The sequence below is a fragment of the Nanorana parkeri genome, unplaced genomic scaffold (genome assembly GCF_000935625.1).
Source record: "Nanorana parkeri isolate BGI_ZX_2015 unplaced genomic scaffold, ASM93562v1 scaffold1530, whole genome shotgun sequence".
In the NCBI taxonomy this organism is placed as follows: Eukaryota; Metazoa; Chordata; class Amphibia; order Anura; family Dicroglossidae; genus Nanorana; species Nanorana parkeri.
Genome location: NW_017307798.1, coordinates 187548 through 259636, shown reverse-complemented (window position 1 = coordinate 259636; position 72089 = coordinate 187548). Strand labels below are relative to the sequence as shown.

Sequence of the window (72089 nt, the reverse complement as noted above, 5' to 3'; positions counted from 1 at the left end):
TAATGGCTGCTTGGTGCAAGAACTGACAGTGCTGCACTAGGGAGAGGCTGAGGAGCATCTCACCTACAAAAGTGGAAGGCATTTGGCGACCCACTGAACATGGGGTCGCGACCCACTTTTGGGTCACGACCCACCAGTTGAGAACCACTGGTCTAGATAATACTTTATAATTTTTCTCTTGATGGAATGAAGACATGACTGAGCTATGTGTTATTTTAAATATTCTATTCCATTCCTTCTCAGATATTTCTCTCCTCATGTCTTGTTCCCATCTTTTCATATATTTTGTATGTCCCTTATCTTCCACCTCCCTCAGCATGCCATAGACCGCTGATAAAGTGTGTGTGATAGGTGTCTCTATTGTACAGAGTTTCTCGAATGGTTTTAATGGCCTATCTAGGGGTTTAAAAGCCTTAAGGGATCTTATATAATCTAATAATTGGACCGCCTCCATCCACTGTTTCCCTTTTTAGTTTGTTTTTCTGGCCTAAACTCTCTTTTTTACTTCATCTTTTCCTTGTTCCAGGACCTGCCAAATGCGTGTATATGAGATGTTCTCATCTTTCAGTAAGGAGAACTCCTGCATACCAGGTGGGAATTGTGGATTTCCCACTATGGGAGTCAGAGGCCCGGGTCTGCTAGATAGGTCTATCATTAAATATAATCTATCCCATATCTGCATTACCGACTTCACTAAAAGTGGCATATTTAAAATATGTGGTCTATTCTCCCTTAGTAACCAGGGAATACTTGTCAGAGGTATGGGAGAAATGTCCATCTCTAATTTTACCACCCCTTTATTCTGACCATTATGTAAACCAATCCAATAATCTTGCTATTAAGGCCGCTTTATGATAAAGTGCAAAGTCTGGGAATCCCAATCCTCCTCTTTGTTTTGATCTCATTAAAGTTTTTACACTAGTTTGAGGTTTTTTGTTAGCCCATACGAATTTCACTGCTGCAGATCTTAATTTTTTAAAGAAGGAATCTGGCAAAAGGATGGTTATTGTCTGGAATCTATACAGTATTTTGGGCAAGATATCCATTTTTAGGACGTTTACTCATCCCATCCAGGACATACGTATATTACTCCATGTATTAAATTGAGTAAAAATCTTATCCGACCAATCTCTGTAGTTAATATCATAGAGTGTATTGAGATCCTTATGGATATTAATACCCAGGTATTCAATAGAATTAGGCTTCCATTTAAATGAATAACTTTCCTTTATACTAAGTTTTGTTTTATCCGTTAGGGATATATTCAGGAATTCTGACTTGGATATATTTATATGGAAATTGCTCAGGTCCCCATATTCCTTTGGTTCTTTAATAATATTAGGGATTGTTGTTACTGGGGAAGTTATAAAAAAAAGTAAATCGTCTGCATATAATGCCATTTTATGTTGTGTTTTTAAGTGGATACCTTTTTATTGATGGATTTTGTCTTATAGTAGCAGCTAGTTGTTCCATCACTATGACATATAGTAATGGTGATAAGGGGCATCCCTGCCGGGTTCCATTAAAGATTGGATACGGGTCGGATAGCTCCCCGTTCACCCTCAATCTTGCAGTTGGTTGTGTATATAATGCCATTACCTTAGATACAAATATCTCACCCAACCCCATTTTCAAAAGTGATTCTCTAAGAAAGGTCCAATTTACTCTGTCAAATGCTTTTTCAGCATCAATTGACAGAAGACACATTGGTATATTTTCTTTCTGGGCAAATTCTATTAAATTGATGACCCTAGTTGTACTATCTTTAGCCTCTCTTCCCTGAACAAATCCAGTTTGAGCCAGATTAATTATTTGTGGGAGGACTTTTTTTAACCTGGCCGCCAACACTTTAGCATAGATCTTCAAATCGATATTTATAAGAGAAATTGGATGAAAATGTTCACATTCTGTTAGGTCTTTACCTGGTTTAGGAAGCACAGATATATGCTGTGCTTTGTAAAGATAGGTATTAACTGTTCTTCAAACTGTTTATAAAATCGTGCTGTAAACCCATCTGACCCGGGAGCCTTGCTAATTTGTAGTGTAGATATTGCTTCTTTAATTTCCTTTTTTGAGAATATCAAATTCATATTTTCTCCGTCCTCGATATCTATTACAGGCAAATCTGCTTCTACTATATAATTTTTTCTTTTTATTTATTGCCATATCTGCATATTTCCCTCTTATTGAATACAAGGAGGCATAGTAATTTTGAAATGTTTCCGTTATCTCAGACGGAGAATATTTTACATTCCCCTCCCTATCTTTAATTCGCAATATATTAGCATTAGGGTTTCTTGGGTGTATTTTCTGGGCTAGTGACCTCCCGCATTTATTACCTACTTCATAGTAATGTTTTTTACTTTTATCTCTATTGGTTAATGTTTGCTGGTCCAGAATATTCCGGATGTCCTTTCTCACCTCGTTTTAATTGAGTAGAATATTTTGTTGTTACATTCGTTTTATTCATTGCCTCCAGTTCTTCTAATTTCTCCAATTTCTCCAATAGCTCCATGTTTAATAAATATACCTCTTATTAAACATTTTAGAATTTCCCATTGAATGGGTTGTGAAGTAGTATCATTTTGGTGATCTTTAATAAAATTGTTTATAGTATGGTTTATCTCTTTTTTACAGTCTAGGTTTTTTAGTAAATTATCATTTAATCTCCAAGTTCCCATACTTCTATTTCTATTTTCAGCTTTTATTTTTAAGAACACTGGTGAATACTCTGACCATAATATAGAGCCCATTTCTATCTCTGGGTCATAGTCCAATAACTGCTGTTGAATCCAGATATGGTCTGTCTGACTGTATGATCCATGTACCTGAGAGAAATATGTATAGTCTTTTTTTTTGGGGGGGTGTAATACCCGCCATCCGTCCACTAGTCTCATATTGTTCATTTTTATCTTTTAGCCTCTTTAATACCTCCACTGGGGGGGAGGATTTACCTGTAGTATCCAGATTTTTATCAAAAATTAAATTCATGTCACCCATCACCAGCTTTGTACCTATCCCAAATTGTTCAAACTTACTCAGTATCCTAGTGCAAAAGCTATGTTGTCCCTTGTTTGGTGCATATATATTTGCTTGTGAATATGTTCATTTAAAAAGAGAACATTTTACAAACACAAATCTTCCCATCTCATCTATATTGGTGTCTATTACCTCAATCTGTGCATTTTTGTGGATTGCTATCGATACTCCTCTTGCCTTTTTATCTGGGTGTGTACTATGGTACCATTTCGTGTAGTTGCTATTGCTAATAATAGGAGTATTCCCCTTCTTAAAATGTGTTTCTTGTAAACATAAAATATCAATTTTTTTTTTATGAAAGTGATCCAAAACCTGTGAACGTTTTTCTGGTGCATTAAATCCCCTTACGTTAAAAGTTCCCAGTGCTAAATTATTAATTTCCCAATTATAGTTTCCCTTTTTGTAGTATTTTTTGTATATGACCTTTCCAATACATTCCCACTCTCACATATATATCCCATCTCATACATTATTCTCCATACATATGTACGTTTCTTTTCTTGAATGTAGTACATTCCTTTGACGTCCCACATTGACCGTACAAGTATACCCTCCTAAGTTGGGCTCTACTGGGGTTGTAACGGCCGAGTGACTGAACGCCGTGCGCTCGTCCCGCCACAAACCTATACCCTTTTATCCGCTTTTTATTCAAGTCCCATATTAATTATTCTTAGTTTTATTTTAAAGCCATTATATTTCTTTTTTTGTTCATGTCCCTCTCCCCATCCATGTCCCCACTGATTCAGTGTCACATGTCTTGGGTGGTCTAGGGGGCGACCTGCGGGAGGAAGGGCACCACCTCTTGGATCTTGTGGATCTCCCACTTCTCCCCCTCCGGCTCTCCCCTCCCCCCTCCTCCACATTTGCTCGGGTGTGCAACCCTGCATTTATTTGTGTTCATTTTTATACAGTTCCATTGGCCACTCCATTAATTGTATGGCTGGTAGTTCCAGAGTATCCAAAAAAGCTGGTAGATCTCCTGGTGTCCTGAATTTTGCTGTTTTTCCATTTGTGTGCTATCAGCTGAAAAGGAAAACCCCATCTATATCTGATCTCTTTTTCTTGTAAAATCGCTAATAAAGGTTTTAAAGCTCTTCTAAGCATCAGCGTTTGTCTTGAGAGATCTGGAAACATATTTATTGTATGCCCATCATATATCAGTGATTCCTTAACTCTTGATGCCTTTTAAAATAGCTTCTTTCTCAGTGTAATAATGGAGACGGCATTGTGTCTCTGGCTCTTGTAGCTTCTCTTTTAAGGAAACCGGGTACTCTATATACTCCATCTATGATTATTTCAGATTGAGGGCTTTTATTCATTATATCATTTAATATAGCCTTTGTTGTTTGTAGGAGATCGTGTGTCTCTACTGTCTCTGGTATACCTCTTATCCGTATATTATTACGTTTGTTCCTGTTTCCCATATCGTCTATTTTATACATCATATCCTGTATCATCACTGCTTGATTGCTTATAGTTTGTTGTGTTTCAAATCTGGAGATCCATATATCTAGGTTTTCCTCCAGCCCATTGACTCGTTCACCTAAGTTAGAGATGTCAGATTTTAAGTCCTTCCGCACTTCCTTGTATGTTCTTTCTAATCTGGCAATATAATCTTTTTTACTTGGTAGTGATCACAGGCATTCTCCGATATCCTGCTGTTGTGCGCCCTTTTGCTCTTGTTCTTGTTCCAATAAGCAGGTATTTTTATAATTATCCATACTTTTTCTCTGATCCCTTTGGGTATCCAGTCTCCCTCCAGGGGATGTCTCGTTGGGTATATTTAGGGATGTTCTATTATACAAGGTATGCTTATTGGTATGCAGATGTATATCATGATCTTGTACCATTTTAACTTGTATCTTATCTTTTTCTCTACCTCCCATAGGCGTATGGGGAGCCTGCTCCATTCTACCTCCCCCTCCACAGATAGTCTTGAACAGGTACCTGTAAAGTATGATCCAATTTTTGTTGAAGAGCTTCTCCTCATTGTAGTCGTTGATGGTAACGATGGTGCCTGCGACTGCTGTGTCGTCTTCTTTTTTTCCTTACCCCCATGCGTTGATTTAGTGTCGCTGGGCTAATGGGATAGATTTAATTGCAAAAAAGCCACAATATTATGCTACAAACTGCTGTTTCTTAAATATATCCTGCGTATTTCTGGGTTCGTTCTAGATATTGTTAAAAAGTCAATTTGCTGGTATGCAGTGCACAGTATGCGTTATGTAGTAAGCTGAGATTTATTACGATTGCTTCCGGTGTACAATATCGTTCAATATACGATAATATATAGGCCTGTATACAGATTGCAGCATGCAGTAGACTGGTATCTTATGCAATATCCTCCAGCATGCAATAAAGTTCAACATATGAGAACATATAGTTAGTATACTTGCATCTTGGATAACCTGGACTGCATTCTGAATGTGCTTTAAAATGTCCTTGACCAGTATACAATAAACAGTATGTGGTCTCTGTCCTAGACGTAATTTATATAGTGGTTGGACGGTATGCAGCATGCATTATGTGCTATGCAATAAGCTGATACAATGCGATTGCCTCCAGTATCAATACAATTCAATATATGTTACATGACTGCATGCGTGCAGTTTGCGATATGTAATAGTCTGATACCATATGCAATAGCCTTCGGTATATAATAAGGTTCAATATATAACAATAAATGCCTGGTCTGCTTGCGTCCTGGATATCTGAACTCCGTTCTAGGTGTGGTTTAGAATGCCATTAAGCCAATATGCATCATACAATATGCAATAACTGATATCGTTTGATATATTTTGCCGTAGGATGCTATATCATCCGGTATCCAACAGGGTTCAATGTATGGCAGTATATGACTGGCATACTTGCAACAGGGGTCGCCCAGACATCCCCCAAGTGTCTTCCCGTGGTCCTGCTGTCCTCAGGTGCCGTATGCTTTCCTCAGGTGCGGTATGCTTTCTTTATGGTAGAGCCCTGATTCTGGGGCTGTTCGTGGGGTGGAGGTATGCCGGTAGAGACTGGGGAGAGAAAGCCGGCCAAAGCCTGTTAGGACATTGTCCTTAGCGAAGCGGACGAGGCTTGGTGCGTGGACGGCGGCGCTCGGAACTTCTGCGTCCTACGTCATCGGTGCACGACTGACCACCGTCCCAACCACCAGCATAAGGAAGACATTACAATACAATTCAAGATAAGATGGTAAGGAGGGCCCTGTCTGTAAAAGCTTATAATCGACTTCCCTATCCCTGCTCTGCTGAGAGCTTTGCTGTTCTCCCACTCAGCACTGTGTGTATGCATGGGAGGAACCGAGCCAGATTAGATAGGATTTTGGAGAACAGGCTGTGTGAGGTATGTCTGACCTCTCCTCCTCAATAGGTGTTTATACCTTTTTGATGTGAATGCCTGCCATTTGTATTTTAGTTCCCAAGTTTCTGGGTAACCTTGTTCTCAGAGAAGGGCACAATTTATAGGAAAATCACATCTGACTCTTACTAGGTTAAAATTTTTGTTGAAACATTGAAACTGCATGGTGCCCCATCCTCTCTTCCCCATATATGCATGTTTATTGCCTTATGCGGATGCAGTGGGTCCAGACGGAGCTCAGCCTAAGTGCGACTCTCCACCATCGTGTCCAGGCCACGCCCCCTTTATTGCCTTATTTGATTTCAGTACAGCTACCTGAAAAGCATGCTAATAAACTACCTTTTTCTTTTCTTTATTTGAATCTGCTGTTACTGCCTCAGCCTGACCGTGACATAATTCTGGGTTATCTTCAAGCAAGTCTGTCATCACAATGAATCTTGTAGTGGCAAAGCTGTTGTGCCTGCTAGCAGTATTTGTGCTGATGATGCTGGGTTCGCTTGGACCTGTTAAGCTAATTGCACCAGATATTGGGAAAGCTTCTCGTTCACAAAGGATCCTTTCCTTGTGTAATTCCTTTGCTGGAGGAGTATTCTTGGCTACATGCTTCAATGCATTGCTTCCTGCAGTAAGACAAAAAGTATCAATATGTTTCTTTTAATTCTTTTTTTTTTTTAATATAAATCTTTTTATTAGGATGTATTACTTTAAGGCCAGTAAAAATTAGCTGGTGTCCCAGGTTACATCTCGCTCCTGAACTTCTATTTACCATTTCTCACAGGGGTACAAATAATACCTGGGTACAAAATCTTGCTATTAGAGTATATAAGCAGGTGCCTTTTTGTTCTGTCAAATATTTGCCAGTACAGTATTGGTGGCAGTGCTCGGCTGACAGTTGCTGTCCCATACAAGGACTGATCTCTTCTTGTGCTGAATGGGAAAACAGAAAAAACTGTAATTGAAAAACATACATAACAGTCCCTATCACATGGCACATCTTCCCCAGTACAGATAACACCACACTGGCTAGTGGAATGATCAGCTCTGTAAAATATTCTCTGGCCAACAAAGTGCTTGGCACAGTCCACGTTAGCCGTTGTGCAAGGGTCATCATACACATTACAATCTGACCGTACAATGAACTTTAGATTTTCCCAAACTGTGTAAAATAAGGAACTACCTAATCTATCCAATCAATCTGTATCCAGCCAGGCAGGCCCTTGCACTACATAGTTGTTGTGAGATGTAAAGAAGACTTGACTAAACTCATAAACTAGGAAAGCAGGCTCAGAAGCTCCTTCTGAGCCTGCTTGTCAAGCTCCTTGTCACTTGTGAGCATGGAGCTGGGCTTCCCGGCCAATCAGGAGGCCGGGCAGCGTGTATTGACTCGCTGCCCTGCTTCCTGATTGGTCGGAAAGCTGGCTTTATGCTCCCTCGCCACCTCATGACGAAGGAGCTTGGAGCCTGCTTCCCGGCCAATCGGCACTACATCATTACACAGTGCCTGGCTTCCTGATTGGCCAGAAAGCTGGATCCATGCTCCCTCGTCACATAATGACGAGAATCATTGGGACGGCTTCCCTGATAATCGGGAAGCCTGATGGCGAGTCTTTACACGCTACCCGACTAATCAGGAAGCCAGGTGGCGTGTAATGACTCGGGACTTCCGATATCGGTGTTCGGTATCGGCGACTACCGGGAAAAAAAAAAATATCGGTACTCGATACCGAAATACCAGTATCGGTGCATCCCTATCATAAACCCACTAAAAACGTGTCTCTATTAGGGATATTTCCCTCTCACTTTTTTAGGACACAGAATGATGGGAAACCTCAAACAAAATCATGAAGTAATAGAGTGGGGAAGGGTTAGAATTTCTAATAGAACGTTTAACGCTGACCGTGCTGTCTTGCTGGTCTGGTGACTATCTATACCCACTTCTTCTTTTTCTCTTTTTTTTTTTTTCTGTACAAGCATCATAGAAACAGCAATTGAGGGAAACATCTTCCCAGTGGGCTCACTGATGGACATAAAAAAATAGACAGGAATTAAGGAAAAATCTCCTAAATTGGCACACACATGGCAATTACAATTTGACTAAGGATGTAAAGGAGAGCTATGAGGTGACCTTTTTTTTCCATAGTTCTCTTTTGGGTCACAGGAAGGCATTATACTAGGATTTTACAGTGAATCCAAAAGTCCTATTTATCTTAATGTGGAACAAGCGGTGTCCGGTTACCTTCCGGGTTCTGGATCTTCAGTCCTCTTTATTGGCTGCACTGGAATGACTTAACTTCCGCACAGTATATGTCCTCCTTTTGGGTCCCAGGAGGACATATACTACGTCCTCCCGTGACCCAAAACTCAGCATATTGCGGGCTATTGTTACGTGCTACTGACAATACTGCTGAGATCCAGCTGGCTGATTGACAGCTGCCTCTCTAGTGATTGACCCAGCTATGCCTGCCAACATCCCTCATCCATCCCTCCAGTCAGCGCCGGAGGGATGAATCCCTGCGGGGAGCGGTGACTGACAGTCACCTCTCTCTGCAGGGAGATGATCTGGAAGTGAGCGGATCAGGGGTATGGTTTCACTCCCCAATCAATAGAGCTGACGTGTGACCGTAAACTAAGGAGTTAAATCTTAAAAATGCATTCAAGTAACTTGACTATTACAAAAAATTTAGTTTCTTTGTGTGTCACTCAGCTGTAGATCCTCAGATCATCTGTAAATTCATGCTGACACTGTCCTTTCTTCTGGAGGGTAGCTACTTTTGTTCCACATAGTCCATGTGTATGTTGTAAAGTAGCCACTGCTCCAAAATTATATTTTATTATAGTTGTACGTATAAACTTACACTTAAAGAATTGACACTCTGTTGAATAAAGCAATATATCTTGTTTATTTTGCAGTGGAAAACACATATATACATTTTGAAAGTGTTTTTTATTTTTTGTTTTTCAGTTTGTGGAAGTTCTAAAAATGGGTAATGTCAACATAGACTATCCACTGGCAGAGACTGTTATGCTGGTTGGATTTTTCCTGACCGTCTTCGTGGAGCAAGTAATCCTAACATTCCAGAAAGAGAAACGTTCCTTCTATGATTTGGAAACCTTAAATGCAGGATCTGATGCAGGCAGTGACTCTGAATATGAAAGTCCATTTATATCCTCCAACCAGGACAACAATCAGAATGAAAGAGGCCACAGCCACCACGCTCATAGCCTAAATGTCAGAGAACTCTCCAAGTCGGGTCCTCTTCGGCTTTTCAGCCTAGTGTTTGCACTATCTGCCCATTCCGTTTTTGAAGGTTTGGCACTTGGTTTGCAGGAACAGGGAGATAAGGTGCTAAACCTCTTCATAGGTGTTATAATTCATGAAACATTAATTGCTGTGGCAATGGGGGTGAACATGGCAAAAGCAAAAACTCCAATGAGAGATGCTGTGAAGATGGCTGTTTTAGTGAGTATAATGATTCCTATAGGTATCTCAATTGGAATGGCCATTGAGAGTGCCCAGAACATGGCAAGCAGTATTACTTCCGCTCTCTTACAAGGCATTGCAGGAGGAACTTTCCTCTTTGTTACATTTTTTGAAATTTTGGTGAAGGAGCTTGAGGATAAATATGATCGCTTACTGAAAGTACTTTTCTTGGTTCTTGGGTATGCTGTCTTAGCAGTACTAGTCTTCTTTTAACTGGGTTGTAGCCAATGTTACTTGGGCATAACTTAAAGGCACATTTTTATTTAATCCCTTTTTAAACATTAGCACAACAGGGATAACAATACAGGTAAAACTCAAATAATTAGAATATCGTGCAAAAGTTCATTTATTTTACTAATGCAACTTAAAAGGTGAAACTAATATGAGATAGACTCATTACATGCAAAGCAAGATAGTTCAAGCCGTGATTTGTCATAATTGTGATGATTATGGCTTACAGCTCATGAAAACCCCAAATCCACAAGCTCAGAAAATTAGAATATTACATGCAATCAATAAAACAAGGATTGTACATAGAACAATATCGGACCTCTGAAAAGTATAAGCATGCATATGTAGTCAGCTTGTGGCACTGCCGAGGTGTTATATTCATCTCATATATTAGTTTCACCTTTTAAGTTGCATTAGTGAAATAAATGAACTTTTGCACCATATTCTAATCGAGTTTCACCTGTATACTTTCCTGTTTCAAGGGCATAAAAGGAATTGAATAATAACTTGCCTTTTGAAGTCTTTTCTACTGTTTAATAGTAGCATTTTCTTTGACAGAAACTATGTTTTTGGGTCAATTCTATTTATTTAAAAGTTGTTTTGATTTTGTTTTTTTTTATTTTGTAAACTGATTTTTTTTTTCTTCTATTTATTATTATTATTAAAATATTTATTTTACAAATAAACATTTAATACAAGGTCACCTATTACACTGGTGTTGCAGAGCATTATGGGGTTTCTAAATGGAAAAACACAACAGAAACCGTTGTGCCTTTAGACTCTCTGATTTGAAGCTCCATAGCTCCGTTTGAGCACAGCCCATATAATGGGTGGAGGGAATGTTTTGTTGTTTACTCTAAAAAAAAGTCTGCTAGCTAGTGCCTAAATCCTACCGTCATCCTTCAACCCTGGGCATCACAGGCAGGGCTTTCTCATAGTCTAATGTACTGGAGCCATTTTTTTTTCAAAGCGCAGTCTGTGTCTAGGGCAGCGCATCTGTCCCTAACAGCAGGTATTTGCTCCATGCGGAGCCTCTCCACTTGTCAATAATTTGTACAAGCTAAACTCAAACACCTTCCCATCCTCCCTGAATAAATATGCTTGGTCTGGGTGGTGGAAAACAATATGAATGAGCTCTATAGCCAATCAAAAGTGGTATTTCAGTTAAATGCAGTCTATTTGAGTGAGTTATTCAGGTCTCTGTTTTTGCTGATCCTAATCTTTTATGACCTTTTTGAAAAAGTAAAGGTGTGGGATTGTTTTCAGCACATTTAGATGTGCAAAATAATGCTTTGTTTTGTACTTTTTACCAAAGTGTCACCAATAAAAATGGCTGAGTATAATACTGTATGTTGTGGAAAGGTACTTAAGCTACACAGGAGGCGAAACAAAGACAACTGGAATAATTTGTTTTTGGTGTAACTTTTTACCATTACCGTTTGTATGCCCTTGTTATATAAAACCCAGCAATTTAAAAAAAAAAACATGTCTGCCATTGAGACAAGATGGCACTGAAAGCACCTAAACAAAAGTAGGTACTGTACCACCAAGATATGCTTGTCGTTATGGTTTACGATAAATGTACAGAACTAAACTCAAATGAGGAAAATACCCCTATAAGCAGCACCTCAACAAACTGTGTAATACATTTTTGTTATCAAATGAACTACAAACCTAAAAATCCCTAACCCAAAAAGCATCTAAAACCAAATACCTCACATTGTAATGCGCATCTCATAAAATGAGCCACAGAATGGAAAAAATGAACTCCACTGTGGTCTGTTAGCCCAGGTTTCGTCCAAAGTATTACCAATATATAGATGAGTCCTTGTCACTCGTGTGTATTTATAATACCTCATAAAATCTTCAAGTTTACTTTAACTTTGTCTTCTAGCTCTTCTATTTTGCCTTTACCTAACTTAAAGATAGTAACTTAGAATTTGTTAACTGGGGACAAAGAGAAGGCAAATCTATGAAATACCTTCTTCAGCTCTGCACACCAAGGAACAGGATGTAACTCAAGTCCATAATGGGGATAGCAGTGCCAGAGCCTCTATTGAACCACAATGGCTGACTCTCTTGATATGGTCCAGAAACAGACAGAATTGAGCTCTGTAATTTCAAAGCCATGGTATCTAATTTTTAGAGACTCTCTAATGACTGGATTGGTACCGATGGATTGGCGCAAGGCCAATGTGGTGCCTATATTTAAAAAGGGATCAAAGTCTTTACCAAGTAATTACAGACCTGTAAGCTTAACTTCAATAGTTGGCAAGATACTTGGAAATAGTGTTACGGGTAAGTCCTAACTCTGGATTTCAATAGTCTTCCAGGATAGCATCACAAGATGGAATCTCCTCCCCCAAACACATGAAACGCATTACACAATCTCTTTAAAAGGCCCGCCTCTTCTCCAATCCCTCAGTCATAACTAGAACCAAAGGAAAAACTGGAAAAAAGCACATACAATCAACACCACCAAATAACATCAACACAACAAGCCTCAATATGTGGGCAGCTGCTGTCCTGGAAGACTATTGGAAATAGTTACCGGTAAGTCTCTGGATTTCCCATAACATCTTCCAGGACAGCATCACGAGAGAATAACCAAGAACTTACCCAGACTAGGGTGGGACCACAGCTTGCATTACCTTTCAGCGGAATGCCTGATTCTCTGCAGTACTGAGATCTAAGCGATTAATGTTTTGCGACTGTAGAAAAATTCGACCATGTTGCCGCCTTGCAAATCTGTTCAGGTGTAGCACCAGCTTTTTCCGCCCAGGAAGCTACTCAGGCTCTAGTTGAATGTGCATTTATGAGGGAAGGAGGAGGAATATTCAAAGCATTATAAGTTTGCAAGAAAGCCTGCCTTAACCATCTAGCTAAAGAGGTTTTGGAGGCATGCTCTCCTCTAGATCTACCTAAGAATAGCACAAGCTACACTTTCGAAAATCTTTGGAAACCTTCAAGTATTGGAGTAGACAATGTCTCACATCCAAACAGCCATGTAAACAGCTGAAACTGAATTCCTTGCTACCTACCGGAGTAGAACAAACATTAGGTAAGACAATCTGAACTCTGGAAATTCGAAGCAACCTTTGGCAAAAGGCAGGATCTGTCCTAAGTATTATTCGATCCTCAAAAATTGACAGGAACGGCTCTCTTATAGACAGTGCCTGACGCTCACTTATCCTACGGGGTGAAATGATGGCCACAAGAAAAACTGTCTTCAAAGTTTGATTTCTAAGCGAGGCTTCTTGCAAAGGCTCAAAGGGAGCACCTGTGAGCCCCTGTAGCAGCGGAGACAAATCCCACTGGGGAAATGTTCTGACCGCGGCTGATCCTTCTGAGGGCTTTGAAGAATCTAGCCATAAGCTGGTCCTCTGCTAGCGATACCTGAAGGAAAACACTGAGTACTGACACCCTGACTTAAGGCATTGGCACTTAGTACTCCTAATCAGCCCCCTCCTGGAGGAAATCTAAAATGGCTGGAACCCCAGAATCTCTGTGACACCTCATCCTCCACGAGTTAAATGTTTTCCACACCTTACTATAGATTTGACGTGTTACCGGTTTACGACTAAAGAGAAGGGTATCAATGACTTTACTGGAAAGACCCTTGGCTCTTAAAATGTCCTCTTCAGATAAAAGGCCGCTAACCTGAAGCTGAGAACCTGCGGATGCAGCTCCTGGGAAATAAGATCTGGCCTGGGGGGTAGGATCCAAGGTGGGCGATCCGTGAGAGAGAGCAGCAGGGTACCAGGTCTGTCTCCTCCAACATAGACTTCTGAAGTCGAGAGCATCCACCGCCAGGACGGTATCCACTGGATGTAGAGAAAAAAACAGCTTCAGCTTTGCATTCACCTGGGAAGCAAAGAGATACACTACTGGAGGACCCCATTTTTTCCACAGGAGGGGAAAAAAAATCTCCTGGTTCAAAACCCACTCTGATGCCGACTCAGATAATCTGCCAGGAGGTTGTGGGTTCCCTTCAGGTGCACAGCCATCAAAGATGCCAGATTAGTCTCTGCCCAGGAAAAAAATTCCCTGGCTAGAATCTGCAGGGGTACACTTCTCATATCACCCTGCTTGTTCAGATAAACCGCGGATGTGATGTTTTCTGAGAAAATTAAAAGATGGTGTCCCCTTAATCTGTTTTGGAAAAACCTGATCGCATTTGGGACTGCCTTCAACTCCCTCCAGTTGGAGGACATTCTGAACTCTCTCAGAGACCAGTGACCTTGAGCCAACTCTTCTCCTATATGAGCTCACCAAGCACTGGCATCGGTAGCTAGTTTTATGGAGGCCTGAAAACCCCACTGCAGACCTGATTGAAGATGTGCGTGAGCCGTCCACTACAGGCTTCTTTTTTACTGAGGAGGGAAGAGGAATTGTAGTGTCTAAAATGTCCTGAAAATTATTCCACTTTCTCAGGAACAATTGTTGCAAAGGTCTCTGATGGAACAGAGCCCACTTCACGGCAGGCAGACAAGCGTTCAGGAGCCCCAGGACTGACATCATCTCCCGTAGGGATACAGGACAACTTGTCTGAAGACGCCTGGTAAGGCGCAGGGAGGGGGGGTGCTCCATCGCTCCCCCCCCTTTCCTGCCCTACTGGGCCAGTGCTCGAATCAAAGGTCTGGTAGGACTGTTAGAGGGGACCCCCACGTTTTTGCCCCCATTTTTGGGGGGGCTGGGGTTCCCCCTTAATATTCCTACAACATTTCTATTAGACTCTGTTGGGGCGGCACAAGACCTAAAGGGCCTGGTATGGATTTTGGGGGGAACCCCACACACTTATTTAATTTTGACTTGGGGGGGTCCCTCCTAACATTCCTACCATACCTAAAGGGTCTGGTATGAATTGGGGGGGGGGGAACCTCACACTTTTTTTCTTTCCCCTCTTCTGCAGACTAAAAAAAAAAAGTTATTTTGCAGCAAGGAAATTTCGACCAGACTACCGCTAATGAATTTCATATTCCGAAATTCGGATTTGTTTGAATATCTGTCATTTGGAATTCGGATACGTCCGAATTTTGATTCGGAACAAAACGAATCGCACGTCTAGCAAAGAAACACAGGACACAGGAATAAGGAGAGCTGAAGACAATCTAGCAATATGGAAGCATGCAGGCCGAGCTTAAATAGTGGGATCGATTAGTGCACTGTGTTACTTCCTGTGCGTCATTTGGCGCGCTTTTTCACGGCCGGTCCGTATGCCTGTTTTCCCTATTGCCGGTCCAAATGCGTGCAAATGCCGTTTCCCAATGGTACGGAAAACAAGACTTTGCGCATGTGCAGCAGCAGAGGGTTGCTCCGGATGCCCAACCTGGCAAAGGCGATCAGAACACCTCCGTAAAAATCAACGGATCAACTCAGGAGCGTGGACTCGGGCTCCCAGGAGTTCTCCTCTGGGCCAAAGCCCTTCCATTTGATCAAGAACTGCTCGGGCCCGACCTCTCCTCCGACAATCGAGAACAGCCTCGAACTCGTCCGCAACCGAGGGGGCCGGAGGGTCATCACCCCGTTCCCCAAAAGGATCCGGGGCTACCGGTTTAAGAAGTGAGGCATGGAACACAGGATGGATCCGGTAGGAAGCAGGCAACTGGAGCTCATAGGCCACAGGATTAATCCGCTGTAAGACAGGAAACGGACCAATAAACCTGGGGTCTAATTTCTTGGATGGTAAAACAGTAGAAAGGCATCATGGCACACTCTCAAACCAGCATGTAAAACAACTTGTCTCACCACTAAGGACAATGACATAGAGGTGTATAACTGGTAACAAATTGTTGAGTGCGTTTGTCGTTTGTTTTGCTTCACTCATTTCTTGGATGGACACGCCAGATTCAAGTGGAGGGTGGACAGCCAAGTCTTGTCCCCAGGCCGAAGGTCCAAGTCCCCCCTCCGCTTCCGGTCAAAGCAGGCCTTGTTGTCATTCTGAGCCTTCACCATCGCCCCTTGTAGGAGCTGGGGTTGCTATGGAGGAACTTCAACCTATCCCAGACAGCCGGGACAGTGGAGCCCACGGGCAGGACCGGCTCAAAGGAAGGATGATACCCAGAGATGGCAAAAAACGGGGACTGCCCGGTGGCCGAGTGCACTGAGTTGTTATAGGTGAATTCCGCACAAGGAAGAAGTGAAGACCAATCATCCCGGGCAAAGGAGGAGAAGCATTGCAGGTACTGCTCTAGTGTCTAGTTTATGCGTTCGGTCGGGCCATTAGTCTGAGGGTGGTAAGCCGAGGAAAATCGGTTTTCAATCCCCAAGGAACCACCTAATTCCCTCCAAAATCTGGACTAAAATTGAACCCCACCATCGGACACAATGCTGCTATGGACTTCATGGAGATGAACAATCTCCTTGATGAAAGTTTGTGCCGTCTCCGGGGCTGAAGGCGTGCCAACCATCGGCAGGAAATGGGCTATCTTGGTCAAGCGGTCGACCACCACAAAAATCGAGCAGTATTCATTGGAAGGGGGAGCTCTACAATAAAGCCCATACTAAGCATTTCCCAGGGCCAAGACGGAATGGGTTAAGGGGGCAGCACGACCTCTTCAACTTGCTCCGATTACAAACTCTGCAAGACCTCACATAAGAGCGACAATCTACTTTGAGGGCAGGCCACCAGAAGGACCTTCGGAGCAGTTCCAAGGTTTTGGCAACGCCAAAATGTCCCGCCAATAGGTTGTCGTGGCAAAGCTTGAAAACCTGCACCCGCAACTGCGGGGGCACAAACACAGTGTGTTCATGAAAGAACAGACCCTCCTTCTCTTGTAGGGCCACCCCTGGGGGCAAGACTTCAGCCGAGGATGCCAGCCTTAGCTTAGAAACAAGGTCATCGGCCATCAGGAGGAAACTGTGGGCAAGAAGAACGGTGTCCCTGGGGCCCGGATCTTCGGACGTGGGATACATCCTGGAGAGAGCATCGGGCTTGCCATTCTTGGATCCCGGCCGGTAGGTAATGTGCAGGGTGAACCTGGAGAAGAAGAGCGCCCATCTAGCCTGCCTAGGTCTTAGGCGTTTAGCCGTACGCAGGTAATCCAGGTTTCTGTGGTCGGTGAAAACGAGGACCGAGTGAGCTGCCCCTTCTAGCAGATAGTGAAATTCCTCCAAGGCTGATTTTATGGCCAGGAGTTCCCGATCCCCCACATCGTAGTTCCTCTCAGCCGGTGACATCTTCTTGGAGAAAAATGCCACAGGGTGAAGCAGAGCTGTACCCCCATGACGCTGGAAGAGGATGGTCCCCCACATCATTTTCAGAGGCATCCCCCTCCAGCACGAAAGACAAGGCCGGATCAGGGTGCCTCAACACTGGGGCAGAGGTACATAAACTATTCAGTTTATCAAAAGCAGCCTGTGCACTGGAGGACCAATGGAAACTGGAACCATGCCTAGTGAGCTGCGTGATCGGTGCGATGATCGAGGAGAATCCCTTAATGGAGAACTATGGGGTTAGGGCTTTTCCCCATAGTTCTCCTTAGGGTCACCCTAAGCTCGGTATACCGCAAGCTACAGCTCGCGGTATACTGAGACGCCGCAGCTGAAGTGGATCCCGACAATTATGTCTGGATCTGCCCAGCTGCGTGAGTGACAGCTGGCTCTGCCTATCTAGAGGCAGAGCCAGCTGTCCCCGCCCCCTCCCCCATCCGTTCCGCCCGTCCGCACTGGAGGATCGGAGGGGGGAATCCAGCCCCTCCCCTGTCACGGCAGAGAGCCGTGACAGGATTGAGAAGTGAGCGAATGCTGGTATGTGTTCGCTCACTTCCCGATCTACTGAGCCGACCTGTGACCCTTTCGTGTCCCTTTCGAATTCGCACTTCTCAACCTTCGCGTATAGTTTGTGGGCACGCAGGTGATTATGCATATGGCTCCGGTGGGTCTCAAGGGATGAGAGAACACAAGAATGTCATCCAAGTACGCAATCATGAACAGGTCTAGAAAGTCTCTAAAAATATCATTCACAAAGTGCTGGAAAGTTGCAGGCGCATTACAGAGCCCAAATGGCATGACCAAATATTCGAAGTGCCCAAATCTGGTACGGAAGGCTGTCTTCCACTCATCCACTTCCCTTATCCGTACTAGGTTGTAGGCCCCTCTGAGATCTAGCTTGGAGAAGATCTTCGCGGTCCTGAAGCATTGAAAGAGCTCAGGAACAAGAGGCAATGAGTAACTTTTTTTACAGTGATTTTATTCAGTTCCCGATATGATCTTTGTTTCCAACAAAGAAGATGCCTGCCTCTGCAGGGGACGTAGAGGGCCGGATGAAACCCTTAGCCAGATTGTCATCAATGTATTGGTGAAGGGTTTCCAATTCCGGCTCACATAAGGGGTAAATCCGACCGAATGGAATAGCTGCTCTGGGTAGCAACTCGATCGTGCAATCATACGGCCGGTGAGGAGGTAAGGAGTCGGCCCCCTTCTTATCGAATAAATCAAGGAACTCATGATAGGCAGAAGGAATTGACCAAGCGCCATCGGAGACCTCAGGTTGCATCGTCAGACAGGCCCCCTGGCGGAAGCAATGTTGAAGACAATAGGGAGAAAGGTAACAGTCCCGGAGCTCCAATTAATCAGAGGCTCATGCCTTTGCAACCAGGGCAACCCCAGGATTACCGGGAACATAGATGAGATGACGTCTAGTCGTAGGAATTCCAGATGATCTGTTCCTGTAGAGGCCAGCATAGGGCAAGTTTCTTGTGTGATGGGACCAGAACTAGGTGCGGACCCGTCGGCCTACTGAATGGTTAAAGGCTGTGGCTTGGTACAAAGAGGGATTTGATGTAGCTGGGAGAATTGCTGGTCGATGAAGCAGCTACATGCGCCAGAGTCAATTATAGCTGACACTTGGAGAATCCTTCCCAGGATCTGTAGACGGAGTTCGAGAGTGAGATGGGACAGCCTGCCTTTGCAGCTGAAAACACAGATTGGTGAGGTCAACTTACTGGGTCGGATCAAACATCCGCGTAGGAAGTGCCCAGATCCACCGCAATAGAGGCACAGATTGTTGCGCCTGCGGCGCTGTCGTTCCTCCAGAGTTAGAGGAGCCCGAACCAGACCGAGCTGCATAGGTTTTGGAGGCTGGGAGGGCGGGTTAAACAGAATACCTTCTCTTCCTCTGCCGTTCTGGCCCATCCAATGTTTTTTAGGCTTATCCCCCTTAATTTCCTAAAGTCTATTCCTTTGGCCCCCGAAAAAACTTACGAAAAGGCTTTTTCTCAGGAAGTGCCTTTTTCTCATGTGCAGTTCTTTCCAGAATAGTTTTCTAACTCTGCCCCAAAAAGTAAATCTCCTGAAAAGGGGAGGTTACACAACCTTAGCTTTGAGGCGGCACCCCTCCCAGGCTTTTAACCATAAGGCCCTGCGGGAAGAGTAAATGAGAGCAGATGATCTAACTGACATCTTCACCGACTCTGCTGAGGCATCCGCAATGTATCCTACAGCTTTAAAGAGCATAGGTAGGGATTCCAAAAGCTGTTCTTTTGGGGTACCTGCTAACAAATGCGTCTTTAACTGTGAGAGCCAAAGATCCAAGTTTCTGGCCACACATGTAGTAGCTAGTGTGGGCTTCACATTCAATCATGAAGAGTCCTAGGCACTTTTTAAAAGAACCTCTATTTTTTTTTTATCCATAGGATCTCTCCGAAAACCCCCATGTCCTCAAAGGCCAAATCTGACTTCTTGGACACTTTAGCCAAAGGAGCATCCAGCTTTGGTGATTTATGTTCCAAACCAAGGCGGGATCCTCGTCAAACGGAAACCTCTGTTTCAGGTTACCTGACTTAAGAGGCTTCTTCTCAGGGTCAGCCCACTCTCTGAGAATAGCCTCAGATAAAACCTTATGTACCGGAAACACCTTAGATTTTTTTAAAGTTGTAAACTCTGATACATAAGATGGTGTCTGGACAACTGTACACGTTCTTCCTGAATCTCTAACGTACTATTAATCGCTGTAAGCAAGTCATCCACATCTTCCAAAGATAGCTTATACCTGCAAGAGCCTGAGACATCATCTTGGGTACTCTGTTCCTCTGATGACGAATAATAATGGGAAGGACCTGGTTCACTAAGATCCTGCTGTTCGGACACTCCTAAGGACTCCACTGGGCCAACCTGGGTAGCACAAACAGGAGCAGATAATGGCACAGAAGAAGGAGCAGCAGCAGCAGGTGCCGGAGCTCTGAAACCCTCCAGAACTGATCTAAATGAATGAAAAGTAGAAGATAACTCCTCTTTTACAGATGCTGATAGGTTACTGGATACAGCTGAGGATTCCTCCTTAAGGAGACCATCAATACGAGCTTAACCTGACTGCACAAATGGCAATTTTTTTCTTTTTGCAGATGACACCAGGTTATGTAGTGGAATACAGTCCTTACAGGATGTCTCCAACTTACAAGCAGATCGGAATGCACTGTGTGATTGGGCATCTATTTGGCAAATGAGGTTTAATGTTGATACATGTAAAGTTATGCACTTAGGCACTACAAACATGCATGTGTCATACATTCTAGGGGGAGTATGTTTGGGGGAGTCAATGATGGAGAAAGATATGGGTGTTCTGGTAGATCATAGACTGAATAGTAGCATGCAAGTCAAGCCGCAGTTTCTAAAGCAGGCAAAATACTTTCTTGTATTAAGAGGGGTATAGACTCCAGAGTTAGAGACATAATCCTGCCCCTGTACAAAGCATTAGTAAGACCTCATCTGGAATATGCAGTTCAGTTTTGGGAACCAATTCACAAAAAGGATAATGTGGAACTGGAGTGCAGCGAAGGGCGACTAAACTCATTAGAGGCATGGAGGAGCTCAGCTATGAGGAAAGATTAACTGATCTGAATTTGTTCTCTCTGAAGAGATGTGGTTTGGGTTTGATGTTGATGTGAAATTGTTTGCCAAAATGATTGCTACCTGACTGGAGCCTCTTCTACCGGGAGTGATCCACCCTGATCAGGTGGGGTTTGTCCATGGCAGGGAGGCTCGGGACAATACTATTTGGACCTTACTCCTGATGTATTATGCCCAATCGACCGACACCCCTCTAGGCCTCCTCTCCGTGGACGCTGATAAGGCGTTTGACCGTCTAGACTGGACCTTCTACCAACATTCTTTTACACAATTGGGTGTGCGCGCTACTATGCTGCGTAACATCATGGCCCTCTACTCACACCCATCGGCCCAGGTTCGAGTCAACGGCGCACTTTCTCCTAGCTTTCGGATCGCAAATGGCATTCGGCAGGGCTGTCCATTATCTCCTCTCCTATATGTGCTCACTATGGAACATTTAGCAGTCGCCCTCCGTCAAAACCCGACATTCCGAGGCATGCCAGTGGGCCCCCACAGATCTAAACTTGCCTTGTTTGCCAATGACCTACTACTCTATGTAACCCAACCCCATATTACTATGCCCACGATCCAGAGGGAATTCAAGCGATTTGGAGCTCTGAGTAACTTCCGGGTCAACATTTCTAAATCTGAGATCCTTAATGTCTCTGTGGGGGATGTAGACCTTCACCTCCTTAAAGGAGAACTATGGGGTCAGTGTTTTTCCCCATAGTTCTCCTTAGGGTAACGGGAGGACACAAACTAGCGTCCTCCCGTTACCCTAAGCTCAGTATAGCTCGCGGTATACTGAGACGCCGCAGCCGGAGCGGATCACGACTGTCACTCACGCAGCTGACGCCGCAGCGGATCACGACTGTCACGCAGCTGACGGGATCCGCCCAGCTGCGTGAGTGACAGCTGGCTCTGCCTATCTAGAGGCAGAGCCAGCTGTACCCGCCCCCTCCCCCGTCCGTTCCGCCAGTCAGCGCTGGCAGATCGGAGAGGGGAATCCAGCCCCTCCCCCTGTCACGGCACAGAGCCGTGACAGGATCGAGATCAGTGCAGAAGAAAAAGGAAAAGGTAAGCATAATACAATCTATACAAGTATGTACCAGCAAAGTCAATTCAGTACTGTCAAGACGCATTATTTAACCATACAGATACCAGAGGTACAAAAGAAAAAGAAGCAACTTACTGGGTCATATGATGGAACTCAAAAGGGGTAGTCTGGTGTGTATGCTGGCCATGCTGTCATTTGAGGCGCCCGATGTGGTTTACTGGCCCGTGCCTTATTAATGGGTGCTCTCTGTCGGTTTCGAAGAAAAGTGAGGAAGATGAGAGACAGCCGACGTAGCACCCCACTGGTTGTATGGAGGCTAATATAATGGAGGGCACGCGTAGGTACAGGGTACCATCTTGTATATTAGGATATTGAGTAAATATAAGGGGGGGGGATAGAGGAAGTGCCGAATGGTTTGTTAATGGTTGTCGATGAGGCCTAGCTTCTAAGTGAAAAGGTGGGGGGATGGTGAGAAACTTCAAGAAGGGGGGGAAGCGGGAAAAGTGCTAGATCAGAGTGCAGTATGTTAGTGCCCCCAATGTCCGTCATGTTTTCGGTTACTCTCCGAAGGTAAGATATTCAGGTGACCTCATGAACTCCATCCAGGGATGCCATGTATTACAGAATGAGGTATAATTTTTATTGACTGAGCTCGTGAGATCCTCCATGAGGTAAATATCATGGATGCGGTCTAAAACCTGTCGGAAAGGCGCTGATTCGGGTTTTTTCCAGAAGCCCGGTATACAAGCCCGGGCTGTGTTAACTATGTGTCTGGTAAGGGAGCGAGAATAGACACGCAAAGGTATATTGTTGTGATGTAAGAGGAAAAAGGCAGGGTCTCGAGGCACCGGGGCATCAGTACATTTTTGAGTGGAGGACTTGCGGCGTGCGGTACCATCTAGTCACTATTTTGTAACTAGATTCTTGGTACCTATTGCTAATTGAAGAACGGTAAGGAAGAGACAGTAATTTAGTTGCGGCTTCTGGTGGTATAGCAATCTGAAGTTCCTCCTCCCATCTTGAGAGAAACCATAGTGGGGATAGGTCGGGGTGTTCGATCAGTTGCGTGTAACAGAAGGAGAGGACGTGTCGTGGAGGGTCAGTTTAAATGCAAAGTTGTTCAAATGGGGTGAGTGGTCTTTTATGATTGTGCACCGGGGGATTGGTGGAGAGGAAATGGGATAGGCGCATGGCGGACCAGAAGTCAAGAGGTCCGTATTCCGGTTGGGTGCGGAGGGCATGGATGGACGGCCACTCCGAGCTCTTCAGGAGATGCATGGCTTTATAAATACCCAAGTCCCTCAGGGTCGAGTATGTGTGGAGCCCTACACCTGGGGGGAAGGAGGGATTATCAAGTATGGGGAAGAGAGGTGAAGGGGTGGATGAGAGGGATCCCTTGGCAAAGACCTTACTTGCTAATTTTAGTGTGGGTCCGATAGTAGGATGCAAGCGTATTTGAGGGGTTGGTGGCTCTGTGCTCCAAGGGAGGTTAGCCAGAGGCACTTCAACGAGGGATTGTTCTATCTCGATCCAGAGTTTGGAGGGAGAGTGATGGTTCCAGTCAACTATACGGGCTAAATGCGTGGCAATATAGTATTGGTATACACCCGGAAGTGACATCCCCCTAAGTGCTTAGGTCTCCGCAGGATGTCATAACTCAGTCTTGGTGATTTACGGAGCCACGCGAACTCTGTAAAAACCGCTCGTATACTGCGGAAGAAAGATAGGGGGATTGTGTATTGGCAGTGCTTGGAGAGGATACAGTAGGCGTGGCAGAATAGATTGTTTCAAGATGTTGCAGCGCCCCGTCCAAGAAAAGGAATTTTCGGCCCATGTAGCTAAATCAGTTTTTACACGAGAAATCAATGGGGGAAAATTCGAAGTGAACGTGTGCGAAAGGTCTTTGGGAAGAAATATTCCCAAATACTTGATGGCGTTAAGTGTCCATTTCAAAGGAACGTTTTTTTGTAGGACTCTACGTAGTGGCATGCCCGTAAGGCATACGTGGAGGGCTTCTGATTTAGTGGAATTGATTTGGAAGTTCGAAAGGGTTCCATAGCTCTTCAGTTCCTGAAGGAGTACAGGGATGGATACATCCGGGGCCGAAAGAAAGAAAATAAGATCGTCCGCAAAAGCGGCTACCTTATGTTCCGTCTGGCCAATTGTGATACCGTGAATGTCCTGATTAGCGCGGACCGTGCGCAGGAGGGATTCTAGAGACAACACAAACAGGAGAGGTGAGAGGGGGCATCCCTGGCGTGTGCCATTCGAGATAGGGAACGGGGATGACAGAGTGCCATTTACCCTTACCTGGGCCGAAGGGTCGGAGTATAACGCCCTAATCCAGGATCGCATATGTTGTCCCACTCCAACCGCCTCTAACGTACCCTGGAGAAACCTCCAGTCCACCCGGTCGAACGCCTTCTCCGCGTCGGTGGAAAGAATTATACATGGGGTGGCGTTCGATCGGGCGGAGTGAATCACCCCAAGTGCTCGGGTGGTGTTATCCCTCGCCTCCCTGGAGGGAATAAATCCAGTTTGATCTGGGTGGATAAGATCCCCCAGGTGGGGGACAAGGCGTAGGTATAGGATTTTGGTGAAAAGTTTAGTATCCACATTAAGAAGTGATATTGGCCTATAGCTTGGGCATAGGGACGGATCCTTCCCTTCCTTAGGTATTACCGTAATATAAGCTCTGAGGGAGTCAGGCGGAGGCGGAGTTAAGTGCATTCAAAAATGGAGTTGCTAGTATGGGGAAGTACCGTTTATAATAAGTCATGGAGTAGCCATCTGGGGCCGGTGCTTTGCCGGGTTGAGTAAGTTTAAGGGCTGTCTACAGCTCCGTGACAGAGATAGGAGGTTCCATCAGTGAGCTAGCAAGTGGTGTAAGAGTAGGGATACCCGAGTCCTCGATATAACGTTTTACACAAGATAAATGGGCTGAGGTGCTCTGGATATTCGAGGGTTGTGATATATTATAAAGAGTTTTATAATAGTCAACAAAAGCATCCGCAATATCAGCGGTAAGTGAGGATTTAGCACCCGAAGGTAGAGTAATAGACGATATAAATGTTCGTGCATGTTGTTTGCGGACGGCCCTCACTAAATATTTGCCACACTGGTTGCCGTATTCATAAAAAGTTCGGCGGCACTTGAGTAGTGCAGATTTAGCCCTAGCGTTGCATAGGATACGGAGCTGTTCTCTCGCTTGGAGTAGATGGGCTTCTATATTTGCCTCAGCATGATGTTTATGTTGTGTTTCAAGCGTGTGTATCTGGGACAGGAGAGCTCTCCTAAATTTCTGTACTTATTCCAGACACTGCCTATTGCACTCCCTACTGTATACCTGTGACAAGTCCAACAGACCTTCACGACATTCGTATGGGGACCTTCCCGCCCCAAACTCAGCTACAAAACACTGGCCCTGCCGAAACGCAGGGGGGGGCCAACGCACCGGACATCTTTCTCTACTATGCCTCGGCAGTACTGGTCCGCATTGTTGACTGGTTCCACCGCACTGGGGATAAACAGTGGGTCAACCTGGAAGGAACCCTTACAGCTACTGACCTACAGGCTCTGCCCTGGATACCACCTAACTCCAGGACCAGGTCCCCCACTTTTCCCCTCCTGACCTAACACACTCTCAAATTGTGGGATAGGGCCACACTCCGGCGCCTGGCCTCTGCCCTGCAGGCCCAACTCATAGACCCGGCTACGTATTCTGGCATGTCCCGGGGAACTTGGCTCGCAGAGGGGCAATTCCGCTCCTTTGTAGCCTCCTTTCCCTCGACAGACTGCTTCTCTAAAGACCCCACTGCCTTTGACTCTTTACTATTGGCCACCTCGCCCCCAGCACACTCGGTGTCCCTCATTTACTCCATCCTTTCCACTATGGCCTCCCCTGCTCTCCCGGCCTACACTACGGTGTGGGAATAAGAGCTAGGGGTTTCCGTAACGGTGGCGGAATGGGAGCGACCGTTTGTGCTTACACACTCCCTCTCCCTCTCCATTGCCAGTGGAGCCCAAGAGAAAAACTTGAAAATCCTGACCAGATGGTACAGGTGCCCAGCAGTCCTACATCGTATCTATCCGGCCACCCCTAGTGTATGCTGGCGCTGTGAGGGATCTCTGAGTCACATGACACACATCTGGTGGAGCTGTCCTATGCTTCAGGAGGTCTGGCGGGGGATATTGGGGGTCTACCTCAGAGTGACAGGTACCGTCATAGCCAATGACCCTAAGATACTGCTGCTCTCAATGCTTCCGGGTTCACTGAAGGCAGCGAAGAAAGGCCTTCTTTCTCACGGCTGCTAGGACGGTAATCCCACGTCACTGGCGTACGCAGGTGGTTCCCACTCTGGTTGAGTGGGCCGTGGAAATGGACCGCATAGCCGACCTGGAGGGCCTACTGTCAGAGGAGCGTGGAACTGGCCCTGGATATGTGCTCGTCTGGTCTGTCTGGCTCTCATTCAGGGAATCTGCTGCCTTTCCGGAGGCTGTCTCTCTGCTTGATCCCCTGGCGTATTGAGGTAGGGGGAATCTATGGCAGGGACCTAACCCCCCCTTGACTCATCTTCTTTACCCATGCCCCCCTCCCCTTTCTATGCCTTTCCCCTCTTGTTTTCTTTTCTCTCCTTTTTCTTCTACATGCCTCTACTTTGTCTAATTTACTAGCCTTCTCCTACTGCTACCCATTACCCACTCCTCTTCTCCCGCTGGGGTTATAACCGGGATAATTGGCTCTTCCGCTCACATCCAGGCCCCGTGCCTTGGTATCCTTTAGCCTCATTTTCCGACCCTCAGCAGGATGGAAGAGTTCATATGTGGCCCTACATTGGCATCTAGAGAGCTCTTAGGTGGGGACACATAAGTCACATACTTAGATAGTGAACTCCATTCATACAACTTGTATGCCTGCACATTACTCGCTATGAACTGTAGGACCACGGCATCGGTCCCGGGTTTGAATGTGACATGTGATATCTTACCTGGGCAATCAGAGAGTAAATCCGGCCCTGGTGGCGGTGGTGGGCAAAGTAGAGAGTTAAAAGTAGAAAATAGTTGACGAGGTCTGGATGAGAATGTATTAATGAGAGTGACAAAAGAAGTCTGTTTGGCAGCACGGGGGGAGGAGTTATATTTTAGGAGGGCAGCTTTATACAGTGTTGGCAAAAACAGAACAAAGAAGCGCTACTGCCTTTTTTAGTAAATAAAGGTTTAGTGAAATAACATTCATGTAAATCATAATAAATGGTGGTGACTCACTGTTTGGTGGAGATGGTGGGTGAGTCGGTGATGGCTGATGAGGAATGATATTGCCTGATAGAGAACAGCACGGAGTCCAGGGTCGCAAGAAGAGAGGCTGGTGAAGAGAAGCTGTGAGCTATGGATAGTAGACTGCAGCAGCCTGGGGCATATTAGGCCCAGGGTGTAGCTGTGGAAAACCGTAAGGTCCCAGCTGGCCAGGCTGAGCCTTAGCGGCTGCCTTAGCGGCTGCGTGCGGCTATGTCGGGGAGCTGCTCTGCTGCGGTGTATCACGCTGTCAGTGAGCGGTGAACAGGGATGACAGTAGTCGTCACTGGGGGGCTGAGAGGAGACTGTCCAATGGCTACGCGTTTCGAGGCAAGTGCCTCTTTCTCAAGCCAGAACGGGAGATCAAGAACGGGCGGGAGTTTGAATAATTATTTAAATGTGGTAGGTGGGCGGAGCCACCTGCAGTGTACACATTCTATTGGTGGAGACTCAAGGTGGGTGGGTTAGAGCTCGTATTGTAAGATTGTCAGGCCACGTATTCAAGGAACAAACCTGTCAAGCTATATAGACATAGACAGGTTAAAACGTAACTTTCATTCAGATGACAGCTAAAACTCCATGACTATGACAGGGAGGATGGGGATGGAATTAACCTTGGGGTGAGATTAATGATAATCCAAACATTTTTTATTAAGAGATAATGAATGGTAAAAATGTCCATACCAATGTTGAGGTTAGAAAATACGCATGCTAATTGCGTTGTCTATGGACAATTATATTGTAAAAACACAATGGATCTTGAAATGGATAAAAATTGATAAAAAAATGAATAAAAATTAATAAAACATAATGTGGTCATATTTAATAAAAAATCATAGGTGGGTATCATATGGTAACGCTGGTTTGGAACATCCAAAAATCCAGTGTGTGTCTATGTGTATGTGGGTGCACACACTTCCATGCAACCATAACCTTGTGCGGACCTGAACGCACAAACAGGTACGCATATGTGTGCGCAGCCTTACCAAGGCACATGGGTGCATACCCCATATACACGTGTGGTGACCACTGTGTCAATGTATGGAATGGGCCAACATCAGTAGCCCCCCACGTGTGCTGATACCAGAGGTTGAACACAACTCATAAGATAGTATGGATTTCTATCTCCTCATTTAAACCAGTGGGTACTAGTGTGTTTAGTTTATATATCCAAAAGGTTTCTCTCTTGCACAAAAGACGAAACCGTTCGGAGGATGCTAGTTGGGTGGATATATGTTCGATGGCGAAAACGTGCAAGGCTTGTGTGTTCTTATATTGTTTCATAGTAAAATGTCAGGGGACACCTTCCGCAAGAGCCACTGGAGATTTTTAAAAAGAAGCTTGACACCCTCATTGAACCGGCATTCATTGGCAGCATCATCTCCAAGAAATAAAAATCCTTTCTGCAACCTAAATTTCCCAGCACTCCCTACTTCTCTATCACCTACCTAAAATACATAAAGATAGCATTAACCCCCCAGGACGTCCGATGATAGCCAGTACCAACAGTCTCACCAGCGGTTTATCAATTTATATAGACCAATTTCTTCAGCCAATGGTTACAGCTCTCCCATCCTACATAAAAGATTCCGGTCATCTCATCCAGATCCTATCCACTTACAGGTGGCACCCCACATATTGTTGGGTATCTTTGGACGTTTGTTCATTATATACCTCCATCCCTCATTAGGTAGGACTAAATGCCCTTTTGTTTTTTCTTTCGAACACCCAAGCACAGTTCATTATGAACAGTACTGAATTCACGCTCAACCACAATTACTTCTCTTTCCTGGATAAATTTTATCTGCAGACAAAAGGGACAGGGACGGGAGCAAATTATGCTCCTAGTTACGCCAATCTAACCATGGGTTTTGGGGAAACATTCAACATATGGAAGAACAACCCACATGCCAGTAAGATAGTTTTTTATGGGAGATATATCGATGACATAGTCATCATCTGCGATGGTCCCCCAGAGAGTGTTGCAGAATTAGTATCCCATTGTAACAATAATAACTTAGGCCTCACTTTCACCCATGTTGTCAGCCCCACGAGTTGTTTTTTCTCGACCTAGAACTCACAACAATCGAGAACAACATCATCACCAGAAACAATGTAAAGCCTCCCGGCGGCAATTCATATCTCCACTACCATAGTTGCCACCATCCAAAAATAACATTCCAAAAAGCCAGTTTTGCTGGCTAAAAAGGAACTGCACCAACAATTCAGATTATACCACCTCCAGTCTTTTGCTTTCAAAACGATTATCTGAGAAATCCTATCCTGCACATCTTATTACGGATGTATAATCGCAATATCTCACATCTGATGAACCTAGAATCGACAAGAATGACCGACCCCAAAGCCAAAGCAACCATGCTAGGTTTATCACCACCTTTAACAATAAATACAAAGCCAAACAGAGGGTGATTTATAACAACTGGCACATTCTTCTGAGGGACCCGAAATTAGGCCCCCTGTTACCATCCAAACCATCCATCAATTTCAGGAAGAATAAAAACATTAAGAACCTAGTGGCGCCCAGTAAATGACTCAGTAAAATAGCAAAAAGTTTTCCTGGCACACTTACAAGCTAGCATGTAAAAAAACTTGACTCACACTAAGGTTAAAACATAGGTTTGGATACACGTCTTCTGCAGAAAATGTGAAAGCCGCGCCAAGGCACCTCTTATAGTGCGGTCCTAACTCTAAACTATCAGTTACAGTTTTGGTCTGAGACGGGAAACGGGCACGGTGAGAGGTTGCAAGGAGTGCATAGGTGAGAGAACACAAGATCTAGAATGTTAAGTAGGAGTGTGTGTCCAATGTGTTAGGTCCAAAAAATAGGTTAGGTTGAGTGGTAGTCGGGGTGTTAATGTTAGTAGCAATGTTGAAGTTTCCCAAAATGATAGTGGGTATTTCAGAGGAGAGAAAGAAGGATTCCCACTCCAGTGGGTAAGTGCATCCAGTAGAGGGCGGCAGGGAAGGCAGAGTCAGATTCCTGAAGCTAGGTTTCAGTAACAGCAAGCATGTTGAAAGAATTGGAGATAAGAAGATCATGCACAGTGGTGAGCTTGTTACAGACAGAGTGGGCATTCCAGAGGGCACATGAGAAGGGATGACTGGCTCTAGGAAGCAGGGGAATATAAATCAGGGTGTGTGGATTGTGGCTGCTGCCAGAGGAGAGGCAGTGCTGGTGTGGGGGGTGACTATTAGAAAACAGAGGGCCAGGATTGGGAGGAATATCCCCAGACGTCAGGAGAAGCAGAAGGGTGATTGAAGTGACATAAGAGCGAGTTTTATATGAGCGCACATGCCCCAGTGTCCCGGAGGTAACCCTAGCATGTGAGTTCAGAATGAGCAGAAGATGATGAGTGCAGTAATAGGGAGAGGGCAGGAGAGAGGGGGAAATATATAATCTGTACGGTGGAGAGGGGGAGGGGGGGGGGGGTAAAGGAAAGACAGTTTAAGAAGAGAAGACACAATTGTGAAAAGCAATGGTAGAGAAAAAATGTTAAGTAATGGAGAGTAGAAATCAGATTTGGAAGAAAAAGAGGTGGATGGGGAAAATAGGATCATCTGCAGTCTGTCAGGAGCACTGTCAATATATTTTTGTCTCTCTCCCAAGTGTGTTTTCTAAGGGCGTCGATGATGATGATGATGACACTTAATTTCAAATCGACACTCTGTTTCAAATAGACATTGCTATCCCAGCAATACATTGTAAAGCACTGCAGAATAATATGAAGCTACATACTCTGTGTTGCTCCGGGTTCGCGACCTGATGTCTCCAGGGTCTCAGGAGAGCTGTGCAGGGAATTTAGGGGGGTCTGTGCAGGCTCTCATGAGGCTGTTCAGGTTTATAGGTTGTCCAAGGCTGGGTGACACCCGGAGCGGTGTCCGAGTGTCACCCCGCCTAGACGTCACTGCGCATGCGCGATGACGTCATCACGCACGCGAGGCAGTTTTCTAATACCACCGGGGGCAATCTTGGAGATGGACGCCGGCAGAGAAGGAGGAGACAGTCACCCGGCAGCCGGGTCCCCTCCTTTCTCCTGATACTGTTGGGCGTTCGGTCCATGCCCGACTTTTCAGAGGGGGGTGACACCAAAATGACTTGCAGTCATTTTGGTGTCACCCCTCCAATCGTGTCACCCGGTTGCGGGCCGCACCCCCCTTGTGACGCCACTGGTCCCTATCACATATACATACATACAGGGCCAATTTATACAGGAGCCAATTAACCTTCCAGCATGTCTTTGCAGTGTGGAAGGAAACCGGTGTACCTGGAGCAAACCCACGCAAGCAGAGGGAGAACATGCAAACTCCTTGCAGAAAGTGACCTGGCTGGGATTTGCCCACCCCTGCCTTATAAGACCACATGGCCATACTAGGTCAAGGTCATTGACCAAATATAGCCAAATGGCCATACAAGGTCAATGACATCACAGCTACGGATGGAGAATTCCCCTGTGGCAGCGGAAGGAGCTTTATTCCCTGTGCAGAGGAGCTCAGGTTTGGTCCAAACTTGAGCACATGCCTGGTGTCCCTGCTCCTGCAGCCTTCTGGGATATGTGACGGGGATATCCCTGGAAGATGCAGCCGCGACCAAAGTTAAAAAACACAAACCTGAGCCAAAAGAAATGTCCTTGCAGAGGGGGAAGGGTTGCAGTAGGGGGAAAAGCCTGTTTTTGGAGAGAAGGTCCGCTTTAATATAAAAGCAATAAAGAAATCAAGCTAGCTGTGCTTAATCCGGACACGCTGAGCCATATTTGAGGATCTCCATCACCTACAATATTGTCCCAGCCCAGGTGTCTGTCTGTATTTATATGTGGGAATAGAGAAATCCCTCTCATAGATAATAAAGCTGGCCCTTGCACAAGGCCTGTACTGTATTGCTTCTGGCCAAGGCTCAGATAGATGTATGGAAGGGAGGCATGTGAAGAAAATCAGCAAGAAAGGCTCCCATCAGTACCACAACCTTTCATCACATCCTCAAGCTGCAATTTTATCCTGAGGCTTCCAGGAAACCTGTGGTTTACCTCATGCATGATATAACAAATGTACTATTACACCATCACCACTGGCTTTCTTGTTCACCCAGCATTTCCTCCATCCCGACCATTTCACTAGTCTTCCTTTTCACCACATCAAAACCCCCTTCATCGTAAGCTAATTGAGCAAGTTGAGGCTTCCCATGCAGTGACTGAGCCTCCCTCCCTCCCTGTGATACCTCTCTATGCAGCCCACGGGTTCGTGCACAATGCTGAGGAGTCACCCGGGGAGCTGATCGCCGACAAATGACATGTCCCTGAATGATTAATCACTGAGTGCAGCGCCACACATCAAGGAATGGGGGTGAACGACGCAAGACCAGCTGAGAAACTGCTGCGTGTGGAAGTTTAGAGGAGAGAGCCGAGCTGAATGTGTGTGGACGAGCTGTAACCAGCCTGGGCTTTTCACTGACAAGAAGAAGAAGGACGAACGAGCTGCTACTGAGGAGCCGGGCTGCGAACAATGCTGTAAAACACACGGCGAGGAGACACACAAGGTGAGCGCCTCACAAACATGTCTGCGTTCAATCTGCCTCATATCACTGTATGAATAGGGGGGCCGTGATGCCATCTCCGTTCAGGGAACTGGTGCTGCCAACGAGTCAGCATTTTCATGAAGACAATTCAGTGAAGGAGTCATGTTCCAGCAGCTCAGTGTATGAGGGGGATATAATAATGACATTGAAATGAACCAGAAGAAGACACCCATTCAATGCACTCTAAGCTGTTCCCAGTTCTGGGGGCAAATTCCCATTTCTGACATGCAAACTGGCGAATTCCAGTGAGCCCCCCTGAAATGGAAGCGGGGCTAGCTTGGGATGCCTGCTTCTGGTTTATTCCAATCTATTTACCTGCAGCTCTGCTCTTGACATGCGTTTAATAGCAAGGGGCACCATGCCCCGTTCTAGAAATCACGGTCGGCGACGAGCAGAGCTGCACTAACCTTGAGCTGCTGGAAGTTCACATCATGTGCTCCGCGTAGTGATCACCTTGCCCTTCCCTTTTAGATTGTAAGCTCCCACGAGCAGGGCCCTTCTAAACCCTTCCCCCCTGTATCTAACTGTACTGTCTGCCTTTATTTCATAAAGCGATGCACAAACTGAAGGTGCCATATAAATCCTGTATAATAATGAACATTGACTTACTACTAAATTATAATTCAAAGGGAAAGCCTTTGCTACTTTATTATAATGTTCTAATAACAAGAATTCAAAGGTAAACCCTCTCCTAGTTTATTATAATGTGCTAGTAATAAGAATTCAAAGGTAAACCCTCTCCTACTTTATTATAATCTACTAGTAATAAAAATTCAAAGGTAAACCCTCTCCTAGTTTATTATAATGTCCTAGTAATAAGAATTCAATGGTAAAGCCTTTGCTATTTTAGATGCGCTGTTTGTGCTCAGTCTCCCAAGTCAACTCGTTTTATTTTCATATTGAGGGAGAAAAAATGTGTGTGTGTGTATATATATATATATATATATAATATATATATATATATATATGTATGTATATATATATACATACATACATACATACATGCATTCATATGTAAAGAGCTGCACAAACTGCTGGTGCCATATAAAATCCTGTATGATAATGTGCAAAGAGAGCCCTGTGCTTACTTAGAGCCATGTGTAATGCTCCTATGAGAAGAACACTGTACTTCCATCGTGGAAGGATGACATTGTTTGCCAAGTCCTCGCTTCATGCTCACGCCGTTTCTGCAGTGCAACGTCAAAGCAGCGAGCAGATGAACTGAACGAAATTGGAAGAGCGCACGACAGCTTTTGCAGCACGAATGTTGCAGCTGCATGGAACCTTGCTAGATGCAGATGAGCGCATGGCGTCACGCTGCTGTTCTGTTTATCCTGATTCTGTGGGATTTATTAGCATTAGATGGCTTTATTTGTTAATGTGATAAGAGAGTCGTGGCTATTTAGCTGGCTTGCTGCTCCTGGCAGGCAGAAGATGCGGCGTGCGCTGCAGTGCGCGTTCATTTATTGAGGCATCATCTACACACCAGAAGAGCAGAGCCCAGGAAGACCTCAATGACTCACATGACATAACATTAGCACAGCATGAATCATTATCCTTTATTAAATTTCCTCTTGTGTACCGAGTCCAGAAGGATTTTTGGTTTCATCTACGGGAGCAGCTCACGATGAAATGGGAATGCCATTCCTGTTGTACTGTCAGTATGATTAGGTTTCCTATAGGAATAGGAAGTGACTCATGTGGACAGATATTGGTAGAGATGACAGTCTCTAACCATGTTGCCTATTTATAAAGGCGACAAAAAGTAAAGGTCTTGTTTATCCCTTTTTTTATTATTATTTATATTTCTTTCTTTTCCACGCACCTTTTTGCATTCTGCCATATTATTTTCATAGTCAAATCCATTTTGTAATGCATCTTGATCAGCTTATGTGTGGATGAAAACAGTATTCGATTATTTTTTGTCTGCCTAACTTGTAGACCAGATATAATGAGGTTCCAATGTGTTATGTTCAATACACGCATGCTAGGTTTATTGTCTGTGCTGCTTCTGTAGAAGAGCAGTATTGCATATTCTTTTTTATTTTCATATCTGTTTTGACTAAGATGAAAAGAATGCATGGCAATGCACCTATTCATTGTGAATGGAACGCCCACACATTTGAATGCACCACAGCACACCACAACACATGTACAGTGTGTAGTGGTGCACTACATTGCTAAAAAAAAAAGGGCCATGCACATTTTTTCATCTGTTGTGGAGCGTTGGCATCACATTCCTGAAAAATGGGCAGCCTTAACGCACACGTAACCATAAGGCGCGTTAATTTGTGTGCATTAACGTGCAGCAATGGACACTGAATGGCCGCTGCATGTTCTTTTACTGCTTGCTCAGAATATGTAAATGCTTTAGTGGTCATGATCTGTGTGCAGGTTCACTTTCAAGTATTTTACAGACTTTCACATGAAAAAAAAGGAATATGAAACCAGTGCAAATCTATGAATTGTAGAGATTTGTGATTAATGGAGCGGTGTAGAATAATTATTTTGCCTATTTTTAAAAAAAAATAAATTCATTATTTTGAATTTTTCATATAAACAACCGACACACTCAAAATACAGATAGAAGACAAATAGAAACAGACAAAAAAAAACATACATTAGAAGCAAATCTTGAGATCCTCATCCGAAGTAGGGCACATACAACCCAAAAAGGACTAACAGTACAATATCACGGGTAAAGAATGCAGAATAGTGGAGTACAGTGATGCGTGATGGATAATTCAAAGCACTCGTAATCAGTATCCTATTTAGGGATTGGCAATCCACTGAAAGACACAACCGCTCTCCAGCAGTCAGCCCCTACACACTCCAAGGGTGAGGTAAAAAGATAGCTAGGAAGATAAGATAAAGGGAAGAGGAAGGAGAGGTATGGTAGGGAGGAAGGGAAAACCACCAGGCTTGAGAAATCCAGACCAGCACACATAACACCAAAAAACAACAAAACGGGGACAGTAAATGGGACAAGAAAGGAGACAATGTGTTGGATACAGACCCAGGCAAAGACATAAGACATAGACAAAAGTGTGGACAAGGGCATGAACCTATGGCATACAGGGAACTCACTCCGCCATTTGCCTAATTTTTTAACAACTGCTAAGGTATCAGATGAGTGTTTTTTTAACCTTCCTTGTACTTAAAAATCCATATTAAACAGACACTGTCAACCTGCCCAATGCAAAATGTTCCGACCCCAATATACTCAACTTGCCTACCTCCCTCACGCTCCTTATTCTATCACAGCCAGTGACACTTTACAACAGTTCCAGATATGAGGGTACATGTGAACTGCTCTCGTGACAGTGCTTGGGTCTAGTAGCCTATCGCTAGGCCCGAGCACCAACACATAATGTCACCTAATCAAAGGAGTGAGGCTGCTGTTTCCCCCGAGGCACATGAAGAAATGAAAATGTTAAAACTACACTCATAGGTAAATGACATAGCATATGATGTGTAGGAGTCAGGACTCACCATATAGAGTGCACCTGCCAGGGCAATGTAATATATGACATAGTATAAAGAGTGCAGTGTCAGGACGATATGCCTATGACAGTTTAATAAGTGTAGGAGTCAGGATTATGTAATGCAGGAGCTCCCACAATTTTTCGTCTGGAGATCTACTTTTCAAATGACGAGCTCAATGAGATCTACCAACGAAAAAACACCTGCATTCAGGGGCGGGAGGGGGCATGGCTGTGCATTGAAGTCAATGGCAACACAGCCACTCCCCCACTCTCAGTGCGATCGCCCGCACCCGAAACGCAGGCACATTAGTGCCTGCGTTCCGGTCCAGTTCGATCTGCAAAAATGCTGCAAGCACTATCAGTGCCTGCGTTCCAGGTGCGGGCGATTGCACTGTGGTGGGGGGCGTGGCTGCGGTGCCATTGACTTCAATACAACCCCACGCCCCGGAACGGAGGTTGCCGGCGTGCTTGCATTCCAGTACGTTCTAGAGGCCGAACAATCTGGAACGCAGACTTTGTGGTGTGAACCGGCCCTCTCACTTGGCTGTCTCTTCTCTCTCTCCTTCGCTCTCTCCCCTGTTTCTATCTGCTGTCTCTTCTCTCTCTCTCTCTCTCTCTCTCTCTGCGGCGTCCTGCCCTCCCACAGTGCTCATGTGTCGCCGAATGTGGCCGACGTTGCACACGGGGAGAGGTGTCCCACCCCTTCCCGTCTGCAGTGTTTGACACATTCAGCCGCACGAGCACCGTTGGAGCAGAGCCGTAGCTAGCTCCTTTTGCGCCCGAGGCAAGAAAAAAAAACCGTGCCCCCCCCCCCCAACGGGCGTGTGGCGTCACCCAGCGCCCCGCCTCCAGGATGTGTGTTTTTTTTTTACTGTTGGTGGGTCTTTGTGGAAATATTAGGGGTCTAAACAGCCCCCTGATATTTCCCTTTTTGAAATAGAAAAAGAAATTTAGGACACAAAGTCCTCTATCACTTTTTCTGCAGCATCTGTTATTATTATTATTATAATACAGGATTTATATAGCGCCAAGACTTTACAATATAAGGAAGACATTACAATTACAATACAATTCAAGACAAGATGGTAAGGAGGGCCCTGCCCCTGAGGGCTTATAATCTAAAAGGGAGGGGGAAGTGATACATGAGGAGGTAGCTGTGTGGGGATGAATTGTTTGAGAAATTGATATTTCAGTGGTTAGGTTAAGGTCGGATAAGCTTCCGTGAAGAGATGAGTCTTAAGGGGTGGGAACACCATAAGCTCAGTTTTTGATAGATTGAGCGTTAAGAAATGTTGTTACATCCAGACGGATATGTCAGTTAGTAAGTTAGTGATACCTAAGGAGACTGAAGCGGTGAGTTGCGGAGTAGAGAGATATATTTGAGTGTCATCAGCATAGAGGTGATACTGGAAGCCATGTGATGTGATCAACTGACCAAGAGAGGAGGTTTAGATAGAGAAGAGAAGGGGTCCAAGGACAGAGCCTTGGGGGACCCCAACAGACAGGGGAAGAGGAGAGGAAGATGTTGATTTGTAGGTTACACTAAAGGAGTACCTAGTTAGGTAGGAGGAGAACCATGAGAGAGCAAAGTCTTGTAGGCCAAGCAAGTGGAGTTTTTTGAGGAGCAGAGGGTGGGCAACAGTGTCAAAAGCAGCAGAAAGGTCTAATAGCAAGGGTACGGAGTAGTGGCTGTTGTTTTTAGCTATTAGTAAGTCATTAGTGAGTTTTAGGAGGGCGGTTTCAGTTGAGTGTTGGGGGCGAAAGCCGGACTGTAAGGGATCGAGAAGGTTGTTATCAGTGAGGTGGCAGCTCAGGCGATTGTAGACGAAGCGTTCAAGGAGTCTGGAGGTGAAGGGGAGTAAGGAGATAGGTCTGAGATAGGTACAGAGGTTTGCAGCTTTTCCTCTGGATCCCCACTGCATACAGATGGTGGAGACCAGCGGGGATCCAGAGGAGAAGCAACACGGCGGGAGGACAGGACACAGCCGATCGCGATCTACCAGTTCCCCGGCCCCCCCCGCCTGTATGCAGTGGGGATCCGAGGAGAAGTGAAGGGGGGCGGAGGAGGGAGCCGCTGTCACAGCAGCATGGCCAAGCGGTGAGGAGAGAGTGAGCCGCCGGCTGTCAGATCCTAGCCGAGCGGCTCTCTCCTCACCGCCAGCTGCAGCGCTTCCTTCACTTCTCCTCGGATCCCCACTGCATACAGATGGTGGAGACCAGCGGGGATCCAGAGGAGAAGCAACACGGCGGGAGGACAGGACACAGCCGATCGCGATCTACCAGTGTTCGCTTTGCGATCAACTGGTGGATTGGGATCGACCTAATGGGCAACCCAGATGTAATGTATAACATAGCATGTAGGTGGCAGTGGTCAGGACTGTGTAACATACGACATAGCATATCAAGTGCAGGGGGTCAGAACTATGTAACGTACAACGCAGAATATACAGCACAGAGTTCAGGACTATATAACATATTACAGTGTATAGAGTGTAGTGTCAGGACTGGTATGTAATGTATGACATAACATTTAAAGAGCATTGGTCAGGATCATGTAAAATATTTCATAGCATGGAACTGGACTATATCAGGAATGACGTAGAATATTGCGTGCAGGGCTCAGAATTATGTAACATATGATATAGTTTATATAGCCTTGTGGTCGGGAATATGTGATGCAGTGTGCATCAATTAGCTGGTCAATAGGAGGAAAAAATGTCCCATTGTAAGTGGGATATAAAAATGTTGCTAGTGGGAGGAAACAATTGCCCTGAGGGTTTGGTGATAAGGAAAAAATGCCCTGTAATCAGTGAAAGGGAAAAATGTCCAGGCGCCAGTGTTCAGTGGGAGAAAATAATGCCAAGGTGTCAGTGATCAGCTTACAAAATACAGCAATCAGTGTTATATAATGTACAACATAGCGATTAGGATGCAAGGGTCAGGACTATGTAGTGTATAATATAAATATTACAGGAACAGTCTTTAAACTATATCAGTAAAAGATCAGCAAGGGTTGTGGAGCATATTCAATGGTAAGTAAACCCTGAATAACCCCATAAATGCTAATGGGGGGCTTTTCCAAACCTACTGAAACCAATGATGGAAAACAATTTTCCACTAAGGCCAATGATGGAGCACCATCCTTCCCAATGACCGCCCAGGCATTTATTACTCCCACTGACGCTGTGGCATTTTTAACTCCTGACGACCACTGAGGCCAGGGCATTTTTTTACACCCACTGACCACTAAAGCAGGGGCAGTTTTTTTACTCCAATTGACCACGATTCAGGGGCATTTTTACTGCCAGTGACCTCTAAAGGAAGGGCATATTTTTACTCTTACTGGCCACAGTCCATCTCCCCAACTGTCAATGTAATGTACTACAAAGCATGTAGAATGCACGGGTCACTCTATGTAACATATTACATAGCATGTAGAGTGCAGTGGTTAAGAGCATGTCTACAGCACAGCTTACATAATGCAGCAGTTAGGAATATGTAGAATGCCCCTTACATGCTTCTTACAACATTTTACAGTAAATTATAAAACATTCCCCAGCATTCATGGGAGAAAAAAAATGCCCCAGCATCATTGGTCAGTAGGATGAAATAATGCCCCAGTGTCAGTGGTCAGTTGGATGAAAAATGCATCAATGGTCAGTTGGAGGAAAGAAAACCACCTGCTGTGGTTGGGGGAGTACAAAATGCCCCATTATCAGTGGGAGGAAAAACATGGCCGGTATGATTTTACTGTATATACATGCACACAAAAATGTTAGCTTTCAGGCTTATTTCCTGTGCATTTTACTCTTCAGGGTGTTTACATTTCACTTAACACATATCTAAACCCAAAAACAAAATGTAATATATTGCAGCTTACCAAACCTTAGATTTGATGGCTGCATTATTTTTCTTAGGCTAATTGTCCTTTATTTTCACATTGTGATCCAGCCAGTAACAATCTTCCTGCCCATACACCGTCGGTTGGTTCCTCAAAATTTGCACAGTGTGTGGTGCTGTCAGCACCCTTTCGATCAGCATTCCTGGATCAGATGATTGAAGGAGCCGGTTGGAAAATCTTCGATCGATCAGAGCAGGCAACCAATGAGCTGCCCACTCTGGTCTGGTATTCTGACGGGCCGGAGGCACCTGTCAGAATACAATGTAAACAGTGGGGATGCCTCGATCGATATGCTGTTAGTGTTGATGGAGTAATCTTGTCTATTTTTTACGTTCAGCCCTCGGGTTGAACGGATACATTTGATCAGTGTATGGCCAGCCTTAGGATGGCTCCAATCCATAGAGAAGCAACATGATACACCTCAGACAATAACACTGTCAACCTGTGGGAGGTTAGTGTTAGATGGATTGGTAGAATCAGATGGACTTTGCATAAGTGACTAACAAATTAAAGTCTAATTCCAGCAATACTTTTTCGGCAAGGTTTTGCAGAGTAAAGCCTGTGACACACTGCAAGTGAAGCAGTGCGGAGCGGTGGCTCGCGGACCTTCACGTGCAATGTGTCATGACATTTTCACTCCGGCATGTCAGCTTGCGAGAGCATGCATAGCTGAGCGTGTGGAGATGAAAAATGTAATCTCCAGCCAATTGGATTGTGCGTATAAATCTGTGTGTCAGGATGCGAAGTCCATTTGGTTGTTGCGCGCAAGCCGATTGGCTGAAGATGCAGTCTTTCATCTGGCTGTGCTCAGCTCACACACTGCATGCGAACGTCCACTCCTGACAGCTTTGCTTTTCTCCGCACAGCTTCACATGCAGTGTGTCACGGACTTAAGGCTGCATTCACATATCAGGTATCCCAGGTGTGCCCATTCAGATGCAGCCGCTGTGCCCATCTTTCCCAAAACACAGGTAACCTATGTATGACTACATGCGGACTGCTGCTGACAGATGTGACAGCTATCACCCTGTCATTAACTTGAATGGGCAGAGCAGCCGCATCTGAACGGACACACCTGAGATTCCTGCTGCAAGAATCCATAGGTTCCTGTGTCAGGAATCCCCGAACACACTAAATGCCCCATGTGAATGCAGCCTTAAAGGAGAACTAGTGGGGTTAAGGCTTTTCCCCATAATTCTCCTCAGGGTAACGGGAGGACACAAACGAGCGTCCTCCCGTCACCCAAGGCTACAGCTCGCGGTATACTGAGACGCCGCAGTATACTGCTCGCTGCTGCTCGCGGTATACTGAGACGCCGCAGCTGAAGCGGATCCCGACAATTGTGCCGGGATCAGCCCAGCTGCGTGACTGACAGCTGGCTCTGCCTATCTAGAGGCAGAGCCAGCTGTACCCGCCCCCTCCCCCGTCCGTTCCGCCAGTCAGCGTTGACAAAGCAGTGACAGGCAAGTTTGAGGTGACTTCTGACCCCAGATTTAACTATGAAGAGGCTGAGTGTCTATCTGAAGTAGATAATGTTAAACAATGGGTTAAATATACAGTAAATCTTTTGTAAGTAGGCCCACATAGTTGCAATAATTTCAGGCTCTTGTACAATCCTAGTAATGAATGGTTCTCTAGGAACCATGGTTTCAACCTTGATAACAAAATAAACTTAGATTTGCATGAAGGTAAATTCCCAGTGGATCAGAAGAACACCCTATACACCATTTTTAGGTTTCCTTTGACCACTTGATGACCGGGGAGTTTACGCCCCCTTCCCGTCTAGGCAATTTTTCAGTATTTAGCGATGCGGTACTGTGACTGACATTTATTTAGTCATGCAAGGCTGTACCGAAATAAATTTTATACCAATTTTTTGGGGGACAGATAGAGCTTTCTTTTGGCAGTATTTAATCACCACTGGGGGTTTTATTGTTTACTATATAATACAAATATTATTATCATTATTATACAGGATTTATATAGCGGCAACAGTTTGCGCAGCGCTTTACAATATAAGGAAGACATTACAATCACAATACAATTCAAGACAAGATGGTAAGGAGAGCCCTGCCCGCGAGGGCTTACAATCTAAAAGGGAGGGGCAAGTGATACATGAGGAGGTAGCTGTGTGGGGATGAATTGTTTGAGAATGTGATGGTTGAGTGGTTATAAAACATTTATATTTACCCAAAGTTTTGGTAAAATATAAAAGATGGGATCATGTTGGGTAAATAGACACCAAACATGTCAAGCTTTAAAATTGCGCGCACCCGCAAAATCTCAAAAAACGACCATGCCTAAAATTGGCCATAGGCGACACTTTAAAAGCTTTTACCGCTCATCAGTTTAGTGTTATTAGTGATTGATGGGCCTAGAATTATTGCTATACGTTTGCGGTGATATGTAACATGTGTGACGTAATCTTTGTTTTCGCACGTAGACGCACCGCGCGCATTTTTGCATTTATATGTGCGTGCATGCGGGGGAACTTAAACAATTTTTATTTCACTTTTTGTGACTAATTTATTTTTAACCTTTTTTTTTTTTTTTACACTTAACTTTAATAAGCCCTCTATGTGATAACAAATATACAATGACAGGTCCTCTTTATGGAGACATTAGGGGTCTCTAAGACCCCTAATGTCACCTAGGGACCCCCAAAGAAGCTGATGGAGCAGAGATCTGCTTCACCAGCTTCTTCTCTGGCTGCAGCAGCCATTTCATGGCTATAGCAGCCATTTCAGGGATTTAAAATATGAATTGTAAATATCCAATATAATAAAATAGCCAAACTACTACAGTCATCAGTTTAGAGTTAGGGGAATGGCAGCTGAATGTAAATACAGCATGCAGTGCTGTATTTGCAGTGGCTAGGAGCAGTAGCCAGCCTCCTCTTGGCTATTTTCAATTACAACAGCCAAAAGCAGGCTGGCTATTGCATTTACTCACTGCCTGCTGTCAATCAGCAGAGAAGGGAACTTAAGGAGAAAGTTTTCCTTCAGGTCCTCCTCTGCTGATTAACAGTAGGCAGTGGGCAGGTGCAATAGTCAGCCTGCTATTGGCTATTGCAATTTAAAATATCCAATAGCAGGTTGGCTATTGTTTTCACCACTGATGGGAGCCATGAGGCTGGTGTTCTATCAATCCATCGGACTCGAGTCTGAGGGATTGATAGAACACCAGCAGAAGATATGGGACCATAGGGGAGCAGAGAAGGGAACGGGGCGGGCAGCGGAGGAGGAACGGGGCGGGCAGAGGAGGAGGAATGGGGCAAGCAGAGGAGGAAGAACGGGGCGGGCAGAGGAGGAGGAACGGTCTGGGCAGCGGAGGAACGGGGCAGGCAGAGGAGGAATGAGGTGGGCAGTGGAGCAATGCGGCTGGCAGAGGAGGAGGAATAATACGGGCAGAGGAGGAGTAATGGGGCAGGCAGAGAAGGAGGAATGGGGCAGCAGCAGAGGTACGAGGGGGGGCAGTGGGGGAATGCAGAGTCAATGCAGTCTCTCCTCCCCGCTGGTGCCAGCTGCAAATGGACACAGCTGACAGCAAAGACCAGGTTATAGGTAGCTTTTTAGCTCAGGAATTAGGAAAATCCTTCCTCCCACAGTCTTGGATTCTCCCGATCAACAATATGGAGCTTTAGGCGATTTGGCTGGCCTTGCAATGCTGGACACCCCGACTGGAGGGTCCTCCGATCAGCATCCAGTCGAACTGTGTCACTGCCGTGGTGTACATCAACCACCAGGGAGGAACAGGAAGTCTTTTTGCGGCAAGAGAGGTAGAAAGGATTCTAACCTGGACACACTCTATGTTCTTGCTGTGTGCACCATTCAAATTCCAAGCATGGACAATTGGTGGCAGACTACATCAGCCGGCAGGACTTGGATTTGGGGAAATGGTCCATACACCCAGAAGTGATCCAGTGTGGACCTCTTGGCCTCCAGGCTCAACACCATATTGCACATGTTTTTGTCCAGCTGCAGAGATCCTCTGGAAGAAGCAGTGGATGCTCTGGTGACTCAGTGGGATCAGTACAGCCTCCTTTGAATTTCCTTCCTCATCTTTTCTGCAGGTCTGATCTGTAGGGCATCCTAGTGATCCTGATAGCTCCAGGCAGATATCATACTCTGACCTGACAAAGTATTTGACACACACTCCTTCCAGATCGACCAAATCTCCAATCTTAAGGACCAGTTCACCGTGCTACACAGTTGCTGGCTTTAATGGCATGTCCTGAAAGATAAGAGTTTCTCCCATTCAGTAATTACTATGCTGTTAAAAGATAAGAAATCTACCTCTCGTAAGGTCTACCATTGCACTTCGAAGTCTTACTTCACTTGGAAAACATATTCCAGGAAATATTATGTGTGAAAAATCCTAACCTTTCTGCAATTAGGTATGGAACAGAATTTGATTTTGAGTGCCATCATGCCACAATTCTCGGGGTCTTGATATGTTATTCCATAGACAGCTTCCCATTCATTGGTCCAGACTCCATGGGATTTGAATCTGGGTTAGGGGGTACGCCAGAGACCACCTTTTGAACCTGTCAGGGATATTCCCCTTTCCACTCTCATTAAAAAGGTTGTGTTCCTTGTTGCCTCCCTCTGCCAGGTGTGTGTCTAAGCTGGCTGACTTGACCTTTACAGAACCCTATTTATATATATTTTTTTTAAGGACTAGTTGGTATTGAAGCCTAGAGCCTCCTTCCTTCTAAAGATGGTTTTGGGCCTTTCACCTCAACCAGGACGTTGTTCTTCCATCTCCCTGTCTAGCTCCAGTACATCATGAGGAAATTTCTCTTCACTACCTTGATGTAGTTCATGCTGTGTGTGTTTCTGCCATTGCTCTCAGCCATTGCTTCCATTAAAAAGGCTGACTCTGTTTTTTGTCATTGTGGATGGTCTTGGTAAACGGCAACCAGTTTCTCGATCCACCAGCTCTCAGGGGGTCAGACACATTGTTCAAGCATATGGTCCCAAGAACAACGGCCAGGGCCCAGTCTAATAGGTCTTTGAGTGCTTCTTGGACTTTTTGGCATCAGGCAACTGTTTCTGTTCTTACATGTTTTAGCAGGTAGATGTTCAGGTCTTATCTAAAGCCAACTTCAGCGTGTGGACCTCCAGGCAGCTCTTTAAGCTGTAGACAGCCCACATTTTTACTGTTTTTATGTGGGCCTGTTAGTGTTTTGTTACTAGTGCCAATTTCAGTTGGATTGCATTTGATGTCCATATTGTTTCTGAATAACTGATTTTTGTGTTCCTTAATGAATGAGAAAATCAGTTTCTTGGAGTTCATTAAGTAATACAGATCCCATTCTTTTGTGTTTGTGATCTACTCCTAATCCTACTTTTCTACTGAAGCATTATGGGAATAGGAAGGGTTTTTCGTTTGCCATTGCTTAATTCCTCCTGAAGGTGGTAGTATAACCCAATGGTCTCTGAATAACTGATTCCTTGATCCTTTAACCCCTTAAGGATCAGTGACACCCATAGTACGCCACTGGCACCGGGCCCGTTTAAACAGACTTGCCGCCGGGACTCTTTACAATAGAAGCGATCAGGGGACTCAGCTGTCGCGTGATCGGCTTCTCCAGGCCGGTAAACGCCCCTTCTACGAGCCCATCACCGGCTTCTCTGGTGTCGTGGGGGGGGAAGTAAGGGGAGGAGATGGTACGCGGATCCCCTCTTCGTACTATGGGACGGGGAGCGATGCAGATTACATCACTTCCGTTCCCATAGCTGTCAGTCCTGGGGTCCTGAAGCCCAGCTATATGCTATTGAAGTGCAATCTGCACTTCAATAGCTTATTTCAAGTGTAAAGGTGACACTAGGGGTCTTTTAGACCCCCAGCATCGCCTTAAAGAGTACCTGTCACTGGCAATCTGCTATCACATGGGGAGTTTGTAAGCGGTTTTTAAAATTAATATTAAAGGAAATAAATGTAAAAACAATTTTTAAAAAAAAGGAAAGCCCCTGCGAGCACGCACTTCTTCACGTAAACATTCGTCGGGTGCACCTACGTATGAAAACGACGACGACGTTACACATGATGGGTATCACCGCGCACGCCTGAACTGTGGGGGCTTTTAAAGCGTTGCCTATGGACTTTTGGAGTACAGAATTTTGTCGCAGTTTCACAGACGCACACAATTTTTAACCTGGACATGTTGGGTATCTATTTAATCGTTCTAACATCATCTTTTATATTTTATTTTTAAAAATGGGTATTTAATTGTGTTTTGGTGCACTTAAGGGCATTTTTCAATACATTTTGGGGTTTGATAATACGTTGCGCTAATATTGTGCAACATAAAACTTTTAAACTGCCAACATTTTATTCTACAGGGTCTTGGTTTTCAGAAAATATATAATGTGTGGGGGGTTGAAGTAATTTTCAGGCCTAAAATGTGGACTATATCATGGGTACAAAAAAACTAAAAAAAGGCCTCGGTCACTAAGGGGTTCATGTAACGCTATAGCAAAGCTCTTTCCTTGTCAGAACGAGCTGTAATATGCCAAAAAAAAGCTCATGTACTTTATTCCAGCGACAGGCATTTTTCTTATTGCGACAAAACGTTTAGATATGAACAGGGCCATAGAAATGAATGGGGGCATTCATTCTTTCAATAAGGGGCATATTCTTTGAGCGTTTTTTAGGGCAGAAGAAACACTACAAAAGGCTCAGTGTGAACCAGGCCTTAGGAAACAGGCATTTGCTTTGCAGAATTTGGAAAGCTATAAAACAAAACATACACCTGTTTTATATGCTTATGTGAACTGCTTGTTTTGGTCTAGGGTGTAAAATTACAAAGTTATACTCACCCGCCACTCGAAGCCGGCCGGCTGTGACACCAGTCCCTCCTACGCCGCAGCCATGGCATGTCCCTCGGCATTGTCACATCCTATGCACTTTGTATAGAACGTAATGATTTACGGACCTTAGACCGCTGCAGCAGAAGGAGAGAGAGGCTCCAGGGCCAGTCATATCGAAGGATCAGGCAAATCTTTTTTATTTTCATCCCTAGACACAAACAAGCCCTTAACTCTTGCAGTGTGGGGTAGCCCCACTGCAAGGGTTAATAATAATTTTCCCCGGAGTTCTTCTTTCAGACAGCATTTCCCATTAAAAAATATTTCTGACTATTGAGAGCAAATTTATTTGCCCCGATTACACACTCAAAAGTTTACTGAACCATATATGCCCTATGAAAATGTTTTACATGCATCATTTAGAGCCTACCTGTGAAAGACTGAAAAGACAAATCCTTATCTATTTATACAGTACTGCCAAATACAGCAAATCTTGAGATCCCATATTTTGACAAGTAATTACCTTATGTTTTTAAAAATCAAAGAAATCTAAAAAGGAATGCATATTGGTTTGGTTAATATTTTATCTCTCAATGTAATTTGGTCAGGACTAAAAGTAAAAAAAAGAAATAGTTTGGTCAGGTAAATATTAAACGTTTCATATGAATATTTGGCATTTTTATATGCCGCCAGCACGCAATTTTGTTAAGTGATATTTTTTATTATAGCACGTTACTATGGTTCCTTTTTTTAATCCCCTGTGCAAACAAATAAGTTAGCAATGTGGTTGATTTACTAAAGGCAAATAGGCTGCTCGCATTGCAAAGAATACCCAATCGCATGAAATGTAAAAAAACTGTGTTTTTGCTTGCACATGATTGGACAATAAGAGTCAGCAGAGATTTACCTCAAAATTCCCTTGCAAAGTGAACAACCCGGTTTGCCTTTAGTAAATCAACCCCATAGAGTATCTGAAATGAAACAGTTTCAATGAAACAAAGATAAATTACATTGGTTTAAAGAAAATAAAGAAAATGTGAAATACAATTCCCCTCAAACCAATTTAGATTCCCTTTAACTGGAGGTGCACCAAAATGAAATTTTCAAAACCGAAACAAAACCGAAAATAAACATAAATGTCAGACTGAAACCCAAACAAAAAAATGTTCTAATCTTTTCAAATTTTTTAAAAATATTTTATTTGTACTTATTTATTTTTATTAAATATTTCTATTTATTTTTTACTTTACTATAGGGGGCTCTGGGGAAATATTGGGGGTCTAAACAGACCCCTGATATTTCCCTTATAAAACAGAAAAAGAAATTGAGAACACAGTGTCCTCAATCTCTTTTTCTGCAGCCCCTGTTATAAATGAACAGGAAGCACCTATACTGAGTGTTCATGTTCATTCATAATTTGTGGAGATCGTATGTTTATCTTTAACCCTTTCACTGCCATCACGGTGGAACAGAAACTTTTGCAGTTAGCCACCTCTGTATACTGTCGCCTACATTCCCCACTATTGTGCTTCAGTGACCATGAAATTCTAACAGAATGTTCCCTCTGACTGTGCTGAGTAAATTAATATATCCTATGAACATGCATGTAGCATAACTTATGTCCTATTAGCTGTTTAGACAACAGTTTGTTGTTAACTCCATAAACTTGCATGGACAGACAGTGTTGTTGACTATTATATAGAAAAAGGTTTTTAGCAAGATTTTCTTAAAACACTATTAAGTGTCATACACTACATACATTACTAAAAACTAAAGCATATCGAACACTTTGCTGTGATCATTGTCATGGGGACATGAAAAACATGACAAAAAACTGCACTGCAGGAGAATATAGGATTTTGGATAATCTCAAATTAATTTTGAGATTACGGCTCAGCCGAGCCGAGGCATATGCGTTCGGCTGGGCTGAGCCGCTCGGCCATGATCGGGAGCTGTACGGGCTATTGTCAATAGCTCGTACAGCACCCCCTCGGTTCTACTGAACCGAAGGGGTCCTGGGGCCGAAGCTAGCCGAAGGATCGGCCGAAGCTAGGGCCAGATCCTTGGGCAGCTTTGTGAATAGACCCCCTAGTTTATGAATGTTCAAATTAACCAAACATGAAATGATGACATTTTAGAACATTTAAAAAGTCACAAACAGGTAGAAAATGAAGCAGATGAACTTGCTTCTAAAGAGTCCAGGACAGCTTAAAGGTACACTCTATTTAGAGTCCGAATAGTGTGTTTAAGTATTGATTTTTCTCTAATTTTCCTTCTGATATTTACAATGTAGTATGACTTCACAGCTTTGGATATGTACTGTACATCATGCATTACACTATATATGATTTTTGTTGTGTGTGTTTTTTCTCTCTCTCTCTTTGTTCTAGGACTCAACAAGCTCTTAAAATGCCAGAACAAAGTAATGATTATCGAGTAGTGGTGTTTGGGGCAGGAGGTGTAGGGAAGAGCTCTTTGGTCTTACGATTTGTGAAAGGAACATTTCGAGACACGTATATTCCCACTATTGAGGACACATATCGCCAGGTCATCAGCTGTGACAAAAGTGTCTGTACCCTGCAAATCACAGACACAACTGGAAGCCACCAGTTTCCAGCCATGCAGCGACTCTCCATTTCCAAGGGTCATGCCTTTATTCTAGTTTTCTCTGTCACCAGCAAACAGTCAATAGAGGAGTTAAAGCCAATCTATCAGCAGATTCTGCAGATCAAAGGTAGTATAGAGAACATTCCAGTAATGCTGGTGGGAAACAAGTGCGACGAGACACAGCGTGAAGTGGATACAAAAGAAGTCGAGGCATTGGCCAAAGAGTGGAAATGTGCCTTCATGGAGACCTCAGCTAAGATGAACTACAATGTGAAGGAACTTTTTCAAGAGCTACTAAACTTGGAGAAAAGGAGAAACATGAGCCTAAATATTGATGGCAAAAGGTCCAGCAAGCAGAAGAGGGCAGACAAAATTAAGGGGAAATGCAGTCTCATGTAAGAGTACATAACCCTGGAACATTCATTTCAGTTCTGCATGTGCAAGGTCATAAAAGCGTTTCCCTTTATTTCGAAGAGAATTACAATCCCTTGCTGCATCTTAACACTGTGACTGCACAGGCATATACAATCTGCCTTGCACAATAAATGGGCAGCAACTACATGTTTTGCTTCAAGTCTACATACTATGAAATTTTGTTAAGAACACTGATGCAACAGTACTTTTATCATCTTTTGTAACAGGATTTTGGCTTTGTGAACTTACCCATTCTTTGAAATGGTAATCAAAGAAAAAAGACGCGCTCCCACAAAATGGCTTACTATTAGCCTTATGAGGACAATTGTGGTGCTGTAACAGAGTAAGACCTCATTCACACTGGCAGTGTCAAACCTGTGTTTAGAGGACATGACTAAATGCATATAAATGCATCCAGTTCTTTTTCAATGGTATTATTTAAACCCTTGGTTCTCATCTGGTGGGTGGTGACCCAAAAATGGGTCGCGACACTGTGTTCAGTGTGTCACCACATGCCTTCCACTTTTCTAGGTGAGAGGCTGCTCTGCCTTCCCCTAGCGCAGTACTGTCAGTTTTCGCGCCAAGCAGCCATTCACAATATGCTGCTCAGCGCCAATTGTCAGCTTTAGGTGGGGCAGGCTAGGGCTATGGCCGCGAGGGAGCTCCATCCATACGTGCATTGTTTACAGCTCCCTTGCTTGTCATGTAGAGGTGCCTGGACCAGAGTGACGTCACATTCTGGCTCCTGGAAACTCTACAGGGTGTGCAAGGGAGCTGTACAACTGTATGCACATATGGATAAAGCTCTGTCACAGCAGCCCACACTGGACCCCAGGCTGAGGATCCACTCCAGTTCTAGTAAGGTAGGGAGATTGGGTGGACCTTAAAAAAAAAAGAAGGGTGTGTGTGAATGTGTCTGTATGTCTACATGTATGTCAGTGTTTTTGAGGGCTCGTTCACACTAGTACAGTGTGTCAAACTGTACCACACAATCGCACCTACCGTGCATTCTGGTATGGGAGGTGCGTTGCATTGTCATTCATTGAGTTGTACCCCAAATGATCCTCCCACCCACAGTTCGTACAGCCGCAACAGAATGTGCAGTACCCTAATGCCCTGCGTTCCACCGCAGTGCGACTTGGGTTGCGACTTAATGGCCAAGGACAAATGTGGATCCTGAGGTTACACAGGTTGAGAACCACTGATTTAAACTAAGTGTTTGCCCACATTTAGGTGCAGTCAGTTTAACTGCTTATAGCTAAAATAGAATTCTGTGCATCCTGGATCTGGATGGAAACTCTAAACGCATGTAAATGCGGCTAAACCCGCTTTAAATCAGGAACATCTAAACACAGGAGAACGTGATCTGGGAAGCATAACAGTTGTTTATACTTCCCAGATAAGTTCTCCTGCGTTTAGATAATCTTCTAGGAGGAATGCCAGTGTGAATTTAGCCTAAAAGGAACAAAATCATGTGCAGTTCTAAGAGATGCCACTAAAAGTACAAACATCCCAGCAAATATGTTTTACCCAGTCGTTGAAACAATTTATTATCGGCAAAAACGCATCATCCCAGAACAACACAATTCCACAGACCTAACACGAAAAGGGATGGACCAGCATTAAAGTGAATTGTTCTTCTGAATGAATATATTCTATTTATACTGTATGCTTAAATCAATAAATAGCTGGTCTCTACAGCTGCAGAAAACAGGAATGAAAGCAAAATCTTCTCACAGTTGCAGTGTACCCATACTTTTAATAAAAGCATATGGCAACAATTCTATACAGTCATCATATACTATCAATTAAATTATGAGTGTGCTGCAAACTTTGCTGTTTTACAATCAGTTGGGGAAAAGATATCTGTTGCATTGAACACCTTGCTATGTGTGTGATAATGTAGGGAGTGGGCAAACAAATGGTAGTTCTGCCCCTAACTCATTAGGAGCAGGACAACCCTTGGCTTCAGAACTTTAGTCCTTCTTTGGAATGATGTCATGCAGATCCTGAATCGTGTGAAGTCAAATGTGCCATTCTTTCATTTGAGGGATGAAGGAGAATGGAGTATACAGTATATAGCTCGTGCTATTTTGGTGTTGTGATATGGAAGCCATTTGCCATCTTGAATTTTTTTGCCATCTTGAAGTTTCAGCAAAGTGAATAGGGGAAATACCCTGGAAATGGGAATATCATAAGAAAATTGTGCTAGCACCATAGTTTGTATCTAGTTTTTAAAATGGCATCATATTCCTTGGTCATTACATGACCATGCAGAACAATCTGCATGTGACCTTATGACTAGCACAAAACGGCTGCCCATACTATTACGGATCTCTTATATTTAACTGTTAGTAACAGTTGAAGGGTGAAGCGGGTTGAAGTTATTTTTGGCTGATTTCAAACATACACCTTGCTAGAGGTAGGGAATAAGGTGATACCAGAACTTATATTACTTATAGCATTACCAGGAGTTCATGTGTTGGTTAAATCGCACAAGGTTTGTTCACTGGTCAAGAGTGTACACAGATTCTGAATTTCAGTTTTATGCAGCTTTGCTAAAAAAAGAATCTGTAATTTTTTTCCAGCTAGGGCAGAGTGACAGGTTGCTTGAAGGAGCACCTGCTGCTCCCCTCGCTGATGTTTACTATCCCTGTGCTGCATTATTCACCTGCAGGAGCAATAGGTCGGGGCTCAAGGTGGTCTTTCCAAATCACCTTCTTCCCTCCCCCATGTGATAGTGTTCAGGCTACTTGGATCCAAGAAGGAAAGGGAGAGCAGCAAAGGAGTGCAGTAGAAAAAAAGAAAACCTGTGATTAGCCACAAATGTGTAAAAGTGACAGATTTTCTTTAAGGCCTGGTCACAGAGGTGCTGCTTCAATTCTATAGTAATTTTTAAAATGTTACCTTTGTTACAATTATCAACTGATCTGTTTGATGTCCATCTTTTCCTGTCCATAAACTTTAAACCACCATTCCGTGTTGCTGATTGCAGTGGGGTAGATGTACCTTTAGTAAATAAACTCCATTGCATATCCAATATTGAAAAATTCTGCCATTATATTTGAGAATTTCCCCTTTTACATATTTTATAATTTTGGAGTGTTCTTGACCAATGCACATGTAGTTTAGTAACTGACCTTTTGACTTCTTTGGAACTCCAAGAACTGGCACATGTTGCTACAGATCTAAGCGTTAGTTGACACTCTTTTATATATGCACTGCGTATATAAAATATGTACTCTGCGAACTGGCAATCATCTACTGTTTTATTGTCATTTTATATGCTGCTATTTTAAAGTATAAGAGTGGTGAGAGGTTACAACCTCACCTAATTCTTAAACTTAATCTTTCGAGACACTTGCTGGTGATAAATGTCTAAGAGAGGGTTGCATTGGAACACTATCCTCTCACTTCCTGTTGAGTCTACAGTAAAGGAAGTGAAATCTCCCTAAAGGGACACAGATGGCTTTAGATACACTTTATGAGATCTCAAGTATGAAAAATCGGCCATTTTGCACCATTATACTAATGATCAAATAACCAGCAGGAAAAGTATATGGCTTAATATTTTTTCCCATTCTAAAAGGAATTCTGAAAGCATTGGAAAATCTACTTATATTTAGTATGCATTTTATATGTTATTACATACAGTGGTATATTTTTTTATTTACAGTCATGTTTAGTATTGTTGTGAGTAAACCTTTTGCACCAGGGAATCAGATGCTTTACCAAGTTCTCAGCCAGCCAGCCAACACTTTACACTTTAAATGTTCATTAAGATCAGTTAATCTAGTGCACATTCTGGACAGACCTACAGGTTCTCTTATTAACCCTTCTTCCTGCAGCACTTATATTAACTGCGCTGCTCTGTTTGTCTGTCAGAGCGATTGGAAACACCCAGTACTTCTGGGTATGGGGGAACATATGACCTTGTGGCTTTCTTCCCAGAATGCATTACCTAATCAGCCAACCGCCAGGCAGAAACACTGTCACATGGAGAAAGAGAGAAGCCAGTAACCCTGTGTAAGCTCCAACAAGTGACACAGGGATTTGACTCGGCACTCCCACAAGCAAACAGGGTAGTGGGGGAGCACAGAGAAGGCAAGTGTTGGTGGGGCTGGCAATCAAGCTGACCTGTCACTTTGCCCTGAATAAACAAAGTGACTTATTCCCTGTAGGTGTTATTTCTGTCTGTTTTTTTCCCTAACCCGAAATGCCCTCAGGTATCAATTTGATTCACCTTCAACAGTTTCTAACAGTAGAATTTCTTCTTTAAAATCATTCAACAGAGAATTTAAATCATATTCAACTCTTGTGTCACAAAATTGCGTATCTCAAAGTTAGTAACACCACTGTCCGCTGCAGCATTGTTAGTCTTTCTGTCACTCAGCGCCACTGTGGACCTTGCTGTAGCCTATCATTTTAAACAGAAAGTATTTCTAAAATATATTGCAACCTTTCTTGCAAAAGCAATGACCACAATAACTTAAATATTAAAAACAAACTTGCACAGAAAAATTGTTTCATAATCATTACATTGTCATATTGTAATCTTAAATCAGCACATGCTAGATCATATGAGCCTGAAATGTAATACAGATACCCATCTCACAGCCAATGAATGTTTTGACTTTGTAGACAATATATATTGTTATATCCTTATTCTAAAATATAATCAAATCCACAAATATAGAGAGAGGAGTGCCAAATGCTGTAGTAGTGATCATTATAGCTGTGTAGAAATCAATACCTTATGCTGTTCATGAAGCATGTATTTAGCAGCATACATATTTTATCACTATAATGTCAATACTGATACTATGAGTTTAAAGGGAAAAAGATGTGACAAGATGTCTAACTTTAATTGTTTCCAAAACTACATGTACAAATCCTATTAATAGCTCAGGCCCATAAAGCTTGTTAGCAAGCACAATGTATATAGTTCTTTCCAAATACTCACAACGATATAAACTATAAGGCAAACACGTTTAATGAATAAGGCGGGTTTTGGTCTGCTATATTACAAACACATTCCCTCCCACATATACTGTATAACATTTAATCCACACTGACATGCATTGAATAGGCTCTTATATATCTGGTGACAGTAAGTGCAGTAACATTTCACTCTACAAACAGTGCTAGAATAAAAAGCTCAATGAGTAAAGTAAAAAACGTCCAAATAAATATGAACAGAAAATAAAGCACAATAAACGAATGAGGTATATATTGAAGTATTAATATTTTAATATGTTTTGTAAGTTACAGATCTGCTGGTTCATGACTATTGGGGGGTTTAGGGATAGTCCGACCGGAGGCAAGTCCCATGTTTTTCTAGTCATGCAATAAATAATATAAAAGGAACATATAATCTACATTTTTGGTATGAATTAATAGTCCATGAGCTAAATCCACATGTAATCAATATTTGACATCAGTATAGGCATATAATATGAAATGTAAAAAAAGATAAAGTCCTAATAGTTGGAGAGCAAGCAATGCCATGAAGTAACCAGACACTTTGTTTATTCCTTGGCTATTTATAGGGATTGGTCACGCATCAAAGAAGCTTTGGGCTAACCAAATTTAGGGCCTTGTCAACGGACTTTGAGCTTGAGTGTTGATGGCATCACATTGACATCAGATTTAAATCATTTAATATTTATTGACAGGTGCATTCGACCTAAAGTTGACCTCCTTAAAGTGTGTTTGGCATCCACAGAGACTTGTATGGAAATGCAAAACCTGCTTGAAGCAAAAAAAACAAAAAACCATTGACAGATGCCCAAAAGCTTTTCTTCTAGGTCAACCCCTTCTATAAGGAAGCCCGATTATTGTAATCAAAAAGGGGCTAAGAATGAGTATAGATATAATGAAAATGGCTATATAAATAGAAGCAAACATCACACTGGATGTGTGTCTGAAGATGCTGCCAATATAAACCATTTAGACTATTTACTTCATATTTCTAGTGCAGCATGGGAATATCTGGTCCTAACTACTAACAGAAATGTATCTTATTTGCGTATCACTCGGCTGTAGATCCTCAAATCATCTCTGAATTGGTGCTGACACTGTCCTTCCTTCTGGAGGGTGGCTACTTTTGTTTCCCATGGTTCGTGTGTGTGTTGTATAGTAGCCACCGAGCCTCCAAGCTCAGTAGTTTACTAATTTGTATTGAGATCTACAGCTGAGTGATACACAAATAAGATAGTTTTGTTAATAGATGAGGTACTTGAATGCATTTTTAAGATTTAACTCTCGAGTTTAGTGTCACTTTAACTATGAACACAGGAATCTATAATATAAGTCATAAGTCAATAGGAGGAAGAAGGCATTACTAAATACTTTGAGGGGAATTTATCAAAACTGGAGCAGGCAAAATCTGGAGCAGTTACCCAGGGCAACCAATCAGCTTCTCTCCATTTTGTTCAGTTAAGATTTGAAAATGAAACGGTTGCTGTGCATAGCTTCTCCAGATTTTGTCTTCTTCAGGTCTGATAAATTTCCCTCTCCATATTTACTAAGGAGCAGCTGAGATCACTTGCTGTGCCCTCGCTTGAGTCCACTGACTGTGGAGAAAGTGCAAAGGCACCAAACTAAAGCAAATCATATCTAGTTCAGTATACATAACAGCACACACCATACCCGGAGGTAATAGTTAATAATCCCCCACCGCTGTATAAGTGTACCATAAGATTTGTACTGAACTGAATCCAACCACAGTACATTTCCCTTTACTTCCATTCAATGCACATTAGTCCTTCACTGTGCAGCCGACATCCCCTGCACACTAACCCTTTACTGTGCCTCTCCTATTTGATGTACAATTAACCTTTATTGTGCAATCTCCAGTCACTGTACATTTCCTATTTAGAGTGCACTCACTGTTTAACCAGTGTGCTTTTTTTTATTCAAAGCACAATAACCGTTGCAGTGCAGACCCCATTCATTGTACATTGCCTGATTATGTTGTAACCCACAGTCGTGGAAAAATGAAGCAAATCTGTAGCTAGTCTATGGACATATTCTTAACAAGCAGTTCCTGAACTCTGTAGCTGCCACAAGTGTGGAGAAATTAATCTTCAAAGTTCATAATAGAAGCACTGAAGATGTTCTTTAACCGCTTGAAGACCAGGTGTTTAGACCCCCTTCCTGGCCAGGCCATTTTTCAGTGTTCAGCGCTGCAGTACTTTGACATTTATTCCGTCATGCAACGCTGTACTGAAATTAATTTTATAAAAATTTTTGGGGACAGATAGAGCTTTCTTTTGGTGGTATTTAATCACCACTGGGGGTTTTATTTTTTACTATATTCAGGAGAAATTACTGAAAATTTTGGGGAAAAAAAAGGTTTTTCTTTACATTAAGTTATAAAACAATTAATATTACCCACTTTTTTGGTAAAATATAAAAGACGGGGTCACGTCGGGTAAATAGACACCAAACATGTCAAGCTTAAAAATTGCGCGCACTCGCGAAATCGCAAAAAACTGACAGCGGGAGGGGGGAGCCGCGGAGGGGGCGCACGTCACGGGACCTCATACAAGCGATCCGCTGGCTCTTTAGCCGGCGGATCGCTTGTATATTAACGGGCATCGCTGCCTGTTTTCAAATAACGGGCATTTCCCGTACGGTGCGCCCGAGTGGGCGAATGTAATAGGACGTGTATACACGCCCAGTTACATCCAAGAAGCTCCCGGCCGGCCGTGTATACACAACGGACGGCCGGGAGGTAGTTAAAGTGATATTAAAGTCAAAAGGTTTTCAGGCTATTTCAAATGCTGATTACATAACTTACAATGGAAGCTGCTTCTTGATGTTTAAAAGTTTTAGTTTCCTACAGAATCACTGGTCCCGATATCCTGTTTCAGGGAGCCTCCTTTCCCTTGCAAGGTCCTATGAGGCCACCCTTTTATATGCTAGTAAGCTGTTTTGTTTCCATAAACACACATGCACAGCAGGGCAAGCCATTCCTCCTTTCTCCTCCCTTCTCTGAGTTGGTAGATGGTCAGCTGCTGGAGACTTTTCTGTCCCTTGTAATCTTGAACTGGACAGGAAGTTTAGGGAGGGCGAGTTGAGAGAGTTGGAGCTGTTTGGAAACATAATGACTGTAATTGCTTGGGAAAAAATTTAAAGAAATATTTTACTGGGCAATGTATGTTTGTTTGATCTGGAATTATCATTGAAAAAAGTTTGAGAGTTTAACACTACTTTAAGCCAGCTCAACTTAACCTGCTTCCCCCGCCCAACAGTGACTTGGAAGCCTTCTATTCTTTGGATCTTTAGTGTAGACACAGATCAGGGGAGCGGGGTGAGCTGTTCTGGTGAGAAATAACTTTACTATTTATGCTGTGAAGTTGAGCAGCTACAGTGGTCAGTTAGGGCTTATTTTAAAGTATATTTCCACTTTTGCAGTCAAATTTGAGACAACCCCACTATGTACTTATGTGTTCCTATTCACACATCATACCTAAAAATAACTCTTAGCTTTTCAATGTGTCTGTGTAGCAGGCCTTTGGAAGCTTTTCTCTAAAATGTTAAAGGAGAACTATGGGGTAAGTGTTTTTCCCCATAGTTCTCCTAAGGGTCACGGGAGGACATAAACTAGCGTCCTCCCGTGATCTAGAGCTCAGTATATTGCGAGCTACTGTCGAGCTCCACCCAGCTGCGTAATAGACAGCAGGCTCTGCCTATCTAGAGGCAGAGCCAGCTGTACTACCCGCCCCCTCCCCTGGCTCTCTGCAGGGACATGATCGAGATCTACCCTGTTTCCCCGAATATAAGCCCTACCCCGAAAATAAGACCTAGTACTATTTTTGGGAATTGCTAAAATATAATACCTACCCCGACAAAAAGCTGTGGGAGATGCAGGATGGAATCAGCATTGCCAACTAAGCCAGGGCTAGAGGAAGCAAGGAGGCACCGGAGGGAGCAGAGCTGCATAAGCCGATGCCTCCTCTATAGCGCCGGCTCCTGTCACAAGCGGAGTGATGCCAAATGCACTCCGCCTGTGAGGAATCGATAGTGAAAGTGCGCTTCACTCATTTTGGTCAACGATTGGTTAGCAAATTGCTCTTGGATAGGTACAGCACCCCTGATTGTCCTGATCACCATATTTTTGTACATGAATACATGTAGACTTTTCTACATGAATAAGTGTGAATTTGTTGTACATTAAAAAAATAAAATAAGTCCTACCCCGAAAATAAGACCTAGTGTGTTTTTTTTAGCCAAAAAAAATATAAGACAGTGTCTCAGGGAAACACGGTATTGAGCCGACGTGTGACAGTTTAATTATCACTCGTCGGCTGGAACTATAAGGTTGAGTGAAAATCACTCACCTCATAGTTCTCCTTTAAAGTGACAGAAAACTCTGGATGTCCCCATAGAACGAGGGACAGACTGAGCTTCCTCTCATCAACATACAAGAAAGAAGCCAAGCTTCTAAGTCATTAACCCTTTGTCAGGACAGACGGTTTTTAAACCTAGTTTACAACTGATAATGAGATTTGCCAGCACAGTACAGGAAGGGTATTTGTAGAGGATGTAAGATAAAGAAAAGTGTCTATAGAAAAAAAGAAGAAGGTATCCACACAAGCAATACGTACAAAAAGAACATGTACTTCTCACTGTACCGACTGGGGGCAGGTATATTTTAGAAACTGGAACTAAAGTACATATGTTTATACCAACCTATGCATTTTCATCGAGACAGGACCTAGGAATACTAACTCACTCAACATTAGCACCAAAAATATAGTGTATTGTGGCACGATTTGAAAATATGTCCAGAGAGAGACAGGAAATTATATGAGATGCTTTGTATTCCTCACACCTGTAAAACAATTCTCTGAGAATGGTATATTGGTACCTAAGTAAAAATGTACATTGTGTCAATTCCGCAAAGCATAGAAGCCAACTTAAAGGTTTGCCTCATGCCCTATTGATGTTTGCCTGCCTGATGGCTGGGACACTATGGCACTCATTTAGCAGCCTTTTGGTCTGCAAGTTACACATGCTGGTTGCACTTTTGTATCCAACATGTGCATGAACGAGCTGTTGAAACAAACAGATCTGAACAAAATATTATAGAATGAAGAATTCAGTCAAATCTTGTAGAAAGCTTGATATTTTATTATTGTTAAGCTGAGCATCCACTGACTTCAAATAGATCAGCTATGCTTTTTAAAGCACATTGTTTGTCTGGCACCTGAATCCTGTCCAGTCCTGATATGCATGGACATTTCCTTGTTATAGTTATCCTTACAACAACAATAATCTAAAATATGTTTGGCTAACACTTGCCACACTGGATGCTTGCTGCATGTGTGTACAGATCCTAAAAAAGGAAGGATGAGACTAGTATAATGATATTTTAGACCACTGCAAATGCAAGGCTTTATTTATATGCTAGTTTAGTGGTTTCATTTTAACAGGTTTAAAAGCCTTCTTTATTGATATGTACAGAATAAGAACTATATTATGTACAGCCTTACGTCATAATATGGATCTGATACCTGAATCTGAATGGAGGCTGTCAGCAGCACAGACAGTTTTCATTTTGCACACTTAATAAATAAGTACATTTCCTTCCCATATGTACTTGAACTTAAGAAAATTATATAAAATTGTATTTAAAACTATAAAGAACAACTCCATAAAGTATTAAAGTTGCGTATGCATTTTAAACATATCTCGGTAGTGTTTTTTTACAGAGCTGTCAAAATACTGCAGCATTCCTGTTACATGCACATTTCCAGTCATTGCACATTGCTTTAATTAAAGAAGCTAGCGAAGGATGCAACAGAAGTACACATTACACTACACTTTATTACGCCTTTCTCCCACAAAATGTTTAATTCACACAGTTTCCTCCCAATTCCTGTTTAATATATTATTTGTATTTTAAAGAAATCTTAAAGCATTTCATTTATTATACCGGTAAATGTTAATTGTTAATTTGTGCCTTGAAAGAAAATTGAACACATTTAAAGTTTGTATAGTTGGGGATAATTGTGTGGTTATTATGCTGGAAAGGTAAAGAACCATATGAGAATAACCCTCCTGTCCTAATTGGAATAGAAACTTTTGGATTTCTTGCTATTTCTTGTTTATGAGGGGTCCAGCCCTATGTTCACTATTATTGTCCGTCTTGTATGACGCGTCACTGCAGTGAATGTGTACGTATGATAGAAGAGGGGATTTTATGATAGTAGGGATATTTCTCATTTAAAAAAGGAAAAGAGCCTATGTATGGTAAGAATATTTATTTTTCTTTGACGTTCTTTCCCCCAATGTTGGGTTGCACATCATAGAAGGCATGTGCAATGAACATACACAAGCCAGTTCCATTGAATAGTGGCATGCAGATCTAAAAGACCATAAAGCACAAACATGACACATATCATTTTCTATTGTGTTGTAAGTGGTCCCACTAAATACAGACTTTTGTGTGTTAGAATGTATAGAACATTGTTAATGTCATGTTTATATGGTTATAGTCATATATCTATGTACACTTTTTACAACTTCATAATATTCCATTGCAACACTTGTTAAGTCTGTCTATTATCTCTTTTTGTTACCTAGAACATAACTGAAATATGCTTATTATTATTGCAGGGTATGAAAAACAAAGACTACATGTTTGAAGGCTACATATATAAAACCTAATAAAACATTTCTATTCCTATGAATTACTGTTATATCATTGGTCATTGTCAACAACCAGTATTTTCAAGTGCTGGCTTGCAAATATTGGTATAAATACCACATGATAAATGCATTGGGGAGCTGATTTATGGAAACACTAGGAAACACAATAGAGAGAGTAGTTGTAGCTAACAATCTCTCAATTTTACTTTCAGGATTTAAAATGAGTCTGTTTACCCATACAAGGAAAAGCAACAAGTTAATTACCGCTATCCCTGGCTTTACATACTCACCTTCCATTCACTCTTCCTCTGCTCCATTATGCCATCTGGTGCAAAGAGAGGATGTTTTGTGTAAACCCTACATCATGATGCACTGGGTATTTTTCTTCAGTACTCGCAACAGTGTGAGAGCAAAGGAAGGGTAAGTATATGAAGCTGATGAGGGCAGCACTTAGAAGTATGTTATTTTATCTGTAAAAAATAAGTCAAGGCAACTGGACTTGCTGTATTTTTCAATTTCAAGGTTTTTATTAAGTTTTCGAATAAAAATATATAATCTTGGAGAGGATTACATACAACAATCCGTTTACAAAGTATTGAGCAAAGACACTGCATAATAAGAAACAAAGTCCATATATCATGTTGATCTATACAATGAATATAAGTACCCAGCAATTATAAGAATAGCATAAGGAAGGGTACAAAATCACTGTTAAAGTTAGTAGCACAGGTGTATATTGTGTAAACAACCTTTACAGTATTTATGCATCATCATGTTGAAAGTGTAAATAAAAATGGAAACTTCTAAGAGAGAGAAGAGAAAAGAAGGGGCACAGCTCGGAAAAATAGTAAGACAGAGAGATTTGAAGAAAGGAACCTCACAGATACAGTGTAACTGCCCCGAAACCACAGTGAAGACGGGAGCCAAGGACATTACTGGCAAATCATTTATAATACAGCCAGTTGCATAGTTCCCTCCCAATGGCCTCAAATGCCATGGAAGCTAGACCAGTTCATGTCAGGATGTTGGCATCTTATCCAGGGTTCCCAGACACTGAGGAATTTAGGGTGTTTATCAAGCAGAACACTCGTTAAACTTTCATTTAGCATAACAAACTCCCTATAGGGTATCAACTGCTTCTTCCAGCTACCAGCTATTGTTAGCTTTGACATCAGAAAAATGAAATGGGAAAGAGCTCTTTGATGTCTGTTCAATCCTGGGATGCAGTAGTGAAAGAGGGCATATTTAATATCCCGTGTGATACGAATATTAAACATCAAGTACATTAACTTAAAGATTTTTGTCCAGAATGTGGCCACAAACGGACACTTCCACCAGATGTGGATCATATCACCAGGGATAACACACGCTCGGAAGCAATATCCAGAACACGTCCCAGGCATACGTGCAATACGGGAAGGGTACCATGTACCATCTCATCATTACTTTATAAGCTACTTCTGCGTTTGTAACATTTAGAGAACAACTCATAATACTATGCCACATGCTTTTCCGTTCTTTCTCCAACCAGGAGTGGCCCAAGTCATGTTCCCATTTACTGACATAGGAATGAGAGGCAGGGCTCGAAAGCCTATTTAGTTGGGAATATAAAATTGTAACCAGTCCAGGTCCCTCTGGGGAATAGAGACATAGATGTTCAAAACAGGAGAGAGGATGTTTCTGGTCTCTCCTGGTAGCTAAGGATTTAATCCAATGGTGAAGTTGAAGGTACCGAAACAGCTTGGTGTCAGATGGTCTCTTACGTTCTCTTATGTAGACCCAAGTAGGTATACTAGAGCAAGGCTTAAAATGTCAAGTCTAGAACTACTAGCCAGGCAAAAACCTTACTCTCCACCAGTTGTCCCACCAAATAATAATATCCCCCCACCCTTATTAACCCCCCCACAAAATTATAATACACTCAACCCCTTCCCCCGAGCCCCCTCACCTGTTCACGTCTTTGCAGGGAGGAGGCTGTGAGCAGGATCGATCCCTGATTTATCTGTGAGTGATTACAGAGGTCTGCAGCAGCCCTCACTATCACACCCAGATAGCCAGGCATCGATGCTGCTCACAGACATTCTTTCCTTCGCCTGAGCTCAGAACTGTCAGAGCTCTGGCGAAGGAAGCCAGAACTGACAGGAGCTGCTCTGCTCTCAAATTTCCACTCACCCTCACCTTATTTTTACTCGCAAAATGCAAGCAGGCAAGTGGAAATTTTAAGCCCTGTACTAGAGGAACGAAAAAAATCATAGACTATATTAAACCCATTAGCTGACCACCACCGGAAAGACAAGGGATCAGTTTCTCCTGGTTTAAACAACGTTTGGGAGAATAACGGAAGAAGTGGCAGATATGGGGACAAAAGTCCTGCAGAATATTTAATGGAGTCCCAAACCTTTAAGTCGTGTTTCATAAGTGGACTTAATGTTTTGGGTCTGTCACACAAAGGCAGCCAAGGTAAAGCATTGAGCGGTATTGGGAAACACGTGGGGATCTCCAATAGTGTCCAGAGTGGTATATTATCCTTCTGGTGGATGGAAATAAGAGGCAAGAGCTGGGAAGCTTGGTAATAGGGCCGTATGTTAGGTAAACCAATGCCCCCGTCCCTCTTATGTTTATACCGTGTAGACTTGGAGACCCTAGCTTTTATGGGATGCCAAAGAAATCTTAGTATACACCGCTGCAGAGACCGTAGAGCAAAGGGAGGTATCGCTACTGGGAGGGTACTGAAGAAGTAGAGGAGTTTGGCCAGTAAAGTCATCTTAACAGCTGCCACTCTTCCGAACTACGACAGGTGGTGGTTCTGCCATTGGACCAGCAAATGTTGCATGGCTCGGAAAAGGGGGATATAGTTTGTAGCATATAAGGTATCATAGGAAGGTGTGATTTGCATGCCTAGATATTTTTTAGAATTTTTTGTCCAAGAGAACTCATAGTTATCACGTAGGCTGTCATATACGGGTGAGGGCAAGTTCACATTTAAGGCAGCAGATTTATCCCAATTAATTGTAAGACCAGAAATCACAGAAAAGCTATGCAGCAGAGTGAGGAGGTTCGGAACAATGGTATGAGGCTGGGTGAGAATGAGCATTACATAATCTGCAAACAAGCTGGCTTTGTATTCCACACCCGCTAATTCAATACCCTTAATGTTGGGGTTGGACCGTATGAGGAGTGCTAAGGGCTCATTTGCCAATGCAAAAAGGGCCGGTGATAAAGGGCAACCCTGGCGTGTGCAACGCGTTATAGGGAATGTAGGGGATGTAGTTCCTAAATACTTCACTTGAGCAGTAGGACAGGAATAAAGAGTTTGTACCCATCCCAGAAAAGGGAAAGCAATACCCCACCTACGTAATACATACGTCAGATAGTCCCAGGATACAGAATCAAAGGCCCGCTGTATATCCAAAGATAGCAGAAAGCCTGGGATGCCTCTAGATTGAAGTATATCGATAACATGTGCTATTTTCCTAATGTTGTCACTGGCTTGTCTGCGGGGTATAAACCCCACCTGGTCGCCATGTATAAGTTTGGGCAGAAATGTGTTAATACGAGTGGCTAGAATGCTCGTCAGAATCTTGATGTCCACATTTAATAGGGATATCGGCCTATAATTGCCTGGGTCCAGGGCGTCCTTGTCAGGTTTCAGGACCATGGCAATATAGGCCAGGAGGGAGGAAGAGTGTAACTCAATCACTGTCTTAAGAGAATTATACATGGACACCAATCTGGGGGCCAAGATAGGGGCTAGCTTTTTATAATACAAGGCTGAAAAGCCGTCCGGACCAGGGGCTTTCAAGGGTTTAAGATGGGTAATTGAGGCAAGGGCTTCCTCCTCCAGAATATTAGAGTTTAAGAGATCCAGGACCTCCCCAGAGATCTGCTGGAGAAGGATAGTATCAAAATGTGTGTCAGCAACCGAGGTCTGGAATGGTTCCCAGCCGGCATAAAGTGTTTCTAGATTTTTCTTAACCAGTTGCCATCCGCCCGTAGAAAAAAAACGGACGGACGGCTGACTCGCATCAGCGTGTTGCGCGCAAGGGCAGGAAAGACCTTGGTGCACCAGCGCGCAAAAATGACAATTGCGCTACACGTTACATATTACCGCGAACGTCGAAGTGAGAGCAATCATTTTAATCAATCAATCACTGATAACACTAAACTGATGAGCGGTAAAAGCTTTTAAAGCGTCGCCTATGGCCAATTTTGGGTAATGTAGTTTTCCCGCACGTGCGCAATTTTAAGGCTTGACATGTTTGGTGTCTTTTCCCCCGACGTGACCGCGTGCACAAAGCTCAATGTGAGATAAATGATCAACTGTAGATAATAGTGAGTCGTTAAGCCGCCAATGACCCTGCTTAGGCCTGCTACCTTCCAACGCAAAGTTTACCATATTAGGGGCATGGTCTGACCAGGGAACTGCATTGATTCTCGCTAAAGAAAATGAGGGCAAAAACGGCTGCGCAGTAAAAATGTGGTCTATTTTACAAAAGATTTGGTGTGGATTAGAAAAGTGGGTGTAGTCCTTACAAGTGGGGTTCAACTTTCTCCACACAACGACTAAGCGGTTATCATTAAGCATAGTTGAAAGGGCACGGCAGTCAGGTGATGAGGAGGGAGCTGTAGTTGGGGCACCAACTTTTTTAGTTCTATCATGTTCAGGGTGGGGCACCAAATTTGTATCCCCCGCCAGGAACAATAGTCCCTTAGCATGGTGTTTAACCACCTGAAACAGATGTGAAAGAAACCAAAGTTGGTGAGTGTTAGGTGTATAGTAAGAGACAGTTGTAAGTTCCACATCCAACACTGTCCCCAGCCAAACTATGTATCGACCCGTTGGGTCTGCAATTTGTTTATCACACACAAAGGGGAAGGTTTTCTTGAAGGCCACCTACACCCCTCGCTTTTTTTCCCGAAAGTTAGCACAGTAAAACTGAGGATAGTGTTTATGTAAATATTGTGGGCATGAAGAGGTAGAAAACCTGGTTTCCTGCAGGCATACTATATCTGCGTGACAAGAGGAGTAATATGTAAACACTTTATTGTGTTTTGCCGGTGAGTTCAAGCCTTGTACATTATGAGAAATTAGTGTGAACTTACCAGACATCATGGAAAACTGGAGGGAGTAAAGATATCACAGTGCCAACCTCATTCCACAAGAGGGAGTCGGGGAGGAGAAGAGGGTTAGGACATACAGTATATCCATAGGAAGTAGTTGTCTGCAAGGTTCAGGGAAGAAAAAGTAAGAAATAAAGACAGACAGAAAAAAAAAGAAATGTAGACAAAACAAAAAAAGTACAAAGCAATACTGTATATAGTATTCAACCGTCCAAATGGACAGGTGGGAAAAGAAATGGGGTAGGCGTAGTCTATCCTATTTCCCATCATGGTGGGGGGTGTCGTCCACCAAACCCCTTGGAGAACAGAACAATCATTAACCAGTGAATATACTGATACGCTATAAATTAGCAAAATAACGGAACTTGAGTGTCTAATGGAAGCCGCTCCACGGAGGTACGGAAGGCCACATCACCAGGAAATCGGGGCACATGAGAATCCGGGAGAGAGACCCCAAGGTATCCTCACCCAGACTCTAACAGCCACCCTATGGAGAGACACACGTTGGTATTAATTATGGAACACTAGAACAAAAAAAACCCTTAATGAAACCTAGATGATTCGAGATAGCTCACTCCTCGGTCAGACAGGGAAACCAATGCCGGGAGAACGTTCCAGAGACACCTACGTCCAGCCGGAAGTGCAGTAGAACAGAGAACAAAGAACCATCTTGATAGGGATAAGCTTCAGGTCAGGTCCGAGGGAACTTGGAGTGCTCTCAATTGCTGCTTCTTATGTGAGCGACGCCCCTGCCTCCTTTCCCACAGGGGGCTCAAGGGAGCAGAGCGCTGGCTCGCTGTAAGTGGCGATGAATTCGGTGAGGGAGGAGGCAACAGTTCCATAGAAGTCAGGAGCTTACGGTGTTCCTTGGGGGTAGTAGCAGTATAGGATTTCCCTGATCGTGGAAACAAGAGCTTGAAGGGAAATCCCCAGCGATAAGCAATGCCATTGGCGCGTAGAACATCAAGATAGGGCTTCAATTCTCTGCGTCGTTGTATAGTAGTGGGGGACAGATCTGCGTAGATTTGATAGGAATTTCCCTGGAACCGCAGTTCCTTCCGAGCCCTGGCAGCAGAGAGGATGGATTCCTCGTTTTTTGTAGTAGGTGAACTTAATCACGATATCTCTGGGGGGGCCATCTTCAGCCAACCCGAAGTGCAGAAGGAGTTCGACTCAGCCAATCCAACATCTGGATCGGCTGAGCCGAACCTCCGGCAGGCTACTCACTGCTGTTCGGCTTATTCTTATAGATGCTCGGCTGTTCTGCTCGGCTGTTCAGAGGGACCGAGCAGAACACAAAAATAGTTGAAAAAGTTTTAAAAAAGTAAATAGAAAATGATTGTGTGGAGCTAGCAATGACAGCTAGCTCCACCCAATAGTTTTCTATTGCCCGACGGCTCTGCTGCCGTCAAAAAAAACGGTAGCCGATGCATATGCGTTCGGCTCGACTGAGCTGCTCGGCCACGTTTGGGAGTGTATGGGCTATAGTGAATTGGCCGTACAGCACCCCTTCGGTTCTACTGAACCGCAGGGGTCCTGGGGCCGAAGCTAGCCGAAGGATCGGCCAAAGCTACGGCTAGATCCTTTGGCAGCTTTGTGAATAGACCCCCTAGTCTTCTTCACAGAAAACCTGCATCCTAGAAGGAACGAATGTTATTCGTTTTGTACTATAAACCAGGGCTCAAAATTTCCACTTGCCTGCTCGCATTTGGCGGGTAAAAATAAGGTGAGGGCGAGTGGAAATTTGGGTCTCCAAGTACCGGTCCGCGGCCCAACTCCGGCCCGCGAGCCGGTACTATGTGGCCCACAGCCAGTTGACATGTCAGGCACACGATCGCAGACCGCGTACATGACTTGCGGGAGCAGCTCCACGGTCTGCATCTGTGTCGGATGCAGACCGCAGAGCAGCTCCTGTCAGCTCTGGCTTCCTTTGGCCGGAGCTCTGACAGTTCTGAGCTCCGGCCGAAAGAAAGAATGTATGTGAGCAGGATCGATGCCTGGATCGATCTGGGGGTGATAGTGAGGTCTGCTGCAGATTAATAAGGGGGGGAGCGTATTATTTTATGTGTGGGGGGGGCTTTTAAAAAGGGGGAGTGTATTATTTTTTGTGTGCGGGGGAAATGTTGAAATTCTATTTGTGCGTGGGGAGGTGTAACGTTGAGAAGTGTATTATTGTGCTTTAAGCTGGCCATACACCTTACAACCGTCGCACGACTTTCATTATGCGATGGTTGTAAGCAGGGGTGGACTGACCATTCGGGCAGTCGGGCACGTCCCGAGGGCCCGTGGCCAGTAGGGGGCCCATGTCCCCCTGCTCCCCCATTACACTTTGTCATTTTGTTTGCTGCCTGCTGGGATCGGCAGGGCCCCCCCCCCGGCGCAGTGGGCAGATAGCGGTAGCCGCGGGACACAGTGGGCGGATTAAAGATTTACAGGCAATAACGGGGCTGCCCTGACAGGCAATAACGGGGATGCCCTGACAGGCAATAACGGGGCTGCACTGGGGGCCTCAGGCGTGAGGACCCAGCGTGCAGCAGCTTCACAGTGAAGAGAGAGACGGAGACCAGCACGTCTGTGACAAGGTGAGTGATTTAATGTTTTTTTTTCTCGTTCACTCCGTGCTGCTTCCTCCGCCCGTGTAAACTGACACACCAGCCAGGAGGACAGTGTCAGACGGCTGAGGGACTACTCACCATTCCAGAACACAGAATAGCTGAACTTGAAAGTTTCAACCATTCAGTGTTTTATTACAAGAACACCATTTAGTTCAGCAGGTTTGAACTGAAGAGGACCGGGACCAAACGTCTTTAGGGCTTAGTCACACCAGATGCAGTGTGTTCCGGCCCGATTCTGGCCAGAACGCACTGCCTCGCATTGCGGCCGGCTCACTTTTTTGTGGGGCAGGAGGGGGTGTGGTGGGCCATAGAAGTGAATGGCACCGTAGCCACTACCTGCGGCTACAATGTGATCGGCCGCACGGGATCGCAAGGCACATTATACCTGCGGTCCGGTGCGAGCAAAATAGTACTTGCAGCATTTTGACCACAGGCATAATGTGCCTTGCGATCCCGTGCATCCGTTCACATTGTGGCCAGAGGGCGTGGCTACGGTGCCATTCACTTCAATGGCCCACCACACCCCCTGCTGCCCCACAAAAAAGTGAGCCGGCCGCAATGCGAGGCAGTGCGTTCTGGCCAGAATTGGCCCAAAACGCACTGCATCTGGTGTGAAGGAGGCCTTAGTGATTTTAATATGAAAAAGTTTAATAGAAAAAATCAAACATCAAAAAAGTGAAAGTTCATATTCCATCTACCCATTAAAAACCTTTGACAACGTTGTCCACAACCATTCACAATCCCACACATACAGAGAGCCCCGCACACTTCCCAAATAATGGAAAATCACTGTTGCTGGATCTATCACTGACTCTGTGGAGGTCATGGAGAGTATAGAGGGTGAGGGCCCTATCACACCTTCAAGAGTGCGTTCCAGTGCGTTCAGCCTCTGGAACGCACTGGAAGGCAACCTGGCCGGGAGGGGGGCATGCTTGCAGCATTTTTGGCAGACCGCATTGGATCGGAACGCAGGCACTAATGTGCCACACATTCGATCCGCACATTCGATCCGCACAGCGGGCTGTGGGGCCATTGAGTTCAATGCACCGCCAGTGTGTTCCAGAGGCCGAACGCACTGGAACGTATTCTTGATGGTGTTACTGGGCCCTTAATAAGGACAGCAGAAAGTCCACGGACACCAATCTCTGTTTTATTTAACCTATAATGTAATTCCTTTGACAAATGGAAATTCCTCACTTAGTTGTACTAATCCTCTTCCTCCAGGTAGAGTATAGTACATCCAAAAGTCTTCAGCGATATCCACCAGTGTCATTACGCGCACTCTGAGGAGACCAACATTGGTGGATATCGCTGAAGACTTTTGGATGTACTATACTGTCCCTCCAGGGGTGCGGCGGCTCTCTGATCCAGCGCTGACTCCTCTCTGCTAGCAGGCACTTCTGATCCCGCGGTGTCTGCATGCGGGTGCACGCGTCCATAGACTTACCTTGTGGCTCTGCTCGCCTCCCGGCCGAGAATCTGAGCTGCGCATGCGCCTGCCCCAAGATGCTTTGCGGCCGCCAGATCAGTCTCGTTTTCTCGGACGGGAGAGCGCAGCCGAAACAAGGTAAGTGTTAAGCGCTGTTAAAGCGTTTTTAAAAAAAACGTTTTGCCTATATCTACTGCTTGATAGCAGTAGATATAGGCAAAAAAACGGGAGGGTTTAGAACCCCTTTAAATACCTGTACACCCCCACATATCACCGGGGGGGCGCAAACATTTTGTTCTGCCCCGGGCGCCTGTTACTCTGGTTATGCCACTGCGGGCCGTCGAGAGGTAGGTGCGGAGTGGTGGGGGGCCCCAGTGTCCCACGCACGCTACTGCCAGCGCAGAGATGGGGGGACCGTCGGTAAACACCGGCCGCCGGATATTGAGAAAGGAGCCGGAGGACCTGCAGGCAGCCTGGTATGTGATGCGACAGCCTGGGGCCTCTGTATAAAATTGCAGCAATGCAGAATGGCACCTGCTATAGAGGACTACAAATACCAGCAGAACTTTATACATTAATGCTATTGCTGTTTAAAGTGTTGGTGGTATTTATAGTCCTCTATAGTAGGTGCTATTCTGCATTGCAGCAACGCAGAATGGCACCCTCTATAGAGGACTACAAATAGCAGCAGTACTTTATACAGTAATGCTATTGCTGTTTAAAGTATTGCTGGGTCATTTGTTACTTAGGTCCACCACTAGAAGAGGTGGTACTGTAGCAGAGAAGGGCTGTAGAATGTTAAGGCAGGGAGGTAAGATCTCAAATGAACTGGAGGCAGTGGAGATGTAAGGAGTGGTTGGGAGGGTTATGTAGAGCCGTAGGTAGCAGCAAGTTCACAGGAGGTTAAACTGGAACAATGAAGGTGTTTCTGACAGTGAGTGTTTTACAGTTGGGGAAGCATTTCATATTGTAATAGCAGACATCTCAACTCTCCCGGGAGTCTCCCGCTATACGATAGCGGCTATACAAAGGAGAGAAACCTTTTCTCCTGGAAAAGTTTACCCTGCTTTATCTAGCAGAGTAAACCTTTCCCTGCTATCTATTTATTTCTCGACATTGGGGCCGCCGTCATTTAGAAAAAAGAAAAAAAACGGCAGAGGAATG

General features: G+C 44.0%; 2 protein-coding genes across 2 annotated transcripts; both read left to right on the top strand.

Annotated features, from left to right (window-relative positions):
• The first annotated feature begins 6738 nt into the window (after positions 1–6738).
• SLC39A3 (solute carrier family 39 member 3) lies at positions 6739–10101 on the top strand. The gene is made up of 2 exons (XM_018570407.1): positions 6739–7039; positions 9365–10101. The coding sequence occupies exons 1-2, from the start codon at positions 6833–6835 to the stop codon at positions 10094–10096; spliced, it is 939 nt and encodes a 312-aa protein (XP_018425909.1). The 5' UTR covers positions 6739–6832; the 3' UTR covers positions 10097–10101.
• A 22684-nt stretch (positions 10102–32785) lies between these two features.
• Positions 32786–50379, top strand: DIRAS1 (DIRAS family GTPase 1). Its single transcript, XM_018570406.1, has 2 exons — positions 32786–32841; positions 49469–50379. Exon 2 carries the CDS (start codon positions 49488–49490, stop codon positions 50082–50084), a length of 597 nt encoding a protein of 198 aa, XP_018425908.1. The 5' UTR covers positions 32786–32841; positions 49469–49487; the 3' UTR covers positions 50085–50379.
• Positions 50380–72089: the final 21710 nt, after the last annotated feature.

Coding starts and splice junctions, on each gene's coding strand:
- SLC39A3 (XM_018570407.1), top strand. CDS start 6,833: ATGAATCTTGTAGTGGCAAAGCTGTTGTGCCTGCTAGCAGTATTTGTG. Junction 7,040..9,364: donor TTCCTGCAGTAAGACAAAAA/GTATCAATATGT, acceptor TTTGTTTTTCAG/TTTGTGGAAGTTCTAAAAAT.
- DIRAS1 (XM_018570406.1), top strand. CDS start 49,488: ATGCCAGAACAAAGTAATGATTATCGAGTAGTGGTGTTTGGGGCAGGA.